The sequence below is a fragment of the Chroicocephalus ridibundus genome, chromosome 1, assembly GCF_963924245.1.
Source record: "Chroicocephalus ridibundus chromosome 1, bChrRid1.1, whole genome shotgun sequence".
In the NCBI taxonomy this organism is placed as follows: domain Eukaryota; kingdom Metazoa; phylum Chordata; class Aves; order Charadriiformes; family Laridae; genus Chroicocephalus; species Chroicocephalus ridibundus.
In genome coordinates this window covers 108,945,946-109,018,034 of record NC_086284.1, presented here as the reverse complement: position 1 = coordinate 109,018,034, position 72,089 = coordinate 108,945,946, and positions in this window count along the sequence as shown.

Below are 72,089 nucleotides of genomic sequence, written 5' to 3'. Positions count from 1 at the left end.
TTGTAAATACACTCAAGGGACTCGCACCTGGGTGCTGGAAAACACAGATATCACACCAATTGTTATTCATTCTCGGGTGCTTGCAAGAAAAACATTTGGATGACATAAGCCTGTAATGGACTCACAGACACCTTATCTAGCTGCTTGAGAATCTTGGCCTGTTGTGGAAGAAGATCAAAGCACAGTACCAGCAAGAACAGGGAGTCCGCATGCGCTCTTGCTAACAAGGACTCTTTTGCTGCCAAGGATTTGTGATAACAAGGACTCTCTTGCTGCCAAGGATAAGTTTAACAATGCTACTAGTACCGCTATTTCTGAGTTATTGCTAGATGTAGATAGTATTCGATATGCGATGTTGCAAAACAGAACTGCTACTGATTTTTTGCTTTCAGCTCACAGACACGGTTGTCAAGATTTTAAAGGACTGTATTGTATGAATCTAAGTGACCACTCCAAATCCATCCATGCCCAGCTGCAGGAACTGCACCGACTGAACCAGTAACTTGTGGAGAGCACTGGGTGAAATCTCTTTGCTGGATGGACTTGGGGGTGGGGTTGGTTGAAGCAAATCGTACTCATCGCCTGTGTGGAAGGAATTTGTCTGTTATGTTTAGTATGCTGTTTGCTGTGTTTAATAAGTATTATACGATTAGTTGTAAATGCCGCTTTGCATCATACCTTTGTATGAGTTGTAGAATATGTTGCTCTAAAAACTATGTGTGTATCCGTGAGAACCCGACCTTCACAGAAGAAGATAACAAGAAGGGATTACAACAATGTAGTCACGTATCAGACAGCTGCTGTCAGCAAAGCTGGATCATGAGTTTGGTGAGACTCGCTGTGTACGCTGGCCACGTGTGCAGTGACTCTGGCCTGTACTTTTCTACTCGATCCAGCGCAGGAGAGTCTGGTGGGACTCACTGCGTGCACTGGCCATGCATGCAGCGACTCTAGCCTGTACTTCTCCACTCAATCCAGTGCAGGATATAAGGAGGCTGTCTCAGGTCAGAGAGGGGGAGAGAGACATGAGCGCACTTTGAAGGTACAGGGGATGCCCTGAAGCACTGTGTCTGCCCCCGCCCCCCCCCCCCCCCCAAGTTCTATGTTCATTAACCCCAACAGCTCTGAAGGCATTACAGTATGTTGCAAGATAAGATATAGTCTAGTACTGCTGCAAGACGCATTGAACACCTTCCTACAAGAATTTCAACTTTATGCCCTGATAGGACAGTGGGATGATGCACTCGCAAAGAGCCTGACTGCATTAGAGTGGGTATTTTTGCCACATACCTTTTCAAAACCAGTAACTATGATGATTGAAATGTTACCACGATTGTTTTTCCAGGGTCACTTGTGCTGTCAGCAACCGCAATGTATTTGAAATATTACAAAAGGATTTCTCGTGGGTAAATCCAAAGAAATTGGCTTTCTGGGCTAAATTTAGGAATCTGGGTATTTATTGCCTTAGCAGGGTTCTTTTTGATTCTGTTTTTAATTGTGTTTAGTATATAACTTGCTAAGAGTGTCACAACAAGGATAACATGTCCAAATTAAAAGCGGTCAAAAATGGTTTCGATGATTGGTCAAACTCATGGGGTATAACGGGATGGTTATCAGACTTACTAAAGCAAGGGCTCATGCTACTGTTGATTATATTATTATTGATTATGGTAGCCTCGTGTGTTCTCCGCAAAGTGACTGACATGATAGAAAATGCCATGCATAAGGTCTGGCTGGCTCAAGAAGAAAAAGGGGGAATTGTAGGAATGTGTCTGAGAGAAAATGATCACGTGAGCCAGCCTCCCTACTATGAGAGATTAGATTAAGGGCAAAACAGGTGGTAGAAGATGGAATTAGTACATGGGAAAAACGGGGACTGAGAAGGTAGAAAACATGTTGTGCTAATGACTAAGTAATTTACTATGTGAATTCTTGTAACCAATCTGATCTGTGAATGAACTGCATGGACAGTGCGTGAACAGAGACTGTAAGCCAATCATATAGCTGCCGCTAGCGCGTGCTCTTATTGCCTGTCTATATATACTCTGTGAAAACTTGAATAAAGAGAGAACGATCATACTCATATTGAGATTCCATCGTTACTCCGGGTCCGTCTCCCACTCCGACGTCCTCCGACATCCAGTCCTACATCCAATAAAATCAACTGGGAGTTTGCAGTTCATTAGCACAGGAGTGATTCACGTTCTTCCAAGAGCAGGGGAAAGTAAGCAGATATGGGGAAATTCCAGTAGAGAATCACAGAAAAGCTATGGTATTATCAGTCCTTGGTTCTGCCTGTTCAACTCCAGCTGATACGGAACTCACAATGAATTTGGGAACACTGCTTAAGCCTGCCCACATATAAATTAAGTTTCTAGACAGGAAGAATAATGAAAAACAAAAAATAAAAAGGCCAGAGGAAATCTGTTGGAGGAGTATCCATATAACAGCTGCAAATGGCTGGATGAAATCTATTTAAAAAAATATTGGAGGAAGGAAGCACATCCTATATCTTCCATTTCCTGCCCTCCAGGCTGTGACAACATCTGTCTCCTCCTCATCTAGCTTCCTGGATGATTTAATGGACTTTTACTCTTCCAATCATATCCTCTTACAGGCCAGTTGTACTGAATTACATAGCAGTGGTAGGGAGGCATTGGTCTCTCTTTTTGCCACGGGGGAGACCTTGATTCTCAGCACCATACACAACAATCCCCACACTGCTGCTGCAGTATGTGGAATAGTAATTTAAATGTTTATGAATCTGTTGCCAGTATTTGCTGTCTCCTCTTCAGCTATGTAAAACTGAGCCTCAGGTTTTGGTCTGAAATGTGGCTTTTATCTAGACATTTTCAAAGGGAGAAAAAAACGCAATTAAAAGAGGCTAGAACTTTTCCAGAGGGAGAAAAATATTCTGTACCTTTAAAAATGTTAATATTTTCTTTTAAGTCCTCTAATTAACAATGAAAGCTATTCCGCACTCATAGCCCAACCAAAATTCTATTGGACTCTATATTTAGTGGTTGTTAAATTACATCTATAATTAATATACACAGAAAATGTGAATAAGATTAAAAATGTTAACATTTGTTTGAAGTGGTAGAAAATTTATCATGCATTTACAATTTCATTCTTTATTCTCTTTTACTATAAAGCTGTTTGTTTTATTAAAATATATCTTGAGGCTATATGAGACAGATACCTGATTTCCACAAGTTTTGACACTAGAGCCCGTCTCAAGATTGAAAACACTGACTAACTTGTTTCTAAAGGATTTACATTTTTCAGCAACCCTGAGTCGGTTGCACTCTCTGTAGTAAATAATTTGGGGGGAGGAGGATGGGGCAGATATACTATGGTTTATTTACTGGGCATGCCTCATGAGACTGCTTCCCTCTATGGAATGATATCTGGATTCTTAGGTGTGGGTCTCCTGATGAATTAGGTAAGATTTCAGGTTTAATTTTTTAAGGCATAAGAGAAAACATGTTAGTTTACTGCTTCCACTGCTTGAACAACCTTTTGTGCTGGTTTACTGTAGAACTACATTGGCACCAGTATCCCTCACAACCATTTGATTTCATGCAGTTCTTGCAATGTCCAGTAACAGACCCTAATGTTGATTATTTACTGTAATAAAAAAAAAATCTAATAATAACAGAAGGAGTTAACAGAGGAAGAGGTGGCTTCCCTCTCCTGCCAGGATTATCTTTATTGGCTGATAAAATTATAACTTACGGTATATTCAAAGTAATTTTCTGCATAGTCTTATAAATTCCCTAATAACATTAATCCTTAATAATCATTAATAACATTAATCACTGAACATTATCCCATATTTTCTGCTAAAACAAACCCTCTGAAATTATATCGAAAACTCAATTAATTCAATGGAAATACTTCCATGAATAATGACTCAGATCTTAGGTTAGACAATAGGTTTCCTCTGGTGGTAAACAAGTATTATGATTTTTCCTTCTAGTCTCTAAAGCAACAGGGTAAAATAGAAGTATCATTGCCTTTCAGTTCTGCAGGTAACACACAGCTCCAACTTAAGTATTTAGGGATTTTATTCACTGCAGGTGACATTTTGATATCTAATTAAATTGTTCTTTAGAGAAAGAATGTCATAAAGCTGGCTTCAAAAGACCATGAACCTTATTAGTTAAGTACTTGCTCTTTAAAAAGTGCATATTTTATGACACAAAAGTGTTGGGCGGTACACTTTCAGTACAAATGAATTTCTCACATGAATTTGACAAACTGCTCAAAAGGCTGCAGACAGTAGTTCATACACTATATCCAATTTGTTTTCAGAGTGTATTATTTCAGAACAAATAGCCATCATAGCAACGTCATTTTCCTGATTAAATATTCTTTCTGTTTAATGATATTGTATACAGTATCTTCACCTCATTACATTGCATTTTTATATTCTTTTCTGTTATATAAAAGAATCCCATTAAATTTGTTTAAATAATCTATAAAATCCAGCAGAATGTTGATTTTCCATTTATTCACCCAAGAGAGCTCAAGCCACAAAAAGCCCTTTATTTGCTCAAAACCTGTCAAAAAGAAAAGTACTGAGTTCAGAGAGATATGAAAGATGAGGCACCAAGGAGAAGATTACAGTACTGTCTCTAATTCATTGGCTTTCCAGCTCTCACACTAGCTTTGGTTAAACACGCACTCCAAATAAAGAGAGAATTGTACTATTTTTGCTATTTTCAGAAAAAGCAATCACAAAATCACAAATTCCTTTACTGCTTCAAAAGTCTTGCATTTTCAGACTTATCAGATATTTCAACAAAATCAGAACTCAGTATTCACTTTCCGTACCCTTAGAACTCATATTGTTCCTCCTTTTTTTTTTTTTTTTCTCTTTTTAGGTCTATACATTCTTTAATGGAAAAAGGTCTTATTTCAGTGTTCACCTGGCAGGTTCTTGTGGGGCATCCAAAATTCTCTGTTTCTACTATAGCAGGCACTTGCTATTAAAAAAAAAAAAAGTTTGCTATCTCATTTTCTGTCTTGCTTTCTCTATACTAAAACCAAAATAGTAAATATACGTCAATCTCTTATATTTTAGATACAAAGACAGTTGAAATCTATAGATAAATTCAGATTATTGGTTTAAATGCAGATTTAGATCTTGGGATTATGTTGTGGCATAAACCCACCACAAAGATGGTTTTATTTTCCAAGACTTTTAATATTTTAGGTGTCTTCTGACTTGTATTGAACTTTTTTCCTTTATATTTTTCTTTCAGAAAACATACATCAAATACTAGCTTCTGGCAGAGCCTGTAATAAATAATAGCCATCTTCCTTCATTTTCTTATCTGATAGTCCTAATGCAGCATATCTGAATAAATGTCTTCTTTCATTTTAATCCTTGAATGTTACTCTGTGATACAACTATCTAGACAACTTCTCTCTTCTACCTTTGTGCATTTGACATTAGACTGTTACTTAAACCATCTCACTTTCTTCTGCATGTCTGCTCATTCTACAGAATTCAATCCATTTATCTAATTTAGCACGATTGTGCTGATTGTAGATCCTATCTTCCAGAACAGCTGTGATCCTGTTTAGTCTGCAGATGAAAATGCAAATCCAAGTGTTGCAGAATGAGGTTTAAGATTTTGCTAGGACCTACTCTTTTGGGTGTTTGGGGTTTTTTTATATTATTATTATTATTTGGGGAGTTTTGTTTCCATTTGGTTTCCTTTTGGGGTTTTGGAGGGTTTCTTTTTTCCTAATTTTCACCTGATTATTAAAATAAAATGAAATAAGTTACATCTATTGATAAAAGATTTTCTGGGGGTAGGATTTGTTCTAATAAAGTGTAGCTCAGGGCGACTCAAAGTGCACAGAATTACTTTTCCTCTGTATTATATGCATGCAATGGCACTGCTGGTGAATGATCTTATAACATGGGTGAATCAGTGTGAGCTGCTTACTGGAAAAAAAATGCTATTTGTCACAGAGACTGTATTTTTAGTTATTCAGAAGCACTAAAATCAGAAGGAAAATTGCAGCAAAAAATTCTGCCTCTTCTTAAGCCCCCAGGGCTGTGAAGTTCACCTTCAGTAACTCCATCCTAGTTTTGTCACCTGATCACACAATTTGGAGTGATTTTTCTTTATTTTTGGAATAGACATATAGGGTCAAAAGTCTAATCTCATTATCGGCAATACATACATAAAAAAAAGAGTGTAAGCAAGAGAAAGCATTTACTACAGTAAGATGTGTCTACAGCCACCTCAAGTCTTAGACACTTCATGAATCAGATGTGTTATCTTTGTGTCCAATAGCCATCAATGGGTTCCACATCCATTAATTTGTCTTTTTGTTTTTTGAGCTTAGCTGTAAATTTTGCATATGCTGGAGTTGCGAGTTCCACATTGATCAAACAGGGCTGATAAGAGGTAAATAGACAAGGAGGAGCAAATCTTAAGGAGATCTTATTTCACTAATCTTCATCATATTTGTCCTGTCAAAGTGTTGAAAAGACCAATACAATCCAACAGTTTACAGTCTATTTCTGATATTATACCTTGGGAAAGCGTGCTTTTATATGTCAATAAGGACTACATAACCAATAGAAAAATAAAAAGTGGAAGATGTAGAAACACTGTCATAGACTATCATTTAAGTGTAAACAGATCTCAAATCTAAATGCTAAAACAACAGTCGAATTTTATTTTGAGAAACATATAACCACAAATCCTCAAAAAAAACCCCAAACATCAAAACAGTCTCAAGACTGCAAGTAAAATACTGGCTCGTTCATCTTGTTTGAGTCATTCTGCCTCCTTAATTATATTTTGGAGGTATTCCCCCTTAGTTCCATTTCTCTTCAAATTTTCTGCTATGTCCATCTGGAGTTTGTTTACCAGAACTTGCTCCACTTCTCTCAGGCTTGAGATTCCACTAAAATGCATTACTGACATTCATTACAGCTTATGATATTTGCAGTGTTTACCTTCCTGGATGCTTTTATCAGAAAGATAATAATGCAGAACCTTTCCTCAGAGTTCCTCTCTGTCTGTTCTTTCAGGTGCAAAGGAAAGTACTCACAAGCCATTGCAAAAGAAGGGAGTGTAAGCAGATTTTGCAAAAACAATCTCCATTACTTCATTTTAAAATATTTTAAAATGACATATCTAAAATGCACACATAAATAAAAATATATTTGTATTAAATGTTACTCTTTGACTTACTGCTTGAAGCAGCCTATCAGGTATAAAGAAAACATATCATTATTTCTGTGTAACATTTCTACACTAAGCACAAGTTTTTCCAAGCCCGAATCTTAATACAAGATCCTTTTTGTTGCTTCCACTTTTTTGCTGAAAAAAATAAAATTCTCACAGCAGTATAAAAAAATCCAGACCACAGCAGAAATTGATGAGAAAAATGCTCTAAGATCCTCATGTTAATTCTTTTTATCTTATTGATCTGCTGAGTTATAGCAGAGTTTACTCCTTTACTGTTAATTTTAACTGTGGAATTTTTCTGTAATGCATTTTCCATTACTTTTGGATTCTAAAGATACCATGCCTGTGTTCAGTCACCCTGTCCATACGCGTAATGTGGAGATACAAGGGAGGGAAAAAGCAAGAGAGAGTGTGAGAGGAAGGAAGAAATGGGCAAAGACTCTCTGAACTGTATCTTTAAAAGCCTAAAAAGCCTAATCGCCATTAGAAAATGCAGGAATAGATGAAAAGCTGGGAGAAGAATACTGGCAGCAGAGTTGATTGAACATCAGACGTTTCCCAATATTAACCAGATTATTTAATCTGAACTCAGATGTCTCCATAAACACAACCCTTTTTTATACACACAGGAACATGTGATGGAGAAAGGCAGACCAATTTTCATGAGATCTTCAGTTCTGTTTTCACTGAAATCTATTATTCTGTCCTATAACCACATTTTGCCATTTTTGGGTACTTTTTCTTTACATCTTTGGTAAAGAATTATCACAAAATTGTAAACACATCATTTTTAGCTGCAAGTCAAACTGACAGGAAAAGTAAATATGTCATTGTGTTAGAATCCTAGTGACTTTCCATGATAAACTGCAAACTGCAAAAAAAGTCACTACTGATACACTTTAACTCACAAAATATGTATCAGTTCCCAAAGCCTTCTGCACTTTGGGTAATTACAGAGGTATTAGCTTTCTTCCCTGAAGTGTAATTATAAGATAAAGAAATAAGCATTATCATGGTGCATGGTGTATCAGTAGTCAGAAAGTGGCTCTTTCATCAGAAGTCAATGCTGGGTTGTTTGTTGAAAAGTATGTCTAGCTGCTAGGTCTACCGGTCTTTCTACGGGATATATGACTGTGGTCATTAAAAAGTCCTCTGGCCAGTTTCAGTTTTCAAAGAAGCTGTACACCAGCTACATACTAATGGCTGATTCTACACTTTGCTCATAGCTTTCCCACCAGGTAAATCATACTTCAGAGCTACCTAGCTCCAACGTAAAACACAGTGCAATTTGTCAATATGCAGTATTTTTTCTGTACATTAGGAGCCTAAACCTATAGATTATGTGTACTACAGATTATGCTCCGTCACCGAAAGAGGAGAATTGCACTCCCCTGAAGACTACAGAGTTAGAAGCACACAAAGTCAAGGACATTGCACTGGAAATGTCTTGACACTAATTGTGCTTTTCCTTTAACTCAGTAAGGTTTTCTGTGTTTTAAGTGAAGAAAGAAAGTCTCCAGGGACTCATCTGTGGCATATTCTATCAGAATGAAGGAATTTTTACAGGCCAAAATCAGTGAAGCTTCTTAGAGTAATGAGTGCTCTCTGGAAGGTGGCACAAAATGGCCCTCAGCAAAGTAGGAAATAATAGTTTGGACTCCAAACTACCTGAACACCAAACGAAAGAACACAGAGCAGTGCTACCTGCGAAATATGAACGTAAGAAATGTTCTGCTATCTCAGAAGCGTGGGCCATCTATTTTGTCTCTTCAGCTGGCATTAGGAGATGCTATTTAGAAATATGCAGAACATGCAAAACCAATCATCTTCTTATGTCTATTCTCCTCATACTCCCTGGGCAGCCATAATTGTGGTAGAATTGTTAGCATGGTGTTGCCTAGTCCTTTTAGTATTTATTTCTGGACCTGCTGTCCAGGAATTTATCTAATCTCTTGAAACTACTGATGCTGTTTCACCCCACAACTCCCCGTGGCAGCAAGTTGCATAAGTTTATTGTCTATTATGTAAACTACCTGTCTTGAATCAATCATCTCACTAGTTTCATGAAGTGCTTCCTAGCTTTTGTATTGTGGGTATTGAAAAGCAAATCCACATTCAGTATATATGCTGCCTTATGACTTTACAAACTCCTACAAGTTGCAAATTTGAAGATTTCACTGTGCCTGCCATGCCGTGACTTCATCAGGCCAAGCCAGTATTTCCCTTTACAGAAGCCATATTACCACTTTCCTAACAGACTGTTTCTGCATGCACTCATTCTTCTTATTTCATATGACAGACTCTGCCATCTTACCTGTAATAGAAGTCAGGCTCACTTGTCTGTTGTTTCCAGGACCCTCTCTAGAGTTCAGGAGTTGCAAGATACACACAAAGAGCCTCTTAAGCCTATAGCAACAAAAATATATTATGCTGGTTGCCAAAAAGTCTTAATTCCACAACACAGATACACAGATATCCCAATACATTCAACATGACCTAAGCAAAAACTCCTATGTGCTTCATTGAATAGGAATAAATAGAGCATGTGCTTAAAGGCACAGTGACCTAGAGACAGGTTTTGCCAATCAAAGAGCCTCTGCTAGTGTTAATATTCTCTTGGCCAAGCACCAAGCTCCAGCAGTAACCATAATGAGAGCATCGTGGTTTGGGCCTAAAGTAGAGCCCCAAAAGAGCCTGATATTTACCGCCTCTCAAAATTCTTGCAGAATAAGTCATTCCCAGCACAGGTTGGAGTGTTTCTGTGGGAAAGTATACTGAGTGAGGTTGAAGCCTCTGAGAACATAGCATCATAACAATTAGTTTACACAAACCGGTTATCATTTTTTTGTCTACAACATGAAAAGAGAGCAAACATCTCTAAAGAATTATCTGTCCTCTATTCTGCATATGGCACCTATAAAGACAGAAATCACCACTCTTGAAGTCTTCAGTGGGACTATGCACAGTGACAAGAAGCTTATGGTATGTGGTGACACATCTCATTAATTCTCAATGTTCTTGATTTTAATAATAATTTCAAAAAGTATCGCAAGAAACAAAGCAAGGCCAACTGAACTAGGAAACCTGATCTGAAAAAACCTCCCTAACAATCAGACTGAAATTTTGCCCGTGTTTTTTTTTTTAAGTTGCTTTCTACCAGCAATGCTAGCTTGACCTAAAATTGGTTGCTGTGAATCAATCCCCAAATTAAATAAATATGGTAACTTCCAAAAACTTTCTAAAGTAGGTTTTGTATCATCAGAAAAAGTTAGTGTTTTAATCCACAACTCCTGCCTGATCTACTACTAATGAAAGATTCACTAAATTATCTTCATAAAGGTCAAAATGCTAATTAGGAGATTCTCTTCAGCGATAAATCAGAGATGTGGAACAAATTATTAGATCAGCTTTTTCTAGAGTTCAATTACCCTTCTCTTCATTCTAAAAACATAAAAAGAATCAAAATAAGAACTGAATTTTGTAACATTAAATATTTCATTTTTAATTTAATAGAAAACAATCTTGAAATGTTTGAGTTTACATAAATTATATTTTAGTTAAATTTAAGGACATTTTTACATGTACCTTTAGTATTTACTTATTAGCAGCAATGCAGTTAATGGCTATAAAGCAATTTAAGAGATATCCTTCAAGTTAATAAGTGTACTAATAATCTAAACTATATGCATTTAAATAAAACACATCTTTCTAAACTACAAAGTTAAAATATAGCAATATATAAAAAAAACAAGGAAAAATAAAATGTAATTTAAATGTAAAAATATTATTTCTCTTTTTAGTCATACTTTCAGAAAAGAAGGATCTACCAAGAATTTACAGATATAATGATCTATGTATTTTCCTGAAAGAAACATTAATGAAGAAAACACTTGTAATACCTCATCAAACTGAAATACTAGCACTTCTTATTTGTAGCACTACTGTAAGCATAAGGCTTGTAATGTATACTGAAAATGTGTACTATTGGACAAAAAATAATCCTCTCAAATTCCAAAACTGCAGGGCACTCATACTAAACACTGTAAATACATTTTGCCTAATTATACAGTTTAATACAAACTTTTATTCTAACAGCATTTTCAGTAAAATGGCAGGGAAGCAGAAGCAAGTTCTTATATGGTAGTTTCCAACTCACCTTAAGGATCCGAACTATTTATGCCGACTGGAAAACTGCCACAAGCTATAAGGATGTTGTGCTCTTCGGTAATGTGCTTCTGATGACATACAGTGTGAAACAGTCTACATTTCTCAAGAAGTTTTTATACATAGTATGGGATTAGACGTTCAGCCTCTTACAAAAAGAAAGACACATATACCCAAATCTTGAAGTCAAACCATGACATAGCCTGGACTCTGCAGTCATATGTTCAACTATCATCAGCTGAGAATTCTTCATTTCTTACAGGTACGTTGAGGTATCCAGGTATTAACTGAGATAACAATGAAAGTGGATTAATTTATGTTTCATTAATACTTTCAGGATACAGAATGAAAAGACATTTTCATGCAGACTTCACAGGTTTGGTCTTTTATGTAGGTATAGAAACATGCAAATTTTTGCAACAATTTTATTGAACAGATAAATGTTTTCCCTAACATCTGACCCAATGGCAAATTTAGAAGCTTAATGACACCTCCTTGTAATTTTTTTCTTAATGGAAGCATATTGGTTAATTGCTGTTTTGGACTATGTGAAACAAAATGTGAGTATTTAGCAAATATATTCCTGGGCTGGTTTTGGCCCAGCCTGTGATACAGTACCTAAGCATTCTGCCAAAACCCAAAAAGTTTGTGAAGAACAGCACATTAACTTTTGAAAGACTATGGAAATCAAGATAAAAAAATCGGAGGAAACAATTTAGCTTTTACTAATGCCATTTAGAGAAGCAGATCTACTGAGACATGGAGAAAAGCCTATCCCTACTTGACAACACAGGGAGACAGCTTTGCAAGGACTGACTCGGAGTTAAACTACACTTAGCTACATTGACTAAAGAATCCTGTGAGCAAAGATTTCTACTTTATTCTGAAAACACACTGTCCTCAATGATTTATAATCACTTCTTGATTGCATATCACCACTAAAGATATATGATCCTTAATCAAGAAGTAAGAGCCCAAAAGCCTAGTCACAGAGGAAAATATCTACACTCAGCAGTTTTAAGGTGAGAGTACATGTCTGTTTTCAGTGTATTTTAGTATGTATGATGTATTTTCTTTAAACTGTATATGGGTTGTGGCACTGACTGAGAAAGCTTATTATTTCAGCTGTACCGAGAAAGAATTGACACCTTTACCCCGTGCCCAGGATAAGGAAAACCCTATCACAGGCCCAGCTGCCTGTGAGCCAAGACCCAGCTTTGTGAAGCGTTGCTGTGTGACTTTGGTCCAGCTGATTGAAAAAAAAAAATGAAAAAAACGTTGTCAAGCTGCGAGAAATTACATAAGCTAAAAATAACTCTGCACAATAGTCAAGGACTCCAGGGAAAAGTGAAAAGTCCCCAAAAAAGTGCAGGAAACTAGAAGACAGCAACTCAACAGGACTGAGGATCAGCCTGCACCAAGGTGCAACAGGTGTCACCCTACCCACCTGACTGTGACCACCTGCATGCAATGACTCATGAGGTGCCTGTATCAGAGCTGACAAGCATACAAGTGCTTGTCCTGTTATATTAGCCCAGGCAATCTACTAAGTGTGTTAGTGCTGTGTAAACATAACTCTTCTATAATCCTGCTTCTATACAGTAAAAGGTTCCCAAACAAAAGACAGCTAATAAAGGAGTACTATGGGACCTTTGCCAATGGCAAGGAGTAAGAGTATGTTGAAGGAATTGCACGTCGACTTGTTATTTAACCTCTGAATCTGTGTAGACAAAATAGGGTCCAACTTAACTAGTTTAAAAACCGTAGCAGAGTCTCTACACACCTTAAAATGTGTAGAAGTACTTTGATAGATGCTCTGTGTAGTGTGAAACATAAAACTGATAGCAAGACATAAACTCACAGGCATTATATCACCAGCCCAGTACAGAAGCAGTTTTATGAACCAAACATTGAGTAGAAGCGTCACAGGTATGCCAAATAAATGATCTCTGAGAAGCCTTACAACTGCTGAGTAGAAATGCTAAACATAAAAATAGACAGGCAAACATTCTTGATGAGGTAGGTAGTACTAACTCCTCATATTTGCCATAGCTACTCATGCGTTTTCTAAGCCAAATGTGAGGTGCCTCCAGCCTAATAGAACTTTTCTCAATAACTCACACTTCTAGAACTTAAATCAATTCTCTCCTCACATTCTTTCAAAATGAATGTCTTGAGGACTAGAAATTCAGCCTTTAATGACCAGTGCTGTCAGCCACCAATAGCAAATATCTGCTAGGTGGATGGAAAACATCGATATGATTTCCTTGGAACCAATCAAAGAAAGAACAGAATTTGGTTTTAATGGACCTGAAGCTTCCTAGACATTTGTTAGAAAAGAAATCAGAGGCCAAAGCTATGCATTGATTGTGCAGCAGGTGTATGACAGGGTATATCCTCTTTTACTGACCTTTTAATCTATACGCCCAAGGTTTCCTTCCCTTGGAAACCAAAACATCATGTAAAATACTGTACACATACAGAGTCGGGATGCAACTACAGTTTTCAGAAAGTGCTCTACCACCATTAATACTCACAGACCCCACAGGTGAGAGAGACAGAGAAATACTAGCTGCTTCAGGCTAAGATATGTTTCCTGGTGCTTAGACAGCTTAGCTTTGATCGTTTAAATTCTGTTAAACCTAGATGCCTTGAATAGCCTAAACATTACATGTAACCACCAGACACCTCCCCATTACACTTTTGGAAGCTGATGAAAAGTTTGCAGCCAACCAAATAACTAAAAATGCCTACCTATGATGACGAACTGAAAATTCAAGGATGGCACAAACTATGAAACAATACACTTCAGCATTCTTAAGAAAAACTTCAGAACAACTTACTGGATCAGATAAAGGGTTAAGTCAGTCCCATGTGTTTCCCCAGTAATAGCTAACAAAGCATGCCAAGGGAAGAACAAAAGTAGGCAGGGATACCTGATGTTTCTGGTAAAAACGTTCTTTGCTCCAACTATTTTCATTTTACTTAGCTCTTCCAGACCAGGAGTAGTCTTAATCATTTAGCAAGTCTCTCTGGATTACTCTTACATGTATTTGTTCAGGCTTGCCTGCAATATTAATTAATTTAAGCTAAGCATCCAGTTAAGCTGTTGTAATGAGTCGCACAGAGGTGTTCTCTGTCTTGTGAAAAACCACCTCTTGTATATTTTGACCCAGGTCTGACTAGTTTCTTCTGAGTTTTGCTCCTTGCGTTGCAAGGGAACAGCTAATCCCTGTATCCTAATGCTACTTATGATTTTGTAGACCTTTATCTTATCCTCTATAATACCAAGTCATCTCTTTTACAGTCCTAACCTATGCAGTCTTCCCTGATATAGAAGATATTCTTTACCTTTGATCATGTATCTTTGCCAGCTTTGAGCATTTTCCAGTTCAACTATTCTCTTTAAGAGATGAAAGAATCAGAATAAGGGAATTCCTGTACTTTCGCATTCAAGGTATGAGCAAACTAGGAATTCTACAGTGTATTGATTGTTCTCTGTATTTTTATTTCTAAAGCCTCTGTAAGTCATAATATTTTATTTTCTTTTTTTGACTGCTACTGTGCATTAAGCTGACATTTTCATAGAATTTTATTCCATAACATCAAGATCTTGCTTCTGAGTAGTAACAGTCAGCTTAGAGCTTTACATATGATTCATATCTTAAATTAGGATTGTTCTTTCCCATGTGTATTACTTTACATTTATACACATTGAATTTCACCTGCCAGCCAGCCAGTATTATAAGGTGTCTTGAAAATCTTTCGTAGTCAGCATTTGTCCTTAAACTCCTCAATAACTTAATATCATCAGCAAATTTTGTCACATTATTGCTCACCTCTTTCCCTGACTGTTTATGAATGTGTTCCACCACAAACTCCTTTGGAACTCTGATAGTCATATTCCTCCGTTATGAGACCCGCCCTTTGTTCCTGCTCCCTCTTTCTGGTACATTAAACATACTTAACAAATCAAGTGAAGAAAGAAGAAGAATAGCAGAATCATAGCAATATATTTGGAAAAAAATAGTTGTGACTTATGTTTCCATGGGAAGTATTATTTTTGTTTCTATGGATGTGATTGAAGATATTGAAAAGATTTATTTACAGTCATGGGTTCCTAGGGCTAGAATGACCTCGGAAATACATGTCAACATAGAAACTTCATGGCGTTTCTGTAGTAGTGGAAACATCAAAAATCTCTAGTATGGTTGGTACTTAAGCAATCTTATCTGTTTCAGATGAGTGCTGTAATAGTATCAGGGCTTTTTGTAAGAAGCCTGATATCTCTATTATACAGCTGTATATACATCACAACTCTTCTTATCTCTACAAAATCTTAATGCCTCATAAAAAAATGCCCCAAAGCAAAAGTAAATTAGTAGCTACTGAGGTTGCCATAAACAGAGATGCTTAAAACTGATTACATTAAATTAACTGTTTAATTGAATGCATTTGCCTGTTTGTATAAAACAACAATTGTGTCAATTTTTTTTCTAAATGTATTAGTTTCTGCCTTTGGTTCACTGCCCTTTCTTGGGCTAACTATAGCTGATAAAATTGATTAATTTTGTTATTTATGAAGCTGTGGTAACAAGTAGATGATATGACTTTTACATTGTTTTCCATATTGAGAAGTAAAATAGGTCTCCTTTTTTCCTTTCAACCTCAAAGTTAGAACTATACTATTATTAAAAAATGTCCTTGTCATCCTGCAGTACCTGTGGATACAAGAATGGCAGGAAATGCTATGCAGGTTGCAGAATAATTTTCACTCATTTTGAAGAGCTCAGAATATTTACTCTTAGAGATCAGTGGAAGACATTTTGTCTTCCTACAGAACATCCCAAATTTATTTTTTTTTCTTCAGCTTCCTTTGGGATGAAATCAAGAGCTCGTAAAAAAATTCCCCTAAAAAGTGTTATGGGGGAGGGGGGGACAACACTTTATACAACTTATTCTGTTAATTCTGTCAGAGTCCTGATGAAATGGTGTGGAAGTCAAATATTTTGTCTTCACATAAGGAACTAAACTACATTTTTTATGCCTTAAGTATCTTATAAGGAATAAGTAACTACCTTAAGCACTGGGAAGCTGACTAGTCTGCAGAGACAAAAGAGAGATTCTTTTTATTTCTCCCACTGAAAAAAGTCCTACTCAGAAAATGTAATTAGTGAGATTTCATATATTTAATTAAGTATGTATTAATTAAGACAAACATTTTTACTCCATAGTCCAGAGACATGAATAACTACATCAGAGGTGTAATACCAAAGTTCAGTTCTCTCTTCCTATGCTTATTTAATTAGCATACAAAGAGGCAGATTTGTTTGTTACGCCATGGGAGAGCTCCCCACTCTTGCCATTTTTGAAGAGACTATCTGACCTTTCTCTCTCTCTTGCCTTGACCAGGAATTCTCTCTGAAGTTCTTTTTGTAAAAGTTGCATATGTGATGAAAAAAAAATATTGTTTTTACATAAGTTATCATATTTTGTGAAAATGCTTTATGTGAGAAAATTTCAGACTAGCTCTCCTCTCTTTTTCCCTGTGACAACTAAAAGGGTTGTCATTCAGAACAACTTCACTTGTCTTTATGGAAAAAAAGAAGATAATATCCATTTAGAAAGCCTCTGTCACCATACCTTCTCCACAAAACCCATCTAAAGCTGTTACTTCACACCATTAGGTAAACCCTGTAGTAGTAGTAGTAGTAGCTACTGAGGTGGCTATAAACAGAGAATCAAAACCCAGATGAGCCAGTCGATAGTCAGACGGCAAGTGTAGACACAAATCGTTTTTGAAGATAGCTAGCTTGTTCTTAACAGTTCACGTTTACTAATACATGATTTACTTGTTTGTATTTCACTGTTTGTTGGGTGGGGTTTTTTTTGTGGATAATTGAATAGTTTTTAATATATATGCCAATATATGTTGTTCTGTTTGTAAACCCCAATCCCTGTAATATTCTTTCTACTCCTACTGATCGTTATCACCCACATTGGTGATGGAATTGATATACATTCATTATACTGAGATTTTTCTGACACATAATGTTCTAAATAAATAAACAAAGTCAATAACTCATGCCACTGCTGCAAATGTACTATTAAAAGTCTGCCAGTTCCCTGACTCAATCTACAATATGGAACAAATGAAAAATGATTAAAATTATGCCCAGGGCAATGTCTATTACATGTTCATCGTGTGACAATGAAATCCTGCTTAAAATTTGAGGGTTTTAATGAAATACATTAGCAATTCAGATGGAAGGTCTTCTCTGCACTGTTTCTTCTGTTCTTCTTTCCCTTTGTGACACAGCTCAGGACCTGAGACAGGGAGACACACGGGTTTCACTTAGTGACAAGGCAGCTGTTCTTGGTGAACCACCTTTTGCTTATTTACCTATTTATTTGCTTATTTACTTATTTATTTGCTTATTGAAATTCAGAATACTGAGCAAGAAAACTGACAGGTATTTCTTACCTTGTGCAAAACCAGAAGAAAATAAAAAAAGGAAACCAACCCAGAAACATGACTACTTCCATAATGTTCATAGTTTATCAGACTGCCCACATCTCAGCTTTTCTCCAACTGATGGCATACAAAATGAAGTAATTTTTTTCTCACGTGGCTTTCTTTTTTCTTGTTTGTTTTTCAGATTCCCAAGCCTTCCTACTAAAATATTGATGTATGATTTTTTTTTCCTTCCTTTCAATCTAGTGATATGGGACTAATTTTTAAATAATTATTGCAGTGACCATGCACCACTCTTTTGCTTTAAGGTCAAGTAATGTGTACGTTCTGAAGATACGAGGTATTTTAGTGTCTTATGTTATGTATACAAAGACTAAGACTCATCTGTAATAAGTGCAACATACGTTATTATCCTATCTTAGATTTTTTCAAACTTATTTTCTGCAAAATGTTTTGAAATTTATTTTTTCATTTCTGTTTCACTTGTTCTAAATGTGTAAAAAACTCTGGTTTTCTATACAAGGCCATTCCAGGTATCAGAGTGCAGTGAAGGTTTTGTATTTCTACCACATGGGAAGAAAAAAGATGTAATCAGTCCATGCAAAAAGATTCCAGAAAGTTATATTAAAGATGTAAAAATATATATATATGTATATATGTAAATTGTATTCTCTGAGTCTCCACTTATGACTCAATTTCTCTTTTATTCCTCATCAGTAAGGGGAGGCCCAACTATAAAAGGTAAATATTGCATTCTTCTCTTTGATTTTTTGTGTGTGGAAGTCAATTTTAGCCCTCAAAAACCAGAGGAGTTGCCTCTCTACAAAAGAAAAAAAGGCTTTTTTTCAATATATTTTTATCTTTTTTTTCTTCTTTTCCTCCCAATTTCCTTCATCCTTGAGGGTAAGAATCTTGCCTAAAGTCCTCTCTTTTGCTAGTTCCTCATCATCATTACCAGCACTGGAATTTTCCTGCTTTGGTGATACCACCTCAACTGGAGGCTGTCAGCACAGCGAATACAACTAGCTTGTCTGAGGTGGGTTTTACATTCTGTTCAAAGTATCTGCAATTTCACATTGTTAGCTGCAGTCAGGATGAGAAGACAGGTTGAGACAACATGTATGAGGGTCACGGAAATTCCAGTATAGAATACGTATAAATACTAGTCGCTTCAAAGCCCAGAGTAACTGCTAATAAAGTTGAGCTACTGAAATCCATTAGAAAATAACTCATTCTGTACACCTTCCTGTCCATGCCAGCAATCCTGAACAAAAATATAGATCCTCTGGTTTTACAGCGAAAGAAATACATTTTCTCAGTTACATCTTCCCAGCATTTAAGACAAGGGACTGTAATTTCTCAGTACAGCTTTCTTTTTTCCATTTTACCATTGCATCATTGTACTGGATAGTGTTCAAAATATTAAATTCTGCTTTTGCACCTTACATTGGTAATAATGATGCTATTATGACTGTTAGCTCTGAAAAGTCTCCTCAAAACTTTTTTTCCTTTCCTTTTTTTTTTTTTTTTTTTAAATTTGGGCTAGTGATCCTCAAAATATCTAGGTTTGAACAGCTTGGAAAAGCTCTGAAAAAGCTCTGAGACCTTCTATAGAAAAATCAAGTCAGTCAAGCAAAACTGAAAATGGACTGATCCTTGCTTTGAATTGTTAAAACATTAGGGTGGAGCACTTGTAGGACCTGAGCTATCTTTTCTAATTTTGGTGGGAAGAAATGAACGCAACGCAAAGGAAGACTTTCATGCCCCTCCAAGCAATATGACAAAATGTACTACTGAACTATATATATCCTATATTCAAATATATATATATCTCCAAATATTCAAATATTTTAAATAAGTTTTAAAGTGTGTTTTTACAGATGTTTTCTGTTGCATACTATGCATATTTGTTCTTGAACATCTATTCTTATAATCCTAGTTTTTGAAATCAGGTTTTTTAATAATGTAAAATGTGTTCACTTTGTTATTACTGTACAATTTTCCCCATTGTAGCTACACAGCTTTGCAAACTCTTAGATCAGTTGTTCTTACAGTGCGGGAAATCTCACCATGATTCTGACAATTTCCAGGCATATAATCTATAGAAAATGATCTACACAGTATACCTAAAAATGGATTATCATGTGGTATATCATTATATAAACATATATCTATATGATTTTCTTCTCTCATCTACTTTCGGAGCACTCTCTGAGAATGTCACCATCTTTTTTGGAAAATAAATTATCCCAGGGAAAATTTCTGCAGAGCTATTTTTATATAATAATAAACAAAATATATCCGTGTTTATTTCATGAATCAACAAAAATTATAACATAAATACCATCAGTTTGTATTTGGTAAGCAAGTGACCAGGTGCTATCAGCGACAAAACACCAGACTTACTATCCAAGCTATGTACTACCAAGTCACATATAAAGTAATACTTAATCCTTAATCAATGAGCCGTAAAATTGCTAGGCTATGTCCAAAGTTATATTAGTCTGTAGTTATCTTGGTACCTTCCCTTTCTCTCCTTTCCCCTTTGCAGACACATCTCTGATTCACTGATAAGTTCCTCAGTCATCTTCATTACCTTCTGCATTCTCCTACTCATCATGCACATCAATTTTTGTTCTTTCAGACTTCACTTTCAACGTAATTCGTCCACAAATATAAAAATTTCTCTAGAAATATTTCTTTAAAACACATGGAAGTTCTACTTCTCTTCACACATCTGCAGGATTCTGTGCTCAAAAACCCCTTCCATTCCACACTTGCAGCCTTTTCCAACTCAAACCCAAATGTATTTGTCTGCAGAGAGAAAGCAGAAAAAATTACTGCTGCTAAGAGTTTGCAAGAAATTTTATAAACTTACTTTCTTCCTCATACGGAGGAACATCTGCACTTTAGCCAGAGGAGTTTCTCCTAGTCGCTTGCTTTCTGTAAGCCTCAACTACTTGAGGAAATGAACAAACATTCATGCAAAGAACATTATGACAATTCCTGTTACCACCTGTTGTGAAATCAAGAAATGGGTAAGAAAGAGAAGTAAGATGTATCTTTTGTAATGAAATGGCTGAATAAAGAATGGTGACTTTGGCTCCAAACATAGTCATGCTACCATTTTTTACTAAAGTACATTGAAAGTGTGTGTGGCTGGGAAGTTTCAATTAGTTATTCATTTGAAAATATGTATATGTCGATGTCAGGCAAAACTCAGCTGTAGCACCAAAGCTAGGTCTACTTCAATGTTTAGGTCACATTAAAATTTTCATTTAAGAAGTTATATACTTAAAATCTAAACCCAGCTGAATCTTACATAGAAACTTAACTGAATTTCAGTGACTGAAAACATTCATACATTTGACATGATCAAACCAAAAAACAAAGCTCGTCCAACTCTCTAAGTTTTCAATGCACATCTGAAGAAAGACAAGTCATCCAAAATCCTCACATTGGCTCTCTGGACTGAGGTGAATGGTACACTTTTGCTTTTCTTGACTATCATTAACTACAGTAATAGCAAGTAAGCTGTGTAAAGAGCCTGTCAAATTTTTCAGATTTATAATGCTATTGTTTAGCTTCCAAACTCTGCCAGACTTTAAAGGAGAGGAAGGTAAGGTGCCTTCAGAAGTTGGGGTTGCAGGTTTTTTCATCATATATGCCAACAACAAAGACTGTACAAAGGCTTTTTTCTTTTTTTAAGCGAATTTACAACCCCTGAAATAGAGCTTCATGTCTCGTTCTCTTACAAAAAAATAGCTACTTGCAAAGCAGTCCAGAGCAGGCAGTTCCTGCCTGTTTCCAAAACAGATTACACTTTCTATTATTCCAACTAAACCTTGAGATCTTTCCCATATTATCGTAGTACTGGTCCATCATGACTACAGAAGTGCTAGGGACACAAGACAGATAACTTTTGCAATGCAATATAGTATCTTTTTTAAAATCAGCTGGAGGAAAAAAAAAAACAAGTTTCTGAGCACAAAATTAATTTTGAGTTTTTCAGGTGAAATTTTTCCTACTGACTTTTTTTTACAGATATTTATGGCCCTTACAGAAATGTCTGTATATTCTACATTAAACAGAGATTTAGGAAATCTGTGACAGACATCAGATCTCAGACTGTTGTACGTTACATTTGGTTTTGGATCATGGAATTTTTTAAATAGAGAAGAACAAACAGGTTACTGCATCCTATATATTGAATCTTATAAATGTACCAGATCCTGTTAGTTTGTGTTTCGTTCTTCCTTCTCTAGGTTTCACATTGAAATGAAATAGCCTCACTTCATGCCCTATAATGTGTAAAAAGGTATTTATGATGTAAAAATACTTTAACATCTTCTATAGCGAGTTCTGGGTTTTCTTCAGAAGTTGCCTTTGAACTTCCCATTTCCTTCATGGACTCAATCTCCCAAGACTAGTCCCTTCCCTGCCTTCCTCTCCTTCTTCACCCAGTATTTCAGACAAAAATAACAATACTGTAAAAATTATGAGATCAATAACTTTCTGTAGCAATATCTCTAAGTTTTTTGGAGTTAGAAGCCTTTAGCTCAGTTGTCCTTCATGCTGAAATATATCCTCAGCTTTCTAAATTAATAGAAAAGCTGAAATTGTGCACACATATATTATCTATTATCTAATTAGGATTATCTAATTGTCCAAACTGACCCCAGTACCTCCCCTAGTTCTATCTGGAAAAAGTCTTTACAGTAATTTATCTTAATAATGCAAATCGATTGTAATCTTAATTATAGATGGGTATCACTCCTCACAATACATACTGTAAGAATGGGTTGACTGATTACTGACAATTAAGAACTTACTATCAATTCACATTACTCAGGCAAAGACTTCAGTTTGAGGTTTACATCCTGTAATAAGCTATTTGTTACATAAACATAGATTAATATCTCAATATTAATCATCATCCTATGTTTTATATTTGCTGATTTATTAAATCTTAGTGCACAATCCTAAATAGAGGCTCATTCAACTTCTCTTTAGTTTTTATCGTTAGGGTAAGTATTTAAATATTTAGTAACAACATCGATGTCTTGTTCTGTTTCTAAAAAAAATAAGACAACACAGCAGCAATGTGTTACTCATCATTGCAGCAAAAGCTATTAATCAAGCAGGAGTGGAGGTCATCATATGTGGATTAAACCTGAAGCAACTGTGGAGGCAAGTGCCTGCTGGTCCAGACGTTGCACTGTAGGCGCATAAAGGTTTTAGATGAGAACATTCACAGTTCCCTTCTGCAATGGCACTTTATGCTCCATTCTTTTGTTACTTTTATACCTGTTTTATTTTGTAAGGCTAGTAAGTAAAATGATGAGTTGCACATGACAGTATAGTCAAAGTTCCTCTGAATTTTTCTACTCATCTTTCTAATTACATTAGTCGCAAACACAGGTACTCAACCTAGACGTGTTAGTCGTGTATCACTCAAGAAAGCTCAAAATTATTAGCAGATATTCAGAGCTTTTATTAGTGAGGTGTTCAGAAGAACCACCACTGGGATTCCACCAAGGTAACAACATTCCTACTAGGCAGGAGGTTTGCTTTCTGATAGTAATCTTGTGCCAACGCTTTAGGACTGTTCTGACACACTGCCAGACAAAAGAATTTAATTGGTTTACTCTGCTCCTCTAAAAAGCCTGCAAACTAGTTCAATATGCTGGAGGAAGGAAGTCAGAAAAAGTGCAGGGTTAAAATACTCCTAGGCAGATGAATAAATTCATACACAGCTATTAACAACACAAATTTTCCTGAGGGAAGTCAACACGAAAAGAAAGCATAGGACAAAGGAACCCGTGAGATCCTATGCAAAATGCTGAGCCTGTCAGATTCACTCATATGATCGTGATACCTCAGGTATGATAGAGACACGTAAATATTGATATTTTAAGATCTGCCTTTCTCTGGTTTTGGTTTTGGTTTTTTTCGCCTCCTGTTAAATAAAATATATTGTCAAGAAAGCCGTCAGTCACTATGCCACTAGTCACAGTTACCTCAAGGGATGAGGCACCGCTTCCTCAAATACACCCTCAAGGAAGTAAACAATTGGTTCAGATGGGCAGGCCTTCATGATATGCAGCATGAAGAAATGAACTGCAAGATTTCACTCAAGTGAAAGGACAAAACCGCAGTTAAGACCGTAAAATAAACAAGAAAACTGCTGAAATGAAAACTAAAAAAATAAAATTGTATTTCATTACTATTCTTCCAATACACACCATCTGATATCTTCTTTGCTTTTCTTACTCATGTCACATATTATCTGGAAAGTTAAGCAAGAAAAACGTAACATGTACTGCAAAAAATTGGCTTAATTCACAAATTAATTGCAAACTTCTGTTCCTTTAGAATTTAGTAGTACATTGTTGTACTGATTTTTCCTAGGAAGGAGATGATTTTCTTCACAGTAGCTTGTATGGGGCTGTGTTTTGGATTTGTGATGAAAGCCGTCATGATAACACAGGGATGTTTTAACAATCGCTGAGCAGTGCTTATACAGAGTCAAGGCCGTTTCTGCTCCTCACACTGCCTGCCAATGACTATGCTGCGGATGCACAAGAAGTTGGGAGGGGAGACAGCTGGGACAGCTGACCCCAACTGGCCAAAGGGATATCCCATACCATGTGAAGCCATGCTCAGCATATAAAGCTGGAGGAAGAATAAGGACGTGCGGGACGGTCAGAGTTACAGTGTTTGTCTTCCCAAGTAACTGTTACACGTGATGGAGCCCTGCTTTCCTGGAGACGGTTGAACACTTGCCTGTCAATGGGAAGCAGCAAACTAATTCCTTATTTTGCTTTGTTTGCATGCGCAGCTTTTGCTTTACCTATTAAACAGTCTTTATCTCAAACCATGAGTTTTCTCACTTTTAGCCTTCTGATTCTCTCCCCCATCCCGCTGCTGGGGGGAGTGAGCAAGGGCTGGGGTGGCTAAGCTGCCTGCTGGGGTTAAACCATGACAACTGTCCTTTAAAGCAATGATACTGAAAACTCAGACCACATTTTAGTCAGGTTGGAAATCTAAGAGCTGGAGAGTTCGATACTGTTCGATACTGTTATGGATTTTATTTATTTATTTATAAAGTTCTCTGCAGATCCCTGTAACCAGAGAAATGAGCAGCTAAGAAACAGAGGGCCAAGTACTCATTCAAGAACAGCTGGTGTAGGAGCAGATTATAAAGAATGGAAGAAAATGACAATTTTTATGTACTTTACTATTCCCTAATCCAGAAATATTTAATATTTGGTCTGTCAAATTCCTGGGATTACAGTATTTATATGTCTGCAGACTCAAGGAAACACTCGAACATAGTTTGTTTCTATCCCTTGTGTCATCTGAAATAACACAGGAGTTAAAATCATACCTTTTTCTTTCCCATCGTTTCAGGGAATGGGAAAGGACTGGTCTTGCAGTTTGGGAGCTAAGCAGGGTGGGATGCAATTACCTTGCAGAAACTCTGCAAATGCCTCATCCAATGCTGCAATACACTGTCTTTCTAAAGAGGGGCACGTTTCAGAGGCAGGAGGTCAGCTTAAAGAGGAAGCGATATAATAGAAGCCATTTATCGACCATAAAGAATTGTTTAGCTAAAAAGCACCAAAGCTGTTTCAAAAGTATACATCTGGAAGCAGCAAGATGATACATCTCTGCAGTGATTTAAAAGAACTAGATGTGTGCAGTCAAAGGACATATCTATACAAAATGATTAAAGGCAGGCTCAGTCACCCTTTGACCATGGCCCGAGTATTCTTCATGGCAGTTGCTGCAACCTCAAAAATATACACATATGTACCTTCACAGTGAAGAAACTAATATGCCCTGCTGAGATCAGAGTGTTGTTTTCACAGAGCAGTAGTCTTACCAGGTTAGAGCTGTCTTACTTCTAGACATCTTAGACCACAGATGGCATATCATAGATCTTTCTGAGCCCATCAGACCATCAACACAGCCTATATCATTCTGTCTTTGGAGAATATAAAATATTCAGACATTCAGAACACATCAAGGTTTGGAAATTATCAGTTAAAATTTAAAAATTAAAAGGAATAGAATAAAACAAATAAAAAAGAAATTAACATTAATTCTGAAATTATACAAAAGGACAATCAATATCTGTTAATATCATGTGATTATTGCAAAAAAAAAGGAAGTTGAAAGCAAAAAATATGGCATTAAAGATGCTCTGGTTACCAGTCTTCCTTGTTTTCAGGTATGCTAGATTATCAAGATGAAACATGCACAGTAATTTGGGTGTATTAATATATATAGTATTACCCTCTTAATTTTAGTGAATCTTCTGAGGAACTCTGGAGTATCTCTCTGAATGCATCATCATTGTCATTTAGAGATGACAATTTTGAATTCCTAAGCTTCAGAAATATCATAAATGTGAGTGAAAGGACCATCCCTACTCCTGGCATATCCATCTCACAAAACTTTGATTTAGTAATTTTTAATTTATCAGTTTTTCCTATAACTCATCTGAAATAACCTTTTTCTGCTTCCAAATGGGATATCATAGAATTGTAGAATGGTTTAGGTTGGAAGGGACCTTAAAAATCATGTAGCTCCAACCCCCCTGCCATGGGCAGGGACACCTCCCACTAGACCAGGCTGCTCAAAGCCCCATCCAGCCTGGCCTTGAACACTTCCAGGGATGGGGCATCCACAGCTTCTCTGGGCAACCTGTTCCAGTGTCTCACTACCCTCATAGTGAAAAATTTCTTCCTGAGACCTAATCTAAATCTACAATCTTCCAGTCTGAAGCCATTACCCAATGCCACCGGCCAATTCTTTAAGGAGTTAGTCTTATGGAAACAGATTTCAAGCTCACAAGGAACAAAAAAGGATTTCTTTCGAAGAGGGAAAAATATCTTGAAGCTTAGTAAATAAGGGTATCTGCTGCTGTAAAACAGTCTCTATTTACCTTTTGATAACTTAGACGTGGAATCTCATTACATTGAACATAATAGATTTCGACACACTTTGCATCCATCTATAAAATTCTCTATATGGAGATTCATACCTAGTCAATGTATTCCCTTGACCAACTTAGACCTTTTTCACTGAAAGTCTTCCATGTGACTCTTTTAAACAGGTAACACATTCTGCTTTATATTGTTAGGAAAAATGTTCCTGTTTTCCAACATCAATAAATCTTGTTGAAGTGAAACAGTGTCTTTCAGACCCAAAATAATAATAATTTATTTTGTTTACCTCTGCACAGACAGCTATTGGTGTTATTCTCACATTACAGGATCTATTTATTATTTTCTGATTGTTTAAAGACACTTTTCCGTCAGTGATCTCCCCTTCTGATTCTATTGCATACTTCACATATTGCTCCCTGACATGCCTGCTAGCACTTCCTAGTCCAAGGATGAATGTGGTTTAACAATTTTTCTCCAATTGATGTGACATATGCTGCCCTCTCACAGGTACTTTCAAAAGTTAAATGATATGGAGGTGCAAACAGAAGGCGCTTCAGTACTCTGCACTTCAATCAATAGATCCTTCTCATTCAAGCATTATTTTGTTCAATTTTTGACTTCATTTGCCTGTGAGATGACAATTTTTTTGAGACATAGAACTGGGCGTATTAAAGAGCCTTGTCTTTTGCTGTTGCAGCACTTTGTTATGTGACATTTCAATTGTATTTCTCTGGTTTTAACTCCTCCTAATAACTCATATTTGTTACACTTCTTTGATGAACTGGTTTAATATTTTCAACCTGAGGTTGTCTCGTCTTTCTTATCACATTCTGCCTCGGCTGAAACTGTTATGATATATCATCAACTGCTACAGGGACACCCACAACAATATCCAAAACCATCCTTTGCATGAAATATTTCACTTGATGAATTTGCATTGCCTGGGAAGTGTAGTGAGTGAAAAGCTTAGCAATTCCTAACTAATATAATTTGCCAATTTTTGCCTTTCCTAAAGGGAACAGTACACTTGCTCTTACCTGAAAATGAGGTAGAGAATCTTCTTGGAATACAGTACCGCTGTATCAGAACATCCTTGTCACAGTGTCTGGGATTCAGACAAAAAAAGTCTGCCATCTCTCATTGTGGTTATTTCCAAGCTGTTGACTCCTGGAATAAGCATCGTTGCTTCAGATCTGTTCTTGCTGAACATCTCCAAGTCCAGCAAATAATATGCAATGACTTGATAGTACCATACCTAGTATTTCTCTTGAAATTCTCTTTGCCCTTGATGACATCTAAGCAATGCTCAGCTTGCTACTATACGCTGCTGGGTGCAAAGGTATATGCCATGAATAGACAGCCATAAATCTTACATGAGTGAACAAGTATAGATAGTTGTGAACTACCGCATTGTGAGTGGAAATTTTTAAACAGATGATGCAGAAAGAAAGTGAAAAGATAGAACTTGTGTATAATCTAAGTTTGAAGAACTGATCTTGCCATAAACAAGTTGCAAAGAGATAGAAGATAGCGTGAAGAAAAATTGGAATTTAGACCCCGTCTTTGATGAGTTTGAGTACTATTAAATGAAGTATGCATTGAAATCTTCTGAGGGTAAGACATAAGTAACGTATAATTAGCAGACATATTTCTAGAGAAAATATTAAGGGCCTTATTGTTTTGGGCAGATAAATGCTATAATAAAAAAGGAATTTTATCTATAAAGAGGGAATAGAATGGGATACTGAATAAACTCTTTGGCTGAAATGATTCCTAACAGAAAATACATATACTAAGATGAGATGATTAAGAACCAAATAAAGAACTAATGGATAAAAGCACTGTTGTGATTGGTAAAAAATTTCAAGGCTATACAACAGCACAGAAGCACAGATCACCTCAGAAACAAAATAGGCATGGTGAGTTACTATATTTATGTTGGTTACATAGACACATACACACACACATACATTCAAATGAACAATAGTAATACACTGCGTAAAAACTGAACTACAATGAGGGTGATTAATCACCTTAACAAACTAGAACGAAGCTGTGAATGCTCTCCTTTGAGTAGTACAATATACAACACACAATATATGATACGCAAACTACATCTCCCAGAAGAGTAATCAAAAACTGGTCATCTTTTAATCTGTCAGATAACAAAATTAAATAGGAGAAAGTATAATTGTCTGTGATCTGACTTGAGTTCCTATCAGAAACTAAAGATTTCCTCTCTCCTACATCCTCCCCCTCCTCTTTAAGAACATAGATTTGGGACAAACCAAGGTGTGTAACTCAAGTCAGTAAAAAAATATTTTCTTTTTGTAAACACTTTATCTTTTTGCCTTTGTTCTTATCTTAATTAAAGATTTTTCAGTTTTGAAATTAAAAGTCTAAATATTTTATTCTTAAAATATTTTAAATTAGCATTTTATCTTTGTAAAAAAATGATAATTGAAAAGAATATGTCTGCAGCTATTTCCTAGCTCTGAAAATGTATTTGGCCTCTTTGAATTTTATTTCTTATCAAAATTACTGTTTGTGAATAGGATCACAGGAGGCAAGTGAATATAATTTAACAGTCCCTCTGGCCTCATAAATGCTCTGATTCTAAGCCCTAAAGTTGAGAATTGAATAGGAAACCTATTCATAAACACTGAGACCGAAATGTTTTACAGACTATCAAGTTTGACCCTTTATAGTTGATGAAAAGACCTATATATTAGCACATCACATTTATTTTGAAAAGCACTCATGACACTTTGATAAGAGCATGACAGTTTCTGATGAAAATCAGAAATTAGAGAAGGAATATCTCGACTGAGAGAGCTGATCCAAGTGGTCTTAGCCAGTGTTGATAAGTACCACAAGTTGTGCTGACTGATGATTTACTCTTTCAGAATGCAGAGGTGAAAAAGGAAAACTATAATAAGTGACTGAAGCAATGGACAAAAAGGAGTAGAGGTCAATAAATAACATATTTGATGTCTTTCATTCAGACATTACTCTCATGAATTACCTCCTAGTACTTGAATCTGATAAAAAGAAGAGGTAGAGGTTAAAAGAAACACTGTCTGAAGCTAGTTAGAAATTAAGGTAAGAGGAGAGAAAGACTGAAAATCTTACAGCAAGAAAACTATAAATAGATTGTAAACTCAGTTTTTATGCTTTTAAAGCTCACACTGAATCTGGCTGTTACAGACAAATGTCTTGCCATTAAATGTCTATACTTTAAGCTTGTTTTATTCTTAGCATTCAATTATGAGCAATGTCATAAAACTAGGCAGTATTTTCATATCTAAAAAACTGGTCAAAATTCTGCAATGTATTATGACTGTTCAACTACTGTGGGGTAAGCAGCACCCATTCATGGGTTTAACTAACTTTTTGATTTAATTACTGTCAAGTGGTAGGCCTTCCCAAGTTTATTAGTGTATCATCAAAACATTATGTACTGAATTGCAAGATGTTTTGCTGTAAATTAGAGAAGGATCTGGGGCTACAGCATAAAGAATCATGATCTCATCCTTTCATTCCCTACCCCAAAGTTCTTCATGTTTCAAATAGCTTACTTTAACATATACCTACATTCCTGTCGAGCACCACTGTGATGGGAGTTGAATGTCCTTATTTGTTCCATAAAGTAAAAAAATTTGTCTTAATGAGTCTTAATGAATATTATTTAGGCAAATGTAGTCAAAGATTATGAATCCTATGTCCTGCCTTTTCATTAAAAGACAAGAGCAAAACAGAGGATGTTATGTGTTTAGAAGTGTGCAACAGCTTTGAAACACTACGTCACGAATATCTAAATACTATTTGTCTCAGTTCTGTCATGACCATCCATGTCAGACCCAGAAAGGGTCATAAAACTCAGCATATTTTATCACGACTGATATATTTGTTTACCGCTTACATGCATTTTGATTTTCCAAGGGTCACACTTGAAATTATTTTCTGCCAGCTACAATGGCTACTGAATGTTCATGTGCCTTCAGTGCCCAGCAAAACGGCACTGCTATATCAAGACAGATACTTCCTCACAGTGTCCTTACTTGTATTGAAAAGTCATTTCTGATCTTTTATACTAGGGACAAAGAGACCATAGATTACTCCTACCACAGCATCAAAGGTTACCTTAAAAAGGATTAAAACACCCAATTGATTTCTTTTAAACTCTCGACATTTTGCTACCATTAATGAGAATTTATTCAACCCATTTTTTATGCTCACCTAAGACCAAGTTAACTTAAAAAGATATTTCTTCTTCCTATCGAACATGTTAGAAAATATCATGAAACTTTTTGGAAAATAAATACATTCATAAGATGCCTTTAGAGCTATTGCTGCTTATAACAGATCCAGATGAAGGTTAGGGTTTACAGCCACTTACTTTTTTTTATTTTATTATTACTTTATTAAGCTCCACTTCCTTAATTTCAGCTAATTTTGTGATTTACAATAAGAAAGTCAGTTTGGGACACTACTGATAGGAAAGAAATCTACCTAGCACAGAAATACAAATAAAATTTCTTGAGCAATTTGATCAAAACACAGGCAGTGCAATCTTAGGACCTGTACTAGAACAACCTTCCACACTGTGGCCATTTTGTCTAGAGTGCGTGAAAAGTGAATGGCCATTAAACACCCATTGAATGGAATTGCTAAAGGAAAGAATATGACAGCAGGATTTGAATAAGATATTAATTAACAGTTGTTTCCTTCTTTTCTTCACCTTTGCAAATATACCCTGTTACCTCTCTACATTTTTACTTTTTTTACCTATTACCTTTGAGTTATTAACTCCTTAACTTCAAATAATAGAACTTAAGAGCCAGAAGCGTACACTGTAAGCTTTCCAGGGTTTTACTTTGTCCTATTGCATTACCAGAATGAATGTATTAATATTCATCCCCTCAAGACTGCATTTTCTCCTGCTTCTGTGTATTAGAAATGAGGCATTTGGGCTTATGATCATTGAAATGTCCCAAGCTGACAGCACAAAGCCACTTAACATAAAATGAGTGGCTCTCTAACTCTGCTAACAGTGCCAGGTTTTGATTATGACTGTGATTCCAGGGATACCCATCACAGACAAATCTTTGGTACTTAGGGGATAAACATTCATGCTTCCATTTAATTCTACTCTAATTATTTGGGATGCAATATTAAATATGAAAATGTTTTGTTTTGTGAGATCCGGCAGTTTTTCTTTTTCTTTGCTAGCTGCCTGCATGCTATGCATCTGCATCCTTATTTAAGATTTTTGGAAGGGGTAAAAATGGTTACTTTAGTTGTGCTAGTTAAACAGTTTAAAGAGGACAGATTGCAGCTGTCATGTAAAGAATGAGGAACTAGAGAATAGACACTAGGGAACAGTTGGCACAGAGATATAAGGCTTTCACTAGATAGTCACTTTCATTTCCTCCAAACAAGTAAAAGGAAAAAATATGTGGAGCAAGTGGGAGGAAAAAAAAGCACAATAAAAATAAAAATAAGGAATGCAGTATGCAGTTTCTGTTTGGTTTCTGTACTGGTTTGCAAGACTCACAATCACAAATCACAATTGGCTTTTCTGTCTCTTTTATGCTACTGTTGTTCAGGTATTTGAAAATTAAATTTCTCTTCATGTGAGGAATTTAGCCCCCTTCAGTCCCCACTTAGAATCCTGAAAGTGCTATATCCTTTAAGGCAGATGGACTTTAGGGAATACCTCATATCCTTTTGAAGAATTTACACGTCTTTCTACCATATACCACTTAATTTCCTCAGTTTCTTATCTAACACTAAAATTATCCCTTGCCTTTATTCCTGAGAGTTTCATGGGAATACATAATATAGTTGCTCCTGTTCCCTTGTACTTTAGGCCTTATTATCACTTACTGTCATTGCTGTGGTGCTTAATATACTTTTACAAATTCATATTAAATTAAGAAAATATTTAAAGTATGACTTCCTTTCTCCTATTTCATCCCAGAAAGCCACATATTTGTCTTTATGTGTATTTTCTTAATGGGGAATGCTAAGGTTGATGAGAAAGTAAAGATGACTTCACATTAAAACTGCGTTAAAACCTGATAACTCAGTCCCTATGGCACTTAAGAAAGAGGCCTGATTCTACAGGCTTGTTCTAACATGAAACTGTTCCCTTCATCATTCACAAACCCAGACCCTGTGACATGCTTGTTGATATCTTACTCTAAAACAGCAATTGAAAACTGATGATCAACAAGCGGCAGCCTCTCAATTACCATTAGAATGAGTGTAACATCCTCCTCCTGAATGACTTAGAAAGGAATATTTAATGGCAATAAATATAAAATAATGCACACTGTTATATTGAATCATATAATGTAAACCATTTAATTGCATGCATTGTAAGAGAGTAGCAAGAGCAGGGTGTTACTTAATGGAAAGTAAGCTTGGAACCGAGGGCAATCATCATGCAAAGGCAAAATAACAAGCCAAATCCAAGGTCAATCCAGGAAAAAATGAAATTTCAGAAACAGGGCAAGGGGCAACCTGCAAGCAGGAATATGAGCAGGAAGGAAGTGATTCTTTCTCAGAGACAGCCACTGAAATTACCTGGCAGCATTTTAATACAAAGTGCTTTCTTTTGCAGCTTGTGATTCAACTGCGGAAAACATTGTCACCAGATTTAATGGAGGCCAAAGGAATATGTATGTTCAGAGTGGATTTAGGAGAATTCATAGATTTTAAGCCTACCAGTATCTATTATAATTGTGACAGTTGGATCACCTGGTCCTTAATTATCAAAATGTTGATTGCTGAATTGCAATACTGGAGAAAAGATGACTCTACACACTCTTTCTGAAAACATCTACTAGTCACCGTTAGGAGCATGATGCCTTTAATTGATCCTTCATTTTCTTCTAACAGCCTTTGTATTTTTTCAAGAGAAAGGATTTATGTCATAACCATAATGTCAGGGGTATGAAAGACCTCTTTAAAAAATGCAGACATAGAGAAGGAATATGTATAGACAATTAAGTCAAGAAAGCAAGAGGTGTTGTCCAAAAAATTTGATCTACTAAATCCTCAAAAACTTTTTAAACAACCTAGACAACTAATCTTTGTGTGAGAAGATTAAGCAGAACTCACGATAAAAAGATGGTAAGAGCATTTCCAAGAGAGTCTGAACAGAATAAAACCTAGGGTTAAACCTAAGTACTCATAGAAAAGCCTGAAACTTCACTAATTAGTTGTGACCTGACACTAAATAGGAAACAATTGAAGCTGCTAAAGAAATATGCAGGAAGTTGTATGGCCAAGGCGGAATATCAGGCAGAATCTGACTGCAGAATCTGAAAGAAATGACCAAGCATCTGCAATAATGCATTGAATACAAAAACATATCAACCTTAATTGTCACAGTGCCACAGAAGGAAGATAAGCCAAAATATATTAAGCAGTTCAGCAGAACATTACTGTGACTTCCAGGAAATGTTCACAGCAGATTGATATTATAGCAAAGGAAATCTAAGAGAAAAAAGAAGGTAAGAAAAGAATCTACAGTTGTCAGGGAAAGGACATTATATACTGAATATATACAGTGGTTTGAAGAGTGCTAGGAAGGTTCACTGAAATGCAAAATGCTAATCACTATTAACCTGCGTCATCCTGAAAAATACTGTTATTCTTGCAGAAAATGCACAGACCCTGGCTGTGGAATACAAATTAAGTTAGTGAGCATGGTGGACTAACCTTGGCTAACAGGTTAGCCCAGGTAGCATCCAACTACTCACTTTCTCCCTCAGTGGGATGTGGGGAGAAAATAGGAAGACCAAGAATGCCCACAGGCAGAGATAAAGACAGGGAAATCACTTCCCAATTACCGTCACAGACAAAGCAGACTTGACTAGTGGAAAATTAACTTAATTTATTGCCAATTACAATAAATATTTCATTACTGATTTGTGTAGTAGGAAACTACCAACACCTTGCCACCTACACCCAATATAATAAGAAAGTCTGTGTTAAAAGAACATACTTCATCCACTCTCAAGCCAAAACCAGGGTATTATTTATTGAGAAGAATAAAAAGCAAACCGTACAATTGTTCTTACTTGTTGAAGGAAAAAATATGGACTATCTTGGACTATGAGTCTGAAATGTAAAGACCTAGATATTGAAGGCAAATATTGAATAAACTTTCTCCCAATTTCTGCACTTCTACAGTGCACAAAGAGTAGCTCTAAGGAGACAGAACATTACAACCATTCCTTTCATCATCAGTGTTTTTAAGAGGAAACTCAAGATTCCCATTAAGTAAACACTAGGCATTTTGTTTTTGACAGAACTGGGTAACAACAGACAATAATTCAAAGGCAGAAAGAGTAAGAATCAGTAGGCTATATCTAATGAACAAGCCACATAACATTTGGACTATGGAAACCTATCCAACAATAACAATTCCTGAGGCAAACCTGCATCCTTCTTCACTAAATATCTGTGAATACTAAAAAATGTTAAATGGATAGACCAGGCTATAAAACTGGACAAATATAAAAGATTCAGGAACATATCAATTGCTAAATTTCTATTATGGAAAAGATGGATAAAATGGTTTGGAAGTGTCCAAAGAATAGAAGCACAAGTAGTCCTTACTGCTCAAAATACTGTAACGGTGAACTTCTAGTAGAATCACAGAATGTCTGAGGTTGGAAGGGCGAACATCTGGTACAACACTTTCCTCAAGCAAAGCCACCTGAAGCCAATACCCCAGACAGTGTCCAGATGGCTTTTGAATGTCTCCAGGGATGGAGAATCTACAACCTCTCTGGGCAACCTGAAAGACAGAAAGAAAGATAAAAAGACAGTCAGTCAGGAATCAAATAGAAGAATAGCTAAAACATTTGAAGGATTAATTGATTTTTTTAAAACGTTGTATTTGCCTTTTGTTTCACAGAATTCAAGAAGAAATAAGAAAATATGTTTATGTTACAATGTTAAACTTTTGGTTTTTTTTTAATTAAGTGGTTAAAAATTACTGTATTGGGTTTGCATGGCAAGGTTGTGGTAGCAGGGGGGCTACCGGGGTGGCTTCTGTACGAAGTAGCTAGAAGCTTCCCCTATGTCCGATAGAGACAGTGCCAGCCGGCTCCAAGACAGACCCACCACTGGCCAAGGCCAAGCCCTTCAGCGACTATGGAAGTGCTTCTGTGATAACATACTTAACAAGGGGGAAAAAAAAACTGCACAGGGGAGTGGTAGAGTGGCTTTGGTGGTGTTGCATGAAACGGGGCCAAGTGGTTTTGGCAGAAGATAAACCCCCTTGCGTTCTAACACTCCTCACTGAGGTGGGAGGCTAGGTGCGGCTAGGTTTAAATTCTGAGTGATGCCCAATTCAGCACTATCAGTCCAATCGCGTTTAATATGTATTAAACTACTACGATTTGGATACACTAATAGTGGACTGCACCTTCAGTCTAGTCGTGCTCCTGAACTAGCACGGCCTCTCTGTAGTTTTGGTCGCGTTCAGTGAGAAAGCGAAAAGACTAGCTACTTGAACAGTGCAGTTTATTTAAACAACAGATATACAGGTTCTTTAGGATTGCCAGTGATAAATACACTGTCTGCAAAGCACGTGCAAATAAAGATATTGCTAAGTATACAAACGCGCGACAAAATTATAAACGATACAGCCTGGCTATAAATGTAGGGTAGAGATTCTCTAGAGAAATTTCTAAGTCCCCGAGAAAGCGCTCGGTGTAATCGAAGTCTTACCCAAAGGCGTCCCTATGGGGGGGAAGAAAGGCTCAGCCCGTCGACTGATCCCGGAAATCAGCGGGGGAATTCTTCGTGATGGTGTCTTCCCTGACATCCCCTCTCTCTTGGGCTATTTTTATATTATTTTTTTATCTTCAAAGTGGAGTTTGAGTGACTTTAGTCATACGTACTTTTATTACGATTAATGTATTCAAGGAGGAGTGTTCTCACCTTGGGGGCGGATAGCCTCCGGGATGGAGGTGTGTTTTGGTACATTGTGGTGAGCAAAGTTCGCACAAAAGGACAGCATTTCATCAACATTTGACGAAATGTTGGCTCGGGTAGCGTGTAGGCCGCTTATCAGTTCCGTAGTACCATCTCATCCCCATATCTGCTATTCGTCACAAGGGAAGGCCACGGAACAAGCGTGTTCCGTTCCATCCCTCCTGTAGTTTCGCAAACAACCTTGTACAGGGAATCACAGATGTTGCATTCTTCATGTGCTAGCTGCGGCTGTATTCTACCTCAGAAGCCTCTTGATTTTATGACTTTCCTTAATGTGTGAACAATGCTGTATTTTTGTATTCTTGGCCAATTTAGTAATTATTCCAGAGGTGGGCACCTGGCATCCAGCCAGGGTCAACCCACCACAGTGATGATACCATGTTATCATTAACATGTTTTCATGTCTAGCTACATGCAGAGAATACAAGACCTTAAATTTAGCTATTACCTATTAAACTACAGTTAAGAAGCATGATAAAATCTCTCTGATTGTAAGACACTTTTACATATTAAAAAATCATTCTATTAAAATTTGAAATGATTTCTGGAGATTTGATATATTTTTAGATCAAATAGAAGAGGAGATAAAATTAACAGACTTCAAAGGTGGTCTTTTTAATCCTTTATTTTAAAGCATTGTCACTGAATTGAAAGATTATAATTAGAAGGTAGATTTATAATTATAAGGGAAAATGCTGAATATATCTGTTGATATAAAAGTGAGCAAGATGATGATAGCAAACTACAAAATGTGTTTACCTACAACTATCGAGCTGCTTCAGTTTCTTTTTGTCTCCTAGAGACACACATTTTGGTAAACCTAATGTGAAATTTAATATTTCTCTAGCTTTATGACATACCTGTGGTACTATGGAAGGCAAATGCAGGTGCTCAGGGAAAGTTATGGGTGCTTTAGATCCTCCACTAATAGCATCAAGCACACCATTGTATGTTTTCTCTATTACATGATACAGTTCTTGTCACAGAGCTGTGAACTCTTGCCCAGACATATAGATTTTGTACCCCATAAAGCTTTCTATTTACATTGGAAATTCCTATCCACTTAGGATACTTTGGGAACTTATAGCCCTCATATACCCCAGAAAAGAATAAACACAAGGATAACTACAAAAGTGAAATACCGCTTACATTACAGAGACATGCATTTAGATTTTTTCTGGTTTTACAGTCCATGAACACTAATTTTGGTTAACCAAATAACCAGCTCCTTAAATGATGAAGTAAGCAGCTCCTTCACACTTCATTAACCCTATTTTTGACTCCTCTTTACTAAGTCATAGCTTGCAAGTAAAGACAGTGGGGTGGATTGAAAACTGGCTGAAAGATAGAGCTCAGAGGGTCATGATTAGGGGCACAGAGTCTAGTTGGAGACCAGTGATGAGTGGTGGTCCCCAGGGGTCAGTACTGGGTCCAGTCCTCTTCAATATATTCATCAATGACCTGGATGAGGGGATAGAGTGCACCCTCAGCAAGTTTGCTAATGACACAAAACTGTGAAGGGTGGCTGACACACTGGAAGGCTGTGCCACCATACAGAGACACCTCAACAGGCCGTAGAGTTGGGCAGAGAGGAACCTTATGAAATTCAATAAGGGCAAGTGTAGGGTGCTGCACCTGGGGAGGAATAACCCCATGCACCAGGACAGGTTGGGGGCTGACCTGCTGGAGAGCAGCTCGGTGGAAAAAGACCTGGGAGTCCTGGTGGACAACAGGATGACCATGAGCCAGCCATGTGCCCTCGTGGCCAAGAAGGCCAATGGCATCCTGGGGTGCATCAAGAAGAGTGTGGCCAGCAGGTCAAGGGAGGTCATCCTCCCCCTCTACTCTGCCTTGGTGAGGCTGCATCTGGAGTACTGTGTCCAGTTCTGGGCTCCCCAGTTCAAGAAGGACAGGGAAGTGCTGGAGACGGTACAAGCAAAGGGCTACAAAAATGATTAGGGGACTGGAACCCCTCTCTTATGAAGAAAGGCTGAGGGACTTGGGTCTTTTTAGTCTGGAAAAAAGACGACTGAAGGGGGATCTTATCAACGCTTATAAATACTTAAAGGGTGGGTGTGTGGGTGTCAGGAGGATGGGGCCAGTCTTTTTTCAGTGGTGCCCAGTGACAGGACAAGAGGTAATGGGCACAAACTTGAAGACAGGAAGTTCCATATAAACATGAGGAGGAACTTCTTTACTTTGAGGGTGGCAGACCTCTGGAATGGGCTGCCCAGAGAGGTGCTAGAGCCTCCGTCTCTGGAGACATCCAAAACCCGCCTACATATACCTGCATGCACACAAAGAAGCCATCAATTAGGCAGGACCATGAGTGATAAAATGTCCTCTTGATGCCAGGACTGGCCCAGAAAACTGATCCTTCCCGCAATGTAGCACAGAAGTGTATGTTTTCTGGAGATAAAAGATGGAAAAACTGACAGATGGGAAAGCTGATATTATATGTAACCTGCATATTGTCAAGAGCATCTTTATTTCTGTATGAGAAGTAAACAGTGTATTTGAAATTGTAAGTTCCTTGGGGCAAAGAAAAGTTTTGTTTTGTGTGTGTGCAATTCAGTTTCACAGCCTACCCTCCACCCAGCAGATGGGCCTTTTGGTGTCTGATATGATATAAAGCAAGAGAATCTCCTACAGGGTCCCACCAACTTGCAACCACAAATTGAGATGTACCTCTCCACTGTAACACTAGTGTTTCTGCTTGCAAACTGGGATCCTAAGTGTCATGAGTTTGTGTGGAGAGATTCACCATGGCAGGCCATATTACATATTTGGTGCCTTCTGCTTCCCTTCTCACTCAGCCTTCCAATTTCTGTTGCAAAGAAATATCCTTCACAGAGGCACCTGCACCAAAATATGTGGGAGGGAGTTTATCCCTCTCTGAAATTAGCTTATATTGCAGAGGGAAAAGCTCTGACAAAACAGCTACAAGCCCAGAATGGAGAAGGCTGCTGATTGCTCTTGGCAGGAAAGATGAGTGCAAGGAATAAGTGCAACAGGCGAACATGAGGCTGGGGGCCTGGCCTCCAGACAGAGTTCAGGATAGGAACAGGAAAGTAGAGGTACAAATCTGGATTTGACTGGGCTATTAGAGAAAGACACACAGGGAAAATGAGAAATTGCTTTAAGAACAAATTCAGGGTCTTGCATCTGAATCTTGCCTGGTACTCTGCGTTATGCAAGTCTGGTTCTGATCATAGAATTATAGAATCACACAGTAGTTTGGGTTGGAAAGGACCTTAAAGATCATCTAGTTCCAATCCCCTGACATGGGTAGGGACACCTCCCACTAGACCAGGCTGCTCAAAGCCCCATCCAACCTGGCTTTGAACACCTCCAGGGACGGGGCAGCCACAACTTCTCTGGGCAACCCGTTCCAGTGTCTCACCACCCTCACAGTAAATAGAGTCATTTAGGCTGAAAAGGACCTCTGGAGTCATCTGGTCCAAACACTTGCTGAGGACATGGCCAGCTTAGAGCAGGGGTAGCTTGATCATCAGCAAATGAAAGAGATAACGAATACAAGAGCAGCAATACACACACCTTCCTTGCTATTTGGTGTATAACGTAGTTCTCATTTCTTTCTGTAAGAACATTTATCTTTCACCATTTTCTGTAAGACTAAAGGGATATGGTAAGGATATTTAAATCAAGACAAATATCTGGAAAATATTGTGATAGTCCATCACATACTTACTGTGATAGAGTGCTTAGAAAGCAGTGGGCATTTACATACATTAGATCCACTGAAGATAAAGTAGAGATGACTCTTAACTTTTGGAGATGTTAAAAAAAAACAAAAGCAAAATATAAAAGGAGTGAAAAAAAAAAAAGAAAAAGAAAAAGAAAAGGAAAAAGAAAAAGAAAAAGAAAAAGAAAAAGAAAAAGAAAAAGAAAAAGAAAAAGAAAAAGAAAAGGAAAAAGAAAAAGAAAAAGAAAAAGAAAAAGAAAAAGAAAAAGAAAAAGAAAAAGAAAAAGAAAAAGAAAAAGAAAAAGAAAAAGAAAAAGAAAAAGAAAAAGAAAAAGAAAAAGAAAAAGAAAAAGAAAAAGAAAAAGAAAAAGAAAAAGAAATATATTGAGAAAGAGTGACAAATAAAAACCACAAAGGCATCACTTAAAAAAAAACAACAATGACAAACCAAAAAAAAACCAACAACGAATGCTCTAGACTAAGCAATTTTCTGAGTTAAAAATCTCAGTAAACTTCTGAATCAAACGTGTGTATACTCAGTTGACATATTTAAAATATCATGGCTCCCTCAAATTTTTTCTTTGTTTTTCATAGGTCTCTGTTTGTTGATATCTATCAAATGTGTTAAAAATTAGGAACTTGATTTTAAACATGGAGCCACAGAAATGTTCTCCAACTGACTAAGCATATACAACGCAAATTCAATACTCAAGTGAGCTGAAGTAACTAGAAGTTAATGGCACTGGAAATAGTCACGACAGCATGCTTGTCACTCTTTGTAAAGGAAGAGGAGTTGATTGAAATTCAAGCTGGTGAAACTCTAAGCAAATCATAAGGGAAGAAGACTGCCTCTAAAAATATTTTTGTGAAGCTTTTTAAAAAATCATGAAAGCAAATATGATTGTAGAAACCACAATGTGCACTCACTGGAATAGATATAATTACAATATTTCACATTTTTTCCTGACCTTCACAGTTACTTCCTACAGCAGCGTAAACTTGGGAAATACAAAAAGTCCTCCAGGAACTATTGATGGTCCAGAATGCTAAGAATTGCATATTATGCGATACCAGTAGGGCTGTACACAACTAAGTCGCTTGTATCTACAGCTATCCCCAAAAAAACTAATTTCAGTCTCACTTTTGTTCTAGAGCAAGTCTGCTTTTTTCGTCAAAACAACTGCTTTTGCTCAGGAAGAATAGATCTATCTCATATATGACTTATGAGGACTGATCTTTTTTTCATCTGTATTCACATACTACATTAAATCCTTTTCAGAAGTTAGAATGGCTTCAAGTCCTTCCATCAACAAAACAAAGTTTAAGACACATACTTCTGTCTTAAACTTACAAACAGAATAAGTAAGAACTACAAAGTACTAGAAGCCCTGGGTAGTTAAGAATAACCACAGTTAGAGATAAACCTCCAAAAAAAAATCTTCTTCTGGTCCTGCAATAGCATAAAGATGAGTAAGGGATAAGGTCTGACTTCTTCATTATTATTACTAGATATTTAAACTTGTATTTCAGACTATTAAAAGTTATGTTCTCAGTAGAGGACAAACAGGACACATCTGGACTTCACAGTGAATGATTTCGACATTGTCTATTAACAAGCTGCCCCATGGACAACGAAGACACCATATTTTATGTACTTTGTCAGACATGATCTCAAATGAAATCAAGAATAGCAGTCACACACCTGTGATAAGAAGCATTTCTGTTAGGAAATTGGGATAATGAGTTCTCATCATCTATGAAAAGCCCCATTATCTGGTGACTAAACAGCACATTACCAGTGAAATAAAAAATTATCAAAATGAACTCATCTTAATTTAGCCTGAAAAGGTTATCATCAAGTGTATTTCCAGATGGGAAGACCTTTTAAAAAGTTTATAAAAGAAAACAAATTCATTTGTGAAACATTATAGGGATCTGGTGTAATAAAGTCTAAAAGCTCTGAACAAGGTGTCAGAAATATTTCACACTGCTGAAAATCACCGAATACAAACTGGACATCAGAGGAATGATTGAACGTGATTATGTTCCTAAGAAACATGTTAAATCCCATCGTGTAATGAAGAATAGGATTTGTTCGATTTCACTGCTCTTTTATGTCGCTGTCCCCAGAATACCACTCCTCCTTACAGTAGGGTTGCCATTGCAAGGAGACAAAGCCTAAAAAGAAGGCATTCCCTTCAGTAGGAAAAACACTGCATTACATCCATCCATTCTACAACCTTACTAACAGGTTTTGTGTAGTAATACATTCCTTTACAGTCTGAAAAATGTGTCTTTCTATTTTATTAAATATTACAATTAAAACCAGAAAACTATAATGTAAATGGAACTAAAATGGGTAAAACTCTTTATTTTTTTATCTATATAACTAAAAATATTATTGTATCAATAATCTGGGAAGGCTAATACTTATTCTGCAAAACTACTTATCTCCCAGGTTTTCTGAGATATTTTATCTTCACCTCTAAAAAAAACTTCTCCTAAACTTATTTTTGTAACTACTTATTCCATAATTGTCTTCTACACAAATCATGCCACTAATGAATTAAATTAAGTTTGTGTTTACTACCTTGCATGCTGTTATTCCAAACATATTTTATTGATCAACAGTGTTCATCTTGGGATGAGGACATGCACTACAAAGAATCACAGAATCACAGAATGGCTGAGGGAGGAAGGCACCTCCAGAGATCACCTAGTCCAATCCCCTGCTCAGAGCATGGTCAGCCAGAGGACGTTGCTCAGGACTGTGTCCAGTTGGGTTTTGGATATGTCCAAGAATGGAGGCTCCACAGCTTCACTGAACACCCTATAACAGTCATGTACATTGATCATGTAAAAAATAATAATAATAATCCTGTGTTTAAATGGAATGTTTCTGTATTTCAGTGTGTGCCCATTGCCCTTGTCCTGTCATTAGATACTATCGAGAAGAGTCTAGTACTTTATCTTTTTTTAGTCCCCCCATCAGATATTTATAAACATTGACAATATCCCTTTTAGGCTTCTCTACTCCAGAATGAACAGTTCTCACAATCTCTCCTTCTGTCACAGATAACTGAAGCCCTTAATCATCTTTATGGCCCTTCAGTACACACGCTCCAGTATATCCCTGTCTCTTTTGTGCTGAAGAGCCCAGCACTGGAGCCAGCACTAGAGATGTGTCTCACCAAGGTTGAGCAGAAGGGAAGGATCACCTCCCTTGACCTGCTGGCAACATTCTTCCTAATGCAGTCCAAGACAATTTTCCCTTTTTGCACTGCTGACTCATGGTCAAGTATGGGTCTACCAGGACTCCCAGGGCTTCCTCTGCAAAGCTGCCTTCCAGCTACTCAGTCTGTAGCCTGTACTGCTGCATTGGGCTACTCCTTCCCAGGTGGAAGACTTGGCATTTGTCTTTTTTAAACTTCATGAGATTCCTGTCAGCCATTTCACCAGCCTGTCAAGGTCCCTATGAAGGACGACAGCAAAACCATCTGGTCTATCCACCAGTTCACCATTTCTCCCAGTGTTTATCACCTGTGAACTTGCTGAGGGTACACTCTTTACCATCATCCAGGTCATACTGAAGATGCTAAAAAATACTGGCCCTGGTATCAATCACTGGGATATACCTCTAGTTACTGGCCTCCAGGTGGACCACTGATAACAACCCTTTGAGCCCAGAAGTTCAGCCAGCTTTCAGTCCACCACACTGTCCACTTCCCCTGTCAATACTTCACCAGGTATCTATGAGGATGTTATGGGAGACGGTGTAAAAAATCTTGCTAAAGTCAAAATAAACAACACATTGTTCTCTGCTCATCAACCAACCTAGTGATTTCTTGATAGAAGGCCATTAGGTTACTCTGACATGATTTCTCCTTAATAAATACATGCTGATTACTCCCTATTACTGGCTTGTCCTTCATATGATACTTGATACATTTGGAAATAATTATGAGGATTGTCTGCTCCATCAGTTTCCCAGGGACTGAGGTGAGGCTGACCAGCCTATAGTTCCCTGGAACATAATTCTGGTCTTTCTTGAAGATAGGGATGATGTGTATGTCCAGTTTGTTTGAATGTGTCATAACCTGATCCTCCCCAGCAAGAGTAAGTCTTCCTTTATCCTAACTTTCCCTCAGACCTCAAGCGCCTGGGATTCCTGAGGTCAAATCTTACCAGTAAAGACTGAGCTGAAGAAAGAATTGAGTACCTAATATTTTTCAATGTCCTTTGTCACCTTTTTCACCCTTTTTTGATATTCCTTGTAGCTGATAGTGTGATCTGAGTCTGTTCGGTTTCTGTAGGTCTATTAATGAAATTCCTATTGACACAATAGCTGAAAATTCAAATATATTGCTTTGTGTTTGAGATCAAAAAAACCCTAAAATTAAGGATATAGTGTAAAATTCCCCTCAAAATTCATACCTTGCACAAAGGAAATACACCAGTCATCAACTAACGAGCAGTAATGTGATGTTTCATCCATGGAAAGACTGCTGCTCCTACTCTTTTCCTGAACAGACATCATCCACAACAACAGCTTGGAGCCCTGCTCCTGTGTTAAGACATGGTTCCCCCAACTCACACTACGTCCACGAGACATTAGGAGTGCAACAGACAATACCTCTAGCACCCCCAAAGGAAAGTATTTTATGTAAGCGCCCCATGGGTCTCTCCAATTATATAATGGGAGTTTCTGATTTGCAAGAAAAAGACATGTTAGACTAATGTCTCATAAGACATCAGTTCCTGTAGAGTTTTGAAATCAGGGAAGCCAAGAGAGGTTATCTCATAGAGAGGCAAGCCCTTGGTCAGACTGCTGCTCCTGGCCTTGCTGCTGCCCTCAACTCCTATAGAGTTGCTTTGAGCAGTGTGGTTGACCTGGAAGTCACTATTTCAAAGAAGACGAAGTTACTCACCACAGTACAAGACAGCCGGAAGTCAATGGGATCAGGAGTTACTGCCTCACAGGGAGCAGTGTATTTGTGCAAGACAGGCATTTCTGGTTTTGTCTGAGTTCTCACAGCTGTCCAAGATCTTTCTATTGCTTAAAAAATAGTAGGATGGTGTGTCAACTCACACTTGCAATTTAAATAACGTGAGGAGTACAGAGTCTGATCTGAAATCTCTCTCACAGAAAAAGATCTTTGTCATGAATAATATTACTTCCAATATACTAATACTTCAAAAAGCCTTTGGTCTTCACAACTAGTAGAGGAAAGCCACTATGAACTGCAGCTAGATGACTGAACCACAGGTTGTAAATGCATCTTAATTTCTATATACGCTAAAATGTAAGCTATGTTCCGAACTTCTAGCATGCTAGATCTAAATATACAACAATAGGTACTTTCTAATTATTCTGCCACATCTTCAGATACTATTTAAAAGCATTCTGAGCAGAGAGAACAAAACAGTACCTAAGCATTTTCATGAATTGTATTCAAACTCATTGATTTTTAAACACATTGATGTATTTGATATTAAACATGGAAGGTCTGTAATTTTTTTCTTGTTTTTAACAGATCACATTCTGTGCAAAACTACATATCACATTTTGGTGATATGTATGCCATGCTTGGCAAAGTCTTCTTAGTTTCATAATTTTAATGCATAGAGACCATTTTTTCTGTTTCCATGAGTGTTTCTACAGGTCAATATTATGAATTGCTTTTAAGAAAATTTAGATAGAAAAAAATCTAGCTTTCTCATTTACACTGTACCTGCCAGTTTATTCAGAAACTGATATCATCAGGAGTATGTCTGAATTTTAACAGAAAATACAGTGGATGTGAATTTAATAGTTCTTTATCCACTTAAATAGTTTTGCATTCGTTGGTTATCTAAAGCCTATTTTTCTATTGGAAGATAACCCAGTAGCTGGATTAGAAGTAGATTTTAATGTTCCATGTGTCTGGATGGAATGTATAGTCCAGATGACTTCTGATGAGTACAGAGGGAAAAGGAGGAAACAAAATCACAAACTAAGCAAAACAAAATACAAAACCACACACACGCACAAGATGAAGAACTACAATAGCAAAACCAACAAAAGAATTCTTCTAACTTAATGTCAGGTGCTATTGTAATGAAATCATACAAGTTTCTGTGAGACAGCAATGCCCTTCACAAATAAAAAAAAACAGCATAAAGGAATCTGTCTCCTCAAAAAAGTAAGAACAAGTTCATCTTTTTGTCATATTCTTGTTTACACTACATGCCATCTGCAATGAACGGAAGGACAAACTCAGATATTTTTTAAATGGATTTTTATTGGTGGTTTTGTTTACTTTTTTCCCAGTTTTAAAAATAGACACCTGTCCTTCAGAAAACTGTAAACTTCCTAATTAACAGATTGCTGGAAACAGAAGCATATTCTGAACAACCTCAGTCCTGCATTCCCATGTATCCCCTGAGGCATCCACCTCTGACCACTATGAAAGACAAAACAGTTGGTAAAGTTGCCGCCTAACACAGACTGTTCTTTTGTGCACGGGATCAAACAGCTTATTTAATACCTTGGTCTCCTGATGTGTTATGAACTGTCATGACAGTGGTCATCATCAACATGTTCAATTTTTAGGATGATAAAGCCAAATAGAGCATCATTAGATCTCTAGCTATTATAACTTGCAAGCGATAAAGATTAAACAAATCTGGTTTTAAGGCCATTCTCAGCTGAGTAGTCATTTAAGAACCTACATTAAAAATACATAAATGTGAAAAAATTTAAAGGAAACATATGAGACTACCAGGAAAAAAAGTGGGAATGTTTTTTTTTTATACCTGAAGTTGCAATATTGTTAAGCATTGCAAATTAGACATGGTCAATTATGTTCATTGACTGGGGAAGAAATCTATAGTTCCTTCAGATGTGAAGGTTTATTCAGTTTACTGTTGAGAAAGTGGGCATGAATAATTCTATTATTGTTGTGCCTTCACTACTAACATTAGAGTATGGTGATTGCAAGAAAGAGAGTTGCTGGTATTGCTTTTAAGGTTCCATATCTGCATGCTAATCAGACCGTTGCAGAAACTAAAATTCCTGAATTTACTGAACACTATGAATCTGTTTTCATCCAAACCCAGGACAGGGTACACACTTATGGTGACAAATGAAAGAGAAACACTGCAGACATAAAAGGACTGGGCCTTCAAACTGGAACTGATTATAGAGCTGTTTCTAGGTTTACCAGGACAGCCCAGTTAGCCACCCTCTCTTTTAGTTGACAGAAATTGCTCTTGCAAATTTTCAAGTGAATTTTCTTGCTGATTAGACTGTAAAGTGAGATCCTTATTATAAGATTAAAGGAAAAGATAAGTTGTTTTAGAACAACATATAATTATAAAATTCAGCTCATCCGAATTAAAGAAAACTGTTTGCTGAAACACTCACTTTTTTTTCATATCATTTTTATTAACATTTCAGCTTAGCCTCTTTTTAAGACCTATATATACACTAATGTATCCAGGGAGACTAAATGAAATGAAAACTTCATCATGCTTTTTTAACCATATAAAAAGCCCTGTCTTAAAAGAAAAAGTGTTACATAACAAATTACTTTTAAAAACGCTAGTATCATGAATCCTTTCCAATTTTTTATTTTTTTTTTTTTTAATATTATGACAGAACCTTAAATACACCACCATATACTGATTTCTGGGATTTAAAATAAAAATAAAAATTGCAAAGAATCAATCAATCAATATTTACTGACAAGAGAAAGCAATCTGTTCAGCCTCCTGTCATTGTAAATCCTAGTCCCTTGTTCTAGGTCCAATGCAAGATTCAAGTCCTAAGACAATCTATGAATTACTCATGCACATTGTTAGTTTTAAGGGTCATATGAAGTAACCTAGACTTACAGAACAGGTGCGAAAAGGAGAGAAAACACAAATACTTTTGATTTATTGTTAATTTCATATATTTCAATGACCTTAATTGATTAAAATTATTTTTAGGGTTTTTTTCTTTTAATTATTAAGAACCTCAACCATCACAGTTATTAGAATGTAATAAAATAAAATAAAATAAAACTCTGTGAAAACATCATCATAGCAATCATCAATTGTGAAAATGCTATTGTTTGATCGGTTGTTTTAAAAAGTAATTCAGGTTTTGCTAAACTCTGACATAAGGTCTTTTTAAAAGTCTACCCTCAACTTTTCCTTCCCTTATGAATAGGAGAAGTTTAATTTCAAAAAGCTGGAAATTACTGTAAAACTTTGTAGGTTTTGTACTACTTTTCAATGAACATGTATCAAGAATCCCTCTACCAAAATCACACTAGTTTTACATTGGCATAGGTGCTAAGTGAAATCAAGGTTAAGCTCCACAGGTTTTTTAAGTGATTCTGTTATATTTCATTTTCTGATTGACAGTATTGAAAAAAAAGGGAATAAGAAAAGTAAGGTTTTTTTAAAGTAATTTGCATTATATGGAACAAAATTCTGACCGCTTTTCTTGAGGAGGGGGTGGGAGGGGTTTGAGTGTTCAATACTGTTTTATGAGGAAGGGGGGCTTAAGCTCAGGAGAATAGTTTCTTTCGCACAAAACTATCCTTTTACCTGATTGCACTATTCTTCTACTCTCTCAAGTCTGAATCGTGCTTTTTAGAAGACCGTGCCTTAATAAATAAATAAAGCATACCCGATGTCATAGGCTGCAATTATTCTCTGAAATAATAATATCAACTCCTGATATCCTTCTTTCTCTGTATAACAAAATAATTCATGGTAGTACACCTGGAAAACTTGCCATCTTGTCACATCACAGGAAAATAGTCATCCCTGAATACTGTGTGCAGATTAGAAAACTTGTTGCAACATTTGTTGGGTTACTTGCAACCAGTTTCAAGTTACATTGGTCATTTAGTTTCCACTGTCATGAATCGCAGTTTTTGTTCACTTTAAGGGTGATTCCCAGCTATGATGAACATAAAGGCCAAAGGCAGGTCTAGAAAAGCATCCATGTTTTACTTATATGGAATTGATTTTGCCAGACTAGTTCAAACACTGAAATTGCCTTGTGTAATCTGTTTAGTCAATGTCTGTAAGGCAGTCCATGCTGGATTTCAAACTATTTGTTAACCTACATAAAACTGTTGTGTGAGGTTAAACAGAAGGTCTATCCACCTAACAAGAAGTGACCGGTAAGAGAGAAAACTGCCTTGTTGTTTTTCTGAGCAGAGCTGACCAAGTGCTTTGTGAAATTATTTCCTGCTGCCCAGGAAAGACTATGCATTCCGGCTCCTGAAAAAAGCTGGCTTCTGCTATCAATACCACATGAACCACTGAGTCTTCAACTGGTTTTGTGAGCATTGCCATCATCAAATATGCAAAAGAAGAAGGAGTAATGGGAAGAAGAGGAAGAATCAACATCTTTATTACTCTAGCATCCTTACTCTATCTTGCTAGTCTGCGTCCTCACATCTCTTCAGTTTAGCCAGTTGACTCAGCATTCTTTCCTCTCCAGCTATTTAATGCATAGATATTTTAACACTGTGTCTAACTACTTTCCCCTTTTTACCTTCTTACTCCAGAATTCTTCCTGAGTTTTCCCCTTCTTGGTCCATCTGTTTCCCCTAGAATTTACCAGGGTCTTTTCTACCTTTTTTACCATCTACACCTCTGCCTACTGTAGGCTGACTGCCTCCTCATCTGTACCCCATCTGCATCTGCTCAAAAATTCCTGCTTACAATATGACCATACATCTTACTAAGTCTGTGCACACACAGCACAAGCTTACCTTACCACCTTATGCAGACCACCCAAAGGAGTATCTCCCTTTCTTCCCTGCCAAGAAATGAGCCTCCTCTCTATTCACGTTTTCTATTCTATTCTATTCCCATCTCACATCATCTACATCTTCCCTCTTTTGGCTCTTCCTCATAAACTTTGCTCTCATGAACAAAAGGAAAAGAAGAAAAAGATACTAGCCAAGATACACCGAAACTGAATGAAAACCAAAATCAAACAAGCAAACTCATACAATACATACAGTTAGGGACTGTTACTGTGCTCTCAGCCTAACAGCATTCTCACTGCTCTGTCTTCTGCCCTGGTAATTCACAATCTCCATTGATTTGTGTTATTGTCTACTTAATCCCATTAGTAGTGAAATTTATCTTCTACCTTTGTTACTTTCCCTGCCCGTTATATTTTTTCCAATGAGCAGGGTAAACTGCAGTGCCACCAGCATCAAAGATACAGGTGCACCATAGACTTCCAGAGAGGCATTTTGCTGTTTATATTTTGTGTTAACTTTCCATCCTATCTTCTGTATTTATTTATTTTTTTCTTACTGGTAGCTGAATTTTGAGCTCATGTTTTCATAGAATTTATCAGCTCCAACTGAGTTAATTTTCCTGGTAATTTGGAGTCTATTAAAGCAAATTCCAGGGGTAGTTTTGTCCACAAACACTACTTTGTGTTTACTGACACTAGATTTCATCTGCACCCCATGCCCCATCGACTCAGTATCCAACTGCATCTCCTCACTGCTGGATTTGTGTTCTGCCCTGAATAACTGTAAACCATTCAGAAACTGTTCACCTTTTCTTGTGATTGTTTCCAAACATATGAATAAGCATACAGCACAGCAGATATCACAGTGTGATTCCAATGATGGATTCCCTTCTTTATAAACCCAGGCCACATTTTTTGCTTTTTCTTTCCAGATTTTATTTAAATATGAATACAAGAAGATTAAACTCATCTTGGAGTTTAGCATCCCTTTGGAGTAAAGGCACAAGAGGCAATGAACAGATATTAGGAAAAACTTTTTCACCATGAGGGAGGTCAAAAACTGGCACAGGCTTTTCAGAGAGGTTATGGAAACTCCATCCTTGGAGATACTTGATTTTTGATTGAACAAGGCCCTATAGCTGAAGCAGAGGCCTATAAATTATAAATCTATTTATCAGGATATAGCTAATATTAGATTGCCTTGAATCCAAATATTGCTGTACTAAACAGCAGTATGTAAGTATTCAGCAACACTGTGATGGTATAGCCAGACAAAATGTATGAGCATTTTACATAAGTATGTGGGCAACAGGACCACCAGGGACGTGCATTTGCATGTAGGAGCCTTGCAAGAAACAAAATTTTGCAAGATAGAGAAGCAGCAGCATAGGGGACTCTGAGTAACCTGGTCTAAGCTGTCCATGCTTTGAGCAGGGATTTAAACGAGACACCCGCCAAAGGTTGCTTTCAACCAGAGTCACTCTACTGCTGAAATATTTTTGTAGACTAAGGTCTATAGTTGTTTACAAAGCACAGTAAGTATGCTTTCTATGCTTATCTCTCCTTTTAGCATACAAAGTAAACACAAAATTCAGGTTGGAATTATTACTAGAATAAGTGTGTTCATATTTAGGATAATTGGAGTAGCTTAAGTTCAGTAAACTCCCATTTTTTTAGTAAATACATATTTTGCGTAGCAAAACTTTAAACATTAATACAGAGCTTAATATCAATTAAAGATATAATTTAAATATATAATAAATTTAAAATTAAATTAAAGATAAAATAAAATTTTTAAAAAGTGTTGTCTTAGATCTGATATATAATGTAATACTGCGATGTAATACAGATAATTATACTGGTCTCATCTCAAGTGTGATCCAAAGAAAACCACCTGAAATTCCTTTAGACTATAAGTTCAAATAGTTCTTTGGCAACATAAATGTGAATCTTCTTAAGCTTTTGTGTGGATCTTACAATATATGTAAGAAATAATCTATTAAGAGATATAACCAACAACCTTTGATTTTGAACCTCTTTGTCTTGAGAGTTAACTGATTTATGAAAACTATGGAGTGATATTAATAAAAATTATAATGTTCTTGTTGATGATTAGCTAAGTCAGATATATCGGTCATCAGAGCTGCAGACTGAGCTTCACTTGACTCAAAGAGACAACAGTTACAGACAGATTATTTTATCAATTCATTACACATTTCCCAATTTACTTTTTTCCTTTTAGCTTGTAACCCAGAACCTTCCCCAGTATTTGTAGATTAAAATATTGTACTAACAGGCAAATTAGCAGGAAGAAAGAAATTGAAGAATTTTTCCCGAGCAACTAAAACAGGCAAAGGATTAAGGGGCTTCCAGGTGGTCTAACCTAGCATCAGACAGCTGTTATTTCGTTACCATTTAACATGAACTAGTACTCACCATAAATGAGAAGACAATCCACTCTGAGAGTCTTACTGACACATTTCCAACTTCTTTGGATAATATATTCTCTGTCAACAGAACATATTAGTAGTGGTCCTAACTGGAAGACTTGTACATAAAGGATTTAAGGATCTACCTTACAGTTGACTTGAGTAGGTGCAGCCTGTGCTGTGCTGCACATACAACTTGGCTGCTGGAAGAACTTTAGTGCATTGATCGTTACAGAAGCCTGAAATGTGGCTCCCACTTAGTACCTCGTGATTAAGCTACCTGCATGTCTCATCCTATCTTGAAGTAAAGCAGCATGTTTTCAGATGCCATTCATTTGCTTGACAGTAGAAATGAATATTAGAGTTGCTTACTTCTAAGAACAACCCATAAAAGCTCTCAAGACGGCAAACCTTTCCACAGACAGGATCTCCACAGTGCAGTGTTCCGTGCCCTGGGTGGAGGCCCATCTGATGCTGCACAACTCAGGCTTCCCATCATCTGAAGGGATGTAAGTTTATCTATGCTATCCTCTTTTGCATTCTCATTTTATCTCCAAGAAGTTATATTTTAATCAATACATTATGGGCTCTGAGTGCCTTTCTTACTGGAATCCATAATTAATACTTGCAATTGTGTATTACAATATTAAATATTTAGCTTTGAAAAATCCAAAAGCAAGGACAAGGTATACACCCTAATATACTGTCTGACTTTGTAGTATCAGAACTTCTGATGATGATTATTCATGCATGTGGCATAGGAGGCTGCATTAACATATAGTGACCACAATATAATTCATTTAAATTTTCTCTTCTAGCTTTTGCTGCAGTTTGTATATGCAATACAAATAACTCCATATCGGACACCAAAACAACTTCTCCAACCTACCTCAGCTGCGAAGTTGATAGCTGCATGACAGAATCCACCATATCAGCTCTGGAACGCAGACTTTTCTTTTTGATATTTCTTGGTTTCTAGGCATAAATTAGCACCACCACTTCCCTATCCAAAACATTTTTTAATTCTATTTTAAGCTACTAAAGGCATAACAACACACTATATCTCATAAAAATAGGTTGTTTTCTATAGCATGAGGAATTGCATTAAAAATCTAGGAAACCAAGCTGGGGAGATTTGAAGAATGATGCTGGACTTCTAATAGAGAGAAATCCCTTCTGAGAAAACTCATTTTAGCCACTTAACATCAATCTAAATATAGAATTCAGAGTTAAATGTTCACATTCACAATGAGGTATGTAGCTTTCTAGTGAGGTACTTAGCTTTCCAGTTGCATCAGCTTTTGAAGTTAATAAAACTTTAATTTATAATGAAACCCAAAACCTTCCAGCAGTTCTTTGGTGACTACATCTTAAATCACCATTTCTGAATCTATTGGTAATGGATTTTTTTTTTTATTTCTTGAATGATGAAAAAGTCAACTGACAGTTCACAGTAAATGTATTTCTGTTGGTAAACCAGTGACTGACAGATTGAGCTGCAATTTCTGCTGTAGACATGAAAGAGCCACCTTCAAGGGCCTCATGCCCACAATGGATATTTGCTCAAATACTCCTGGGTTTGAGGGAGGGAGATGGGGACAGTGGAGTGGACGGTAAATCTGCACTTACAACCTGCGGTTTGGGAGCACATAAAAAAGTATAGAGAAAAACTCTGAAACAGGACTAACCAGGAACAAATTTTCAATATATGAATCACAACAGTGAACTTCTATGTGACTCAGTTACATTAAGACAATCTACTAAAATCCATGACAGCAGTTATGCATGGATCCAAAAAGCTCTGGCAGGTCAACATGAAGCAGGAATGTCTGTCTGATAATATGATGTCTATTATATAGAAAGGCTTTAAATGTGGCATTGACATGTTTAAAAGGGCATTTACCCTCCCTGGGCTGCTTTTTTCCTCACTGTTGTAGTACTGTATTGTTGCTGCTTTTGTGCAAGTAAAAGCATTTATTGGACAACTAAATATGGATAAACTAGATCAGGAAATCAGTTTAAGTTGAATTTACAGATTTGGTTATTTTTAAAGGACAAGATTCTACTCCAATCAATGCTGCAAGGTAATTCTCTTAGCAGAGCCACAAGCAACTGAAGTAGCATAAAAGAGAGAAAAGCATAAATCTCTGCTGATGGTATTGATACATGAAAGAGACCACTGAACTACAGCATGAATAACCCTAGTGAAATCATAAAATTTGAATCATGTTTTGCTTAAGCAAAGTTTAAAAACACTAGAGTGTCTTCCCAAGAAACATGGCATGACATTGTAGACACACCAACAAGTGCTTTAAGCTGTAACAGTTCTACACGCTAATGTCACTCAGCGAAAGTCTACACCAAATGGAAGTAACCCTTACATAGATTTTGACGTTTCCAGTATTCACGTAAAAGAAACTTTTGTCCTTTCCCTATCAGGTATGCTATGGCTACTTTTAACTGGCTGCATAAGGATGTATGCTAAACAGAGGGGCAAAAAATTCTAATATAGAAAATAAACAAATAAGTAAATAAATAAGTCAGTAACATATAACTGCAACATGATCAGAGGGAAAGACATAAAAGAAACAACATGAAAATAATCACGGAGAGTAAGGATTTTAAATGAATTTAGGATCAAGAAAGAACAATATGCAAATCTAAATAACCCAAATCTAAATGACAGAAATTCACATATTCTGCTAGAGATATCACTGCACAAGGCATTTCACAACAAACATCAATGCAATTTATAAAAAAAAAAATGTGGGGAAGGAGGTATATGTATAGAGAGAGAGACAGAGACATTAAAAGGAATCTATAACAAAGCAAGCAAGCAAACTTACATCAAAGAGCAGTGCCAAATCATTTACTTAGATTAGCCCAATTTATAACTCTGAAAAAACCCTGAAGTGCAGTGAGGGAAAATAAATAAAATAAAAACATTCTTCTACCACAAAACTGAATTGTAACTAGCTTTTTTTCATTTATGAGCATGAAGTGGCTTTTTTCTTTTAGGTGTTTAAAAATTCACTATGGGGATTGGAGGTTGAACATTGAAATATCACAATAAAATTAGCCATCTATCATTTCAATTTTTGAAAAATGTAGAAAATTTGAAGTGTAGAAAGATCTAGAAATGTAGATTGTTTCTACATATGCCAGTACAGTTGCTGAGTATGTCACTATCTTTGTTATTATAGAATGGTTTGGGTTGGAAGGGACCTTAAAGATCACCTAGTTCCAACCCCCCTGCCATGGGCAGGGACACCTCCCACTAGACCAGGCTGCTCAAAGCCCCATCCAGCCTGGCCTTGAAAACCTCCAGGGACAGGGCAGCCACAACTTCTCTGGGCAACCTCTTCCAGTGTCTCACCACCCTCATGGTGAAAACTTTCTTCCTAACATCTAATCTAAATCTCCCCTCTTCAGTTTAAAACGGTTATCCCTCATCCTATCGCTACACTCCGTGATAAAGAGTTCCTCCCCATCTTTACTGTAGGCCCCCTTCAGGTACTGGAAGGCTGCTATAAGACCTCCCCGGAGCCTTCTCTTCTCCAGGCTGAACAACCCCAACTCTCTCAGCCTGTCTTCACAGGAGAGGTGCTCCAGCCCTTTGATCATCTTCATGGCCCTCTTCTGGACTTAATACAACAGTCCATGTCCTTCTTATGTTGAGGACTCCAGAGCTGGACACAGTACTCCAGGTGGGGTCTCACAGAGCAGAGTAGAGGGGCAGAATCACCTCCCTCAACCTGCTGGCCACGCTTCTTTTGATGCAGCCCAGGATGCGGTTGGCTTTCTGAGCTGCAAGTGCACATTGCCTGCTCTTGTTGAGTTTCTCGTCCATCAACATCCCCAAGTCCTTCTCCTCAGGGCTGCTCTCAAGCCATTCTCTGCCCAGCCTGTATTTGTTCTTGGCATTGCTGTGACCCAGGTGCAAAGCACACCTCCCCACCAGAAAAGCTCAAAAACTTGAATAATTAAGCAAAACTGTTACCTGATTGTTATATTTGGATACCCCAAAATGATTTATTATTGTAACCTTCAGTACTGTAATGAAAATGTTAAAAATGAGAACTAAAAATAATGAATGGTTTTAAATTAACTTGTGGTGATCAAAAAAATAACCATGAAAACAAAGTCTTCTGTTTCAATGGGTGTTCATTCCAAATATATTTATGACATTTAAAGCAACAGCTCATCACTTCTTATCAGAGAAAAAAAGGAGGCAGAGAAAAATATGTTTAAATACTAGGAACGTGGTCATCACTGTAATGAAATAACCTGTTTTTCCATTCAGTCTCAGGACCTGATTGTTATAGTGAAAGATGCATTGCAGGAGGCAGAGAATAATGTGACTTTACAGAGCATTCTTCAATGTTGTAATAGTTAAGGATCAGCTTAAACTTAACGCTTTTTGTATACCATTTACATGACTTTTGCCAGACTTTGCTATTAAAGGTATAGATTATAATTTTGATTTTTTCACTGCCTCCAGAAAACTTACAGTAACTTACTTTTGAGAGTAGTTTTAAGTCATTTTAGACTATGTCCTCACACTGCACTAATTGCAACATCACTGAGATGTCATTGATTCAGATGGGAGGATGAAATTCTAAAACTCCAATTTTCTCTCTAACTACAGGGGAACACAGATATACAATCAATGCTAAAATACTAAAAGATTGCACAATGCAGCACCCTATCCTAAACCATGAATCACTCCATTAGTTCCATTATTGAGCAATTGCATAGGCATTAATAGGCATTTCTCTCATCTGGGTATCAAAATATCGTTCTCTTGGCACCAGCTGACACAATGCTTATGCTGTATGCCTGGCTATTTGAAAAGAAGTTTTCAGCTGGGTAGCTGTTTTTGACCATCCAAATGTGCACAATCAAGTGATTTGTGAATGTATGGATATGACATAGCTGATCTCAGCAACAATAGGGTGAGTTATACACTGCCAAGGCCATATTACTCAACTTACTGGATATTACTCAAGTATGAACACCTCAGAACAAAAAATAGTCACCAAGACCAAACTTATGTGAAAAAGCATTCCTTCAACTTTTTAGTAGGATTTGGAGCAAATTTGGACGCACCCTGAAAAGAGAGAAGAAGGGGGAAAAAAAGAAAAAAAAACAAACCAAAACCCCAGACATCGACAGACATTACTTCTGTGTCTAAGTCTCAAAAGAAGTTTGTATGATTGTTCACAAGGACCCAGGAAGGGAAAATAGGTATGTTTTCAAAGAAGACCAGTCAAGGAACACATAAACAGCAAACAGCAAACATGCTGAATGAAAACTAAGAAAAGCTATTTCCCCAAATCAGCAAGACTGAAAGGCATCAGGGATAAAATGTATGCAAAGGGATGCTTTGGCTTTTTAGGGTATTTCTTTAGCCAGCTGAAGTGTAGTGTTACTGGGTCTTAGAAAGTAATAAAATTCTTATTTTTCCCACTACAGATACTGTGTGCCATTAAAAGGACAACAGGACAAGTTGGCAGAAAACCTCACAGAAAGCACATGAGGAGAAAATGCAGGACTGCATGTCACCCAGAGGTCCAATCAAGGCAGACTGTCTATGCAACAGCAGGCATGCACCATTCTGGTTTTGGTGTGCATAAGCTGGAAATTAAAAGACCACTGCAGCAAATTTGGCCTGTAAAAATGAAAACAGTTTGAAAGAGAAGGAGTAGCAATGCATTAAAATAGCAACTGATGTGTTGCAGGAAGAAAAAGAAGATGGAACAATTTGGATAATGTACTGCAAAATGGAATGTTAGTCTGATGGAAAGGATTAGTATTCGAGGAACATACGTGTTCTTATCTCAAGGACAGACATGTTATTTCACATCCACAGTGCAAGCCAATTGCACCATTTATACAAAAATTTCCCCCCCCCCCGCCCCCCACAAGAAAAAAATGTAGTCCTGGCATCAATGATACTGTTTATTACCTCTAAAAAGATTATGAATGACAAAAATGTGTTTGCTATCTGTGAGTTTTTCAACACACAAATGGCTGTCTAATTTTATTTTCGGCAGCACCAATAGTTGTTCTTCATCAAGAAATAAAAATGTCCCCATCTTAAAAATAATACAATAAAGTGCTCTTTTTTTAGTGTTAATGAGCAAACCATCTAAGTTGTGTATGAAACAGTGAGTGTGCAAGGTTCACTAGTTATCAGTTCTTACTTCCAATAACCATTTTACAAATCCTCAGCCACACTTTTACCGGTAAAGTTGCAACAGCATCCTCTTTCTCATGCTGTTATACACAACAGTCCTGCTTCAAGCAGGACTTCTTAACACTACAATTGTAACACTAAAGTTTTAACTAAAAGGTCACATGCAATGCACCTGACCTTTCATGCCTTTGCTTTAAGTCCAGATGCTTTAAAATCTTTTCAGTATCATTACATTGGTGAGTTGAATCTAGGAAGTATATTTGTTAACAAATACACAATACAATAGAAACCTATCAAATATTAACTTACAGAATGAAAGCTTGAAGGTTTTGGTTTCTGAGAACTAATAAATCCTTTCAGAGTTTGAAATACTGCAAAAACGTTAGTAACGTTTAAAGAAAAAAATGCTTTTTGAAGCGGTGAGACATGTTTACATGTATTCCCCTCTGTGGTTTGTGCTGCATATCTGCACCCTAGTGGCTAGGTTTTGGCAGACAGTTTCAAAGAAATCACTTGGGAGGTCTAAAAGTCAAATGAAACCTGCACAGATTGCTGTGCATAGATTCCAGGCTGCTGCCCTTTTTTCTCTTTAGAAATACTCTGAAATGATAATTTCAGAAATTTATCTTAGCTAACATCCGTTCCAAATTATGCACAATAGGCTGTACAATATTGATTTGCCTGTTCGCATTTATTCAGAAGAACCACTTTCTTATAATCCACAGTGTGAAATTTATGCCATTCTGATCATGTTTCACATATGAATGTAATATTTTAGGTTTACTATAGGTCTTAGTACAAGGCTCATTTCTCTGCTCCTAATGTCATGTTAGTCATCATAGATATCCCTAAATACATGTTTCTGTAACCAATACTCAACTCAGCAGTTAGAATAAGGTGAAGCAGAAATATCAAAGAAGATGATAAATGGCACTATTTAAATACTACTTTGTTACCAGGTAAGAAGAAAACTATATTTCTAACTTGGCTTTTTAAGGTCTCATCATTAGTAGTCTACTGCAAATTCTTATCCCTAGCAATTTATTTATTTATTTACTGCTAAATAATTTGATGGTCAAATTTGTTTCAGTGCTCTCTGAAACAACTCTTTATTGGTTTGAGAGAACACCAAAACAACTTTCAGAACAAAAATCATTTTAAATATCTCTCCGCTTTATACCTTAAATATGCAAAAAAAGGGTCAAAAGGAAATTTTGACTTGATTTTAAATGTTATCCGAATGTCAAGTTGCCATTCAAAGTAAGAGATTGTTTCAAGAGAAGAAACAACAACAGAAACTCTTTCTAAATATTATACAACATGTATGTGTACTCATTCAGATACAAACCCAACTATACAGTTTATCTTGAAAAGCAGACTCATATATGATGTCCTAATTAGATGGCTGAATGCAGGGAAATACGTGCCTTCAGAGCAATCAGCAAAAATAACTGTTAGAACTCACTGAACCTCTGAAAAAAATGTGCTTTCATCAATACCAATAAAGGTTACTAAAAATAAGATACTTCATTTTTACTGTTTTGTTTTACAATCACAGCAATACTAACAACCAGGTTATCTCACGGTATGTTTGTGAGATGATACGTGTCTGAAGATATCTTCCAGGAATCAAGCAGATGGACACAAGTTCAGGTGCTGAACACTAACAGTTCCCCATTGACTTTAGTGGGAGACATATGCACTCTACAGCCCTCCAAATAGGTCACCTTTTCAGTATTTAGGCAAGAATTAGATTCCTAGCTTTAACTATTTTACTCAACAGCAAGAGCAGACTGCAAAAAAAGAGCATAAATCCCTTTAACTGTGAGATCTTGTTTCTAAAACATGAAAAATAATTCAAATACCAAACACAGTATTTTAGGGTTAATACCTAGATTTCATCAGAAAAAATCTCATGGTTTTATGTACTGCAGAAGGACACAGTTCTTGGCTGCAAATCACCTAATTACCTAATAATCACCTATTTATCCCAAAAAGCAAACTCTTATCTGTGATGTTCCAACTCGGCTGAATGCAGAACGTGGCTGTGTGAATGAGTCTATCCACCTCAATCACTTCTCTATCTGATTCATGAGGCTGCAAGAGTTAAGATTCCTCAAAACATAATATCCTGAATGACAGATGAATGCACATAATAAGTCATCATTGCTGTGAAACCACCCAGCAAGTGGGTGGCTTCCCCCGGTGCCTTTGGAATATGATTATTTTTTAAAGAGGTTTGAGGCAGAGTTTAGAGGTCAAAATTATATAAGCAATGTAGTGATTTTATCGACTGAAAGGGGAAGCAAAATAAAAGCAAATTTATTTATACAATATAGAAAAGCTTCAAGACCAGCTAATGCTAACCCTAACCTTGAACCCTAACCCCGGACCCTTAACACAAAACCTAACCCTAACCCTAACCCCTAATCCTTAACCCCTAACCCTATGTCCTAGTTTGGGGTGGTGCAGAGCCAATATTCTGTTCAGTGAGAGAGACTCTTGCTTATGCTTGTTGCTGTGGCAACCAGGGTCAGCTGACTTCGTTGTTTACCCCATAGAGGGTTTGCACCTGTGGGGAGAAGTGGACAGGTCAAGTGACCCAAATCCGACCACCAGGGTATTCCATCCTGTCTGCCATGCTCAGTATAAAAGCTGAGGGATCAAAGGGGTCAGGTTGGCCCTTCTCCAGTGGCTTGGCTTCTTCAATGGCTGATGTCTGAGGAGGACCCTGTCAGTTTGACTGCCTTTGCATTCCAGAATCCAGTTCCCATCCTTTGCTGAGTCCAGTCTGAAACTTCCCCAGTATCTGCCAGTGACATCTGCCCGGGGAGCTTGGTATGGTTTTGTATCTATTTCATTATTTCCTTTTTTATTTTATTATTAATATTTCATTAAAGTAGTTTAGTGTTTTCTAAACTCATAAATCTCTTTATTTCTCTTCTTCCTCTCCTTGGAGGGAGAGATGGGGAAGAACATCTCTCATCTTGTCATTGGCCAACCCAGCCCGAACTGTGACACCCTAGACCCTAACCCTTACCCTAACCCTAGTACATAGGAACACATTTTATCACAATTTGGAAAGAAAGCAGTATTTTTTTCTAATCAATTTTGTTCCACACCCCTATGTTCAGTTTGTCAGTAAGAAAAACAAATGTAAAATGTTATTAAAACACAACGCTTTTCAGCAGGCATTTCATTAAAGTTCCAGGCATTTTCTTCCTACTGGAAAACATCCATTATTTGCTACATCCACAGCTGCAGTCAGAATAAGCAGGCTATTGTAATTTCTGTGGGGATATATTCTGGATGATACTTGTTTTGGAGTTCTGATTCTTCTTCAGAATTTGTTTTCATTTGGTGTTTTTTTTACATTAGACTCTTGAGGAACAGTGAAAAGTACTAACATAGAGGAAAGGTAGCTATGTTGGTTTAAATTTTGACCTCTACTATTCCTAAACAACTGAAGTCAAGAAAGCTGCTTTGTAAAATAAAGATCTTGGTTACCTGGAGTTTCATATGTACACACACTTTTGTAAGTTTAAAGTGTTTTTTTTTTTTCCCCCCACATTCCATTATGCAATCCCCTACAAAACAGTTAGCCAACTGGGGAGAGGAAAATCTATTTAATGTCTGCTTCTACAAGTGGAAGCATATCCTGAAGTATATAAATAAAGGTATTGACTTTGCATAATGTGTCAACAGTTCTGACTGCAGTGTGATTTTCTACTGTGTTTGTGATCTTTAGGCATTTCCTAGCCTACTCTCTATAGGTCAAGTTGCAGCCATCTCCCATCACTACCTGCAGTGTTGGCAATCAAGTAGATTGGGATCTTTGTTCCTTTAGCACCTCACCTTCGCCTTAGTAAAACAAGAACCAAACATTCAGTGCAGTCCTGGAAGTAATATCTCCTAGAGATGTCTCCATTTTTTCTTCTGTTAATTCCTTTGAAGGTCCATTCTCAATTTTTTGAATTGTTTGATTTGGTGTTGTTTCCGCCAATCACCAGTTCATTTTGTCTCTTTGAGTACAAGTACATTGAAGTTTTTTTTCTCACTTACTTCTTGCACAGATATTCATGAGAAGTAATACAAACCATTTTCCAGTTCATCATAAACATTTAGAGAGAATAGTAAAAGATGTATGCAACTGAAATGGATGAAGGTAAATTATATAAGCAACCAAACATATATTCATTATCCTAGTGAATTTTACCTCGCGTCAGCTCACTCTTAGAGAAGAACTTGGAGTTTGTTCTAGGAACGCAAGTTCTGCAGTCTCCACATTTCAAGTGTCTTCAGCCTTTCAGGAGCAGTGGGTTGGCCTGTCTTTATTTTCGTCTAGACTAGAAGCTATCTATGCTGAGAAAGACAAACATGAACTGAGATATTGCCACTCAACAAAAGGCAAGATGGCATGCAAGAAGCAATGTTGTGTATCTTGTTTCAGTGCAAGACAATGGTTCCCAGTTCCTGCTGACTTCACAACATACAAGGAAGGAAAAATCTCTGTTGCTCTTAGTTTTAATAACTCATCCTATTTTTTAGATTTCAGCTGTACCCTATATCTACTGACTGCTGGTCAAAGTTTGCTGACAGAATGTATTCAAGACTTGCAGCATAAACTGATGGTTGTAGCATCATGACACCATTAGCTTTTTTGATACCAGTTAGGAACAATATCTAAGTAATATATCACCAGGAAGAGTGCAAGCTACTCAATTATACTACCTCTTTCTGCAGTATGATGGCATTCATTCAAATTTAATCATTGTGGTTTCCTTAATGTCACTGATGATGCTTGAAAACATCCATGAGAGAGAGACATTAATAGTCACATCTAAAGTAGATAATCAAATGAAAAGCCCAGCTGAATGAACTGTAGACATTTCTTGTTGAGAAATACAGCCTTATATTTATTTTGTGAGAATATATTCCAAACAAGGAAAAAAAAATCAAAGTCAAGGAAGCAACCTTAAAAGATTCAAGAAACATCTGAATTCTGTGTAGCGGAATAAAATCACAGGAAATTCAGAAGATTGTCTCTACGTGTCCCAGCCTTCCAAATTGCGTGGAGGGAACTCTCAAGGGTTTCATCTATTTTATTCTGCTGTCAGACTCTTCAATAGCCTTTGCTTGGACTGTTTTGCTCTTTTATGTCAAGTTTCCTTCCTTATCCTTCTATTTCTACATCTTCCCTGATTTTTTTCTTCTAGGATAGACAAACAGCATTTCTTATGAGCTAAGGTACTCCACAAACTCTTGGGCCATTTTCAGCTACCTCAGATAACAACTTCCAAATATATACCCGTAGGTGGTGAACATGCAGATCAAGGTTAAAGATAAAAAACAACAGGAAACGTATTCAGTGTGAATATGACAGAACATTCCACTGCTATAAATGAAATATATTAATGGTTCTTTAAAAATTAATAACACTATGAATAAAGCAAAAGACTAATGTACAAGTGCCATCAATGCTTTGTGGGTATTAGCAAAGCCACCCAACCTTCTGTCAGTCCCTCCAAATTCTAACTTTCATCACCTCTTTGTTCTCTTCTTTTATTTCCGCTCCTGAGCCAGTGATGATTATATGAATTGAATTATTTTCCCCATGGAGCACTTGTTTGTGAGCTGTTGGCCTGCTCGGGAAGCAAAGTGCTTTCCGTTACCTTGCCTACCAGAAGCCTTTCCATTTATCAATAGCCATAGCTTAGCTCAACCACAGTTGCACACAGCTCTGAATTCATTGTCTGCAGTATGTGAGAAGTGTGACATCCATATCTTCATCTTGTTACATATCCAGCAGTGAGTAACTTACCCTTGGTGCCTTCAACAGCTAACTGGTTAACTTTTTTTTTTTTTTTTAAAAAAAAAAGCAAAGGCTAGATGTAGTTGTACAGTCACAATGATGTTTGGATTCAAAAGCTGCAGCAGCAATGTCTGCATCTTGTGAGTTTTATTACAGAAGGAATAAAGAGGATTTCTGCATGTAGCATGGGGAACCACAGCAGAGTTTAAAGTCCAGGTCCAGGCCTAGAAATTTAACTGCATGAGTGCAACACAGGTTATAGTTCTGACATATGCTTGTCATGAAAAGTAAATGTAATTAGAATCAGCTAGCTATTCTACAAAACTCAATTTTACTCTGCTATGGTTATCTACAACACAAAACTGACTGCCTGCTATAGCCCCTCTTTCGTCACACGATTCTTTCATAAAATGCATCTGATGGTTCAGGACGTAGAGGTAGCCAACTCCATCTTCACATTTTTTGCCCTAAAGATTTTTTAAATGATACTCAGTTTCTCATTGAGAGCATATTGGGAATTGTCAGTTTGGGAGTGAGTTATAGTTGTCTTAAGCAGTTTTAGGTGATCCCACTAAAATGATTTAACTATATTTACATTTGTTTCACGCTACTGGGATGAAGCAAAAGAAGGACAAAACATGAGCATACTTTTAAGATTTTAGAAGTAGTTGGCACCACATCTCTATTTTTGAATTTCTTCAAAATAAATGAAGTGGCTTGGACTTTACTAGTTTCTGGTCTATGACTTTCTATTAGAAATTGTAAGAAGCTGATGTTTATTCACATCACTTATACCAACCTACAATAGACAGCCTGTAAAGTTCGTTTTCCTATTAAAAATGTAATGATACCTTCAGTAGCAGTCTTTATCCCTATCAGAGAATATTGCTAAGCTTTATAATATGTCCAAAATTAAAATAATTTTTTGTACGATATATGAAAACATTTCAAAAAGAAGAATACAAACTAAACAATTAAGTTTCAATCAATTTTGTTAAATGTTGAAAGACTAGTGATGACATCTGTGAAAAATGTTAAAAATTCTCTAAAAATTACAGCTTCTGACAAGACTGTAAGCTCATTCAGCTAATAATCAAATCAGACAAAATATCTCCCCACATACTGTTGTCCATGCATTACAGTACAGTTGTTAGGTAACAAGTCTATACATTAAAGAAGTCTGTACTATCCACATAGTTCCAATAAATATAGCTACAAATAAAATATACTTTGCCTTCTCATGCTCATCTAATGATATTTCTAAAATATCCAAGTAAACTTAGAGTGAAAGCAGTAGTTATGCTGAGAGTAAGACTCGTTAAGATATAAAAGTGTTCAACAGCAGTTAAACCAGATGGCTTCAGAAACAATTTTCTCTTTCCATTATAAAGAAAACTACGGAAATTGCTTCCCTCTTTGGCAGCTCAGTGAATCTGCGTTACTTTTGCTCAGATTCTGTGTTGAATTTGTCTTCTGCAAAAAGATTACCACATAAGTCTCAAACAAAACTGACTGCACTAGGGCCAAATTATCTGCTGTTGTGGAGATTGTTCATGGCAGGAAAGCCAAATACATCTGTTCTTGTCACAGCAATTCCATTTGTTTAGGATTTAGACCTATGTGAAAAGTTTATGCATGCTCAGAAAATTCCAAGTGTCCTTCCTTTGGTTTTAAGGGGTGGGGGCAAAAACCCAAAGAACAACCCCTCAAAGTCCAGTTGTAGCAATTCCCTCAAGTGAAGTAGGATGACAGGGTAGATTAAGGAAATATGAGAACATCCTCTCCCAGAAAATAAGTAGTCAAAATCAGAGTTACTGGGGATTTTATACTGTATTGTCAAAAAATAAGAGTTCATATAAATAAATAATAATTAAAAAAAAAAGAAAAACCCTTTAAAAGATCAGATAAAAAGCATATGGTCATAATACTGACTGTTGATGATTTTCACAAGTTTACAATACAAATCTTCATGTTCTGAAATAGGATTCCTCTACCCTTATCATCCTTACTCAAAAAAATTACTATATTTCCCTCCCAAAATAAGAAGAATTGCCTTGAATTTACAGCATTGCATGCTGCAACACATGGAAGTTTGAACACAGTACCGATTCGAGCCATACAGAAAAGAAAATGTAATTACGATTTGGTTTAGAAGCAGAATACCACCAGGAAAAAAAAAAAAAATACCAGCTTTACTTATGGTATAGCATATGTAAGCAAACTTTACTGCTCAAAACTCACGTTTGGAACTAACATAGGTTGATGTTAAAATCAGTAAATCTACTCAGTAATCTTTACACCAATCATAAAGTATTGAAGAATGTGGAAAAGGGTCTTATTTTTAGATGCAAATTTATATGGCAAAAGTATTCATATTTGCCAAGCATACTTTTAAATACTAGGAAACATCACATAAGGTCATGCTGCTTCCAGTTGACTAAGGAAGTCTTTCCACTGATTGCCAGGGTTTCTGGACCACAGCAAGAATGAAGCAGAAGTTGCATTAAAAAAGCAATTTAATTAATTTAAGACTCCATTGTAATGCTTACATACAAAGAGACAAAATTAAGTTTGAAGGATATTAAATACTTTCTAAACACTGAAGCATATGATAAATAAAAATGGACATCCAAAACCACAGGCACTCCCACAGATTTTTGAAGATTTTCACTAACCTCCTTGGGTTATGTAATTAAGAATATGCCACCACAGTATAATGACTGTAATTAGAGCTAGGGAGAAACAGAATTATGATTAATAGCACACTGTAATTCTGTATATATTATATATTGGGTCTACTCCAACAGTCCTTACTCATGTAGGAGTCCAAATAAGGATACATGGAATCAGATTAAAAGACAACAAAATTTAACATTTATGTCAGTAGTATGAGTGTCTCTTAAATCTGCACGGCCAGTGATTCTATTTATACACTGTGTAGAATAACTATAGGTTTACGACAACTATAGGCTTATGGAAATGGCAAAAATTTAATATCTAGAAATTTAGCACCTAAAGCAAAGGAACAGAAGAATACTATTTGCTCACAGAATAATTCGACTTTCAGATTAGAGTATAAAGACATTCATAAATCATATATTTATTTTTTGTTCCAGGAGAAACTTAGTTGTATGTTGAAACATAGAAAGAACATGTCTCTCTTATAGCTTCACGTTTTCCAGATCTAGAATTCAGTGAAATATCCAGGTAGTATATTTGCGTCATTTGAATTTTCAGAGGAGAGATTTTAATATAGCTCCAAGAAAAGTAAAAAGAATTACAACACTTTTTTTAATCAGCACTCATTACTGAAAAGCAATAAATAGATAAATAATCAGAACTACAGTTGTAGACCAGTGGAAATACTAAGCAAGATAAAAAACTTGTTTTGTGTCAAAAATTTATGTCAGAACCAGAGATGAGATTTTAATATCACAGGCATTGCCCTAAAAAAAGATAATTTCCACTGAAAACCAAACAATCTAACATATATATATATAAAATATGTATAATATGTATAATAATTTTAGAATTGTATGTATAATTGTATATTCTAATTCATAATTCTATAAAATTTTTATAAATTTTATAAATATAAAAATTTTTATATAATCATTTCTTGAAAGAGTTCATGCCAGAGAATTTGTGGGATTTTAGTTAGTTTATACACTGTTAGTGTTTTTAGTGAGTGCTGTAGATTCTGTGCCAGCATGCATTTTTGATGACTTTGACAAATTTATCATCACATATTCATACCAGTCCTACATTTCTATTTTATCTTATCAGAAGAGTTTGCGTGCATGGTTTTCTCCTGTATGGATTGGTATCTTAAAAGCAACTGGAGAAAACATGTTTGTTGCCACCCACGTTAAAGAAAAACTTAGAGCCAGCAGGCACACTGTTCCAGACTGAGTCAACATACCTGTGCACTGTTTTAAAAAAAGGAAAAAATGTGTTTTTGCTGAAATTCTCCTTTGTTGTATTTTAAACAATGGGAGAGCCAAAAAAAAAATAATAATTCTTAGTCTAAAGGCATTATGCAAGGATATATTTGAATTCTAGGTTACTGATCCCGCAAACCTGCTGACAGATATTGAGGTCACATAGCCTGCTTTTGAATGTTGCAGAATAGAGTGAGGCCCATCCCACAGCAATCCAATTCCATGTTAGGCCTATAAAGAGAACCCCACTGACTGGGTGACCTATATCCGAACAACGAATGAGCTGATTCACCTTACGGCAGACTAGCAAAATGTTCAAAAGCTTTAAATTGGACTGCGAAGACTTAAAAAGCACAAACTTTTTTTTTACTTTCAAGGACAAACCTTCTGCTAACTGACTGTGTAACAAAGAAAGTTCCTCAGCAAAGGTTATTCTAAGCTTGTCCATCAGTCCGTCCTTTTCAGATCACTGTCTGTCAACTAGTTCAGCACTGATACACGCCTTAGCCTGTCTGATGATCTCCATGTTTAGCGACTATGCAGAATTAATCTGTATTTTAATCTGTATTTAATTTGTATTTTTTTATTTGATATCATATTCATTCAGTATTACTTGATTGTATTTTGCAAATACTATTTGAGATACTATAAGAAAAATATAAACGCAAAATTGGGTGCTTATGCAAAATCTCAACAGTAGTGTCGACTCAGTGCATATGATAAATTACAACCACCCAGGGCCACGCGTCAATCACAGAGAACATTTGTTGTTTTAATGAGGATAAACTGGGGACAAAATTTGGTGGGATGGGAGAATTATATTGCACATTTTGGTTAATTCAGACTATTTGGGCTTTAAACTTCCTCTGGAACAGTCAGTTCTGTAGACAAGTCTTCTAAGGAATGGCAAACAAAGCAAGTTAGATCAGTCCTCTTCTTGGCTCTTGTGTCCTCTGACAATAAAATTCCAAGTCTCCCTCACTGCTATCTAGAAGTTCTTGTAAGCACACTCCCGCAGTCCCAAGTCTTACTATGAGTTTTTGACGGATATCCAGGAGGAAATTTTAAATGTGAAGAGGTCAGGAAGAAAAAGGATGGCATGAGAAAAATGGCAATATTTCCTAGCAAAAACAGCATGGAAGACCAAAACCAGTGGCAATCATTAGTTCTGCAGGCTTGCATATGGCAAAATACATACTTGTGCTGAAGTCCTAGAAAATTCTTTTGATCAAGTATTATAGAACTGTCACAGAGGACAGAATGCACAGGGAAAATAAATACATTTTTGCATTAATATTGTAAGCTATTGACACAAAGAGAGGGTGGCTCAAAGGACTCCCTCAGTTCCTAAACCTCCCTCAGACCATCTGATGTCTCCTTTCAGATGGGAGAAAGTTCCCACATAGGAGGAAAGTACAGGATAATATTTCTACAGTAACAGTATGGAAAAAAATAAAGCTAGTGGTTCAGGACTAAAAAGGATTTTTGGGCACATCTAAACCAAATTAAAATAGACGATCTTAACAAATGTGTCTATTTGCAAGAATAATTAAACTCCCTCCTCTTCTACAGCTGTTTAGGGGTTATTTTCCTAGCCCAGCATTCTGACTGTCATACCTCTCTCTACTTCTGCTGATAGTTCTGCCTTTATTTTATTTAACAGAGTTACTTATCTTTATTTCAAAGACTTTTCTATTTTACCAGTGAAGAAAAGCCATAAGGGGAAGTCTAGATAATTTGCTGCCAGAATGGAGATAGCACAAGGCCACTATCTACAGAATCAGTTACTACAGCTACCTATCTCTCTAGCAGTTGCCAAGCAAAGAGGTGCTATATCAACTCTTGTGCATCTTTAAGGAAATGTTTACTGAAGGGGATAGAGTAGCATTGGTTAGAGACAGGTAAAACAGTGGTCCTGGAATCGGGTCTTAAAATGTATCTGAGGAAGCAGATAAGAAAGAAATTATGAGAACTGCTAACACGGAAGAGAAATTCAAAGGACTGGTGTTTGCCCTAGGTGCAGTGCAATAACTCCTGATCCATAATTATGGTATGTATATGCATTTTAATCACGCTAAAGAAGAACTGTTCTAAGTCAAAGATAAGCACACTGCTGCAGTAACAAAGTTAGCCGAGTGACCTTAAACCCTGCTGTGACTTGCAAATCTTCTGACTCCTGTGGATGCACATCCATCGTGAAGCTACTAACTCTGCCAATCATGACAGGGTACTATTCTGTCTATAGCTACATAATGCTGAAGCAAAACTCTTAAATTAGTTCACTTTTCTCATGAAGCATCATGGAGGGCACCTTGAACTTAATGGCAGTTTGGTTGTGCTTGCAAAGTGTGAAGAAAGTGCAAGTCTCTGAGCTAATATGGCTCAAAGATTAATTTCTAGCCTTAATGATTTTGTGAAACAGCCTTTTGAAATCATTACAATCATACCAATTAGCTTTAAAGTCCTTATAACAATGTGCCCCCTCTTTCACAAAATACTTCTCAAGCTGCAATGAGGACTTATTTTTATTAATGTATATTCTGGTAAGTGAATCAATAAATTCTTTGTTAATAGTATATTTGTGTCAATTTTACCAGACTGCAGCATTTCCAAGAGACTAAATTTAACAGTAATACAGTGTCTAAGGACTTGAAACATCATTCAAAAAAAAAAAAAAAGTGCTGAACTATTCAAATGCACGTCCTTTCCATCTTTTTTTTCTGGTGTAAGGGGGTAAAAAATAGATACAGCATACATTTAGCTTTAAGGAAAGCTACATGAGATGCTGGAAATGTAGACATAGATTATAAAACAAAAAAAGAAAAATGGACAGATACATATGGCGATACTTGCAGTGGCAGTGAATGTAGAGAACTGATCTATACGTTGCCTAAAAGTATGAATTTATTTTCATATTTGAGAAGATACATATGTATTCTAGAATAATAACATATTTTATTACACTTTTGGCTTTTAGAATCATAGTGGGTCATTTAGAGGGTTTTGTCTTGGTTTTGCTACCTTAAATGTTTCCATTACTCCTACAATGCATAAAGGTTAGTAACATAAACACTTATTTGTTTGTGTGCATATGCACCCACAATAAATGAAACACAGCATCTGGACGTATTTAATTCAGAAATCATTGAACCAAAGGAATCAGAAATCAAAGCCAACAGGCAACAGTAACTGTCATGCTCTAATGGGGATAGTATCAACAACATACGCTGTGCTCCCCTAAGGCACAGGTAGACAAGGACAAAATCTTAACAGCATTTGGTAGGGGAGTACGCTTTGGGAACAGAAGGATCCTTAGACCCAGTTTGGAAAAACTGGTAACTACCACATAACTGACAACTTCCCCTATACAGTGGTTCATGTTTCAGAGCGCAATGCAATACAAAAC